Source organism: Pelodiscus sinensis, chromosome 17, assembly GCF_049634645.1.
Source record: "Pelodiscus sinensis isolate JC-2024 chromosome 17, ASM4963464v1, whole genome shotgun sequence".
Taxonomy (NCBI): domain Eukaryota; kingdom Metazoa; phylum Chordata; order Testudines; family Trionychidae; genus Pelodiscus; species Pelodiscus sinensis.
In genome coordinates this window covers 21,181,198-21,253,286 of record NC_134727.1, presented here as the reverse complement: position 1 = coordinate 21,253,286, position 72,089 = coordinate 21,181,198, and the positions used below count along the sequence as shown (strand labels likewise).

The 72,089-nt window shown below is 46.3% G+C and overlaps 1 protein-coding gene across 1 annotated transcript; it reads right to left on the bottom strand.

The window, feature by feature from the left end:
- Positions 1 to 32,676: 32,676 nt before the first annotated feature.
- LOC142818721 (serine/threonine-protein phosphatase 2A 55 kDa regulatory subunit B beta isoform-like) lies at positions 32,677 to 70,925 on the bottom strand. Its single transcript, XM_075900293.1, has 5 exons — positions 70,718 to 70,925; positions 58,419 to 58,583; positions 36,637 to 36,806; positions 35,692 to 35,783; positions 32,677 to 34,732 (listed from the first exon to the last, which is right to left on the bottom strand). The coding sequence occupies exons 1-5, from the start codon at positions 70,875 to 70,877 to the stop codon at positions 34,453 to 34,455; spliced, it is 867 nt and encodes a 288-aa protein (XP_075756408.1). The 5' UTR covers positions 70,878 to 70,925; the 3' UTR covers positions 32,677 to 34,452.
- Positions 70,926 to 72,089: the final 1,164 nt, after the last annotated feature.

The window sequence follows — 72,089 nt, the reverse complement described above, 5'->3', positions numbered from 1 at the left end:
TAGGTAAAACACATGCAATCAGTGGACCGCTGGGGCTCCTAATAAATTTTTACGCATGTAAAGGGCTCCGGAGCCCAAAAAGTTTGAGAACCGCTGACCTAGAGAAAGGAGTAAACAGAGAGGTGGCAAAATTTGCAGATGATACCAAACTGCTCAAGATAGTTAAGACCAAAGCAAACTGTGAAGAGCTTCAAAAAGATCTCCCCAAACTAAGTAATTGGGCTACAAAATGTCAAATGAAATTTAATGTTGATAAATGTAAAGTAATGCACATTGAAAAAAATAATCCCAACTATACATACAATATGATGGGGACTAATTTGGCTACAACTACTGAAGAGAAAGATCTTGGAGTCATTGTGGCTAGTTCTCTGAGAATATCCACTCAGTGTGCAGCGGCAGTCAAAAAAGCAAACAGAATTTTAGGAGTCATTAAAAAAGGGATAGAGAATAAGACAGAAAATATCTTATTGCCCTTATATAAACCCATGGTACGCCCACATTTTAAATACTGTGAAAAGATGTGGCTGCCTCATCTCAAAAAAAATATACTGGCATTAAAAAAGGTTCAGAGAAGGGCAACTAAAATGATTAGGGGTTTGGAACAGGTCCCATATGAAGAGACATTAAAAAGACTTGGACTTTTCATCTTGGAAAAGAGGAGACAAAGGGGGGATATGATAGAGGTATTTAAAATCACGAGTGGTGTGGAGAAAGTGAATAAGGAAAAATTATTTACTTATTCCCATGATATAAGAACTAGGGGTCACCCAATGAAATTAATAGACAGAAGGTTTAAAACAAACAAAAGGAAGTTTTTCTTCACTCAGTGCACAGTCAACCTGTGGAACTCCTTGCCAGAGGATACGGTGACGGCTAGAACTTTAACAGGGTTTGAAAAAAGACCTAGATAGATTCATGGAGGTTAGGTCCATCAATGGCTATTAGCCAGGATGGGTAGGAATAGTGTCCCTAACCTCTGTTTCTCTGGCGGTGGGTGACAGGGGAGGGATCACATGAGGATTACCTGTTGTGATCCCCCCCCTCTGGGGGATCTGGTATTGGCCACTGTTGGCAGACAGGATGCTGGGCTAGATGGACCTTTGGTCTGACCCAGTATGGCCATTCTTATATTCTTATGATGGTGGGATGGTTTTCATCCTCAGAAAGTTTGTGGCTGACATTAAACTGGGGGGAGAGGTAGATATGCTGAGTGTGACCTAGACAAATTGGAGGATTGGGCCAAAAAAAAATTGATGAGGTTTGACAAAGACAAGTGCAGAGTCATGCACTTAGGACAGAAGAATCCCATGTATTGCTTCAGGCTGGGGACCGACTGGGTAAGCAACAGTTCTGCAGAAAAGGACCCGGGGATTACAGTGGATGAGAAGCTGGATATGAGTCAACAGTGTCCCCTTTATCAGAGGGGTAGCCGTGTTAGTCTGAATCTGCAAAATTGGCGAGGAGTCCTGTGGCATCTTATAGACTAACAGATTTATTGAAGCATAAGCTTTCGTTATCAAAGACCCACTTCATCAGATGCATGTGATCTGACGAAGTGGGTCTTTGCCCACAAAAGCTAATGTTCCAATAAATCTGTTGGGCTATGTCTACACTGGTGGGTTCTTGTGCAAGAAGCCTTGCGCAAGAACACGTCCACGCTGCCATGTGTGAGATGTGCTTTTGCACAAGAGCATCTATGGCAGTGTGAATGCTCTCTAGCCCAATAATGCTCTGATGGCCATTTTAGCCATAGGGCTTTCTTGCGCAAGAACCCCCTGCCCTGCGTCCACACTGCCCTCTTTCGCAATAACTCTTGCACAAGAGAGTTTACACTTGTTAGAAAAGAGCGTAGCTCTTGCGCAAGAAGCCCTCTCTTCCCACGCTTTACTGTAAACCTTCTTGCACAAGAGCAGGTGGGCAGTGTGGACGCTCTGCGGAAGAACAGCTGTTCTTGCACAATAACCCGCCAGTGTAGACATAGTCGTGGTGTATAGTGTGCCCTTGTTTCAAGAAGGCTAGCAGCATATTGGGTTGCATAAGTAGGAGCATTGCTAGCAGATCAAGGAAATTTATTATTCCCCTCTATTTGGCACTGGTGAGATCAAATCTGGAATATTCCACTCAGTTTTGGTTCCCCTCTACAGAAAGGATATGGGCAAATTGAAGCGAGTTCAGCAGAGGGTAACAAAAAATTATTAGGGGGTTGGGGCATATGACTTATGAGGAGAGGCTCAGGGAACTGGGTTTATTTAGTCTGCAGAAGGGAAGCATGAGGGAGGATTTGATAGCAGCCTTCAACTACCTGAAGCAGGGGTTCCAAAGAGAATGGAGCCAGGCTGGTGACAGTGATGGCAGATGACAGAACAAGGAGCAATGGTCTCAAGTTGTAGTGGGGAGGTCTACGTTGGATATTAGGAAAAAAATGATTTCACTACAACGGTGGTGGAAGCACTGGAATGGGTTACCTAGGGTATGTCTACACTAGCTCGTTAGTTCGAGCTAGGTAGGCAAATGAGGGCAACTGGAGTTGCAAATGAAGCCCGGGATTTAAATATCCTGGGCTTCATTTGCATGTTCCTGGGCGCCGCCATTTTAAAATCCCCCTTAGTCCAAACTCCGTGCCTGCAGCTACATGCATCACGGAGTAGGTAGTTCAAATTAGAGATCCTAATTTGAACTACCATTACTCCTCATGAAATGTGGAAGGAGGAGTAACGGTAGTTCAAATTAGGATCTCTAATTCAAACTACCTACTCCGTGACGCGTGTAGCCGCGGGTACGGAGTTCGGACTAAGGGAGATTTAAAAATGGCGGTGTCTGGGAACATGCAAATAAAGCCCAGGATATTTAAATCCCGGGCTTCATTTGCAACTCTGGTTGCCCTCATTTGCCTACCTAGCTCGAACTAACGAGCTAGTGTAGACATACCCCTAGAGAGGTGGTGGAATCTCCATACTTAAAGGTTTTCAAGGTCAGGCTTGACATAGCCCTAATTATGGTTTAATTGGGATTGGTCCTTCTTTGAGCAGGAGGTTGGACTAAACCTCCTGAGGTCTCTTCCAACCCTATTTTTCAATGATTCTATGAATATCACTAAATATACAATGTATGTATATAATAAAAATAATATTTGAATACACAGTCTATCTTACTATGAAGTGCATATAACCACTTCATATAACCATCTAAATAAAATCTTTTATCTCTGGTGGTGTTGGTGGCAATGATGATAATGATGATTTTTGGTTCACATGTCTACTTTTACCAGATCTCTCACAGGGTGCTGCTTAATGCCCAAGTCAATCTTTACACCTCAAGTGCATCTCATAATGTCCTGACGAGATGGATTTGACACAAGTGGTGCTTGTTTGTGGGAATGCAAATTGGGTGAGACTCATTGGCTCTAAAGGAGTTTTGGTTTTATTGTTCTAGATCTCCAGGACAACATGAATAAATGAAAAGAGACAATCAGGAATGGACAGAAACCGACTCTTTGGAATGTCCATAAAACATGAACTTAACCAGTTGTAAATTAACAATATCCCCTTCTCTACATCTGTCTGTCTTATCCAGTCTCAGCCTTGCCACTTACTCTGTCTTTCTCTCAGTCCCAGTTCACCTCTGGCTCTCTGCTCTCCTTCTCCTGTTCCTTTCCATTTACTCTCAAAGACTGTGTAAGTCTCTGTTTCAGGCACCCTCCCTTCCTCCACTGTCCCTCTCCAGTCCGCAGAACAATGAATCTAAATTCAAAATCCCCAGTCAGCCTTGAGTTCCTTTACCAAATTTACACAAGCACTGATGAGGCATCATTCGACTTAGCTTGTGAGCTCAGATGAAATCACATTGCTCAGGTGAGCAGTATGGTAGGGAAGCAGATAGAACATAACTCAAAAAGAAGGTCTTATTCCCAAACTCCCCTACTACATAGGCACTGCAACAGTGTTAGTCAATGAACCAAGAAAAATGCCATTGATGAAATCTGATTGACAAATGTATCAAGCTTTTCAAGTTCCAAGACCCTTTTCACTGAATTTTATGCACACTGATGTTTTGTATTCTGGTCTTTTAAAATGGTGTATTAAAAACAATATACAGAATATGAACCAGTATCACCTGCCACCTCATGTAACATTTCATGCACCGTTACATTGTGCTAACATTTACCTATAGTATTAATTGTAATGCACAATGATGCACATATTCATAATCTTAAATAAGAAGGATTTACCTGCTGAATTAACCTCAGCATGACCTTCGATATGGCTCTTCCATTTGCATTGAAACCCATTTAATTGAAAACTCTTCACATGATACCATCTGGTATCTATTCAGTGATCTATGTGAAATGAGTTAGTGGTTCAGTCCACTCCCAGGTGGAATGTGCCCATATCTGCAAAACATAATACTCCTCATTTCCATGGATTTCAATGTGATTCACAAACATTGATAAATTACACCTCATGACTATCCTCACCATCTCAAGTCATTATTATTTCCATTCAACAGGCAGGGATACTGAGGTACAGTGAGGTTAAATGGCTTCCTAAAGGCCACCCAGCAAGTCAACAGCATAGAAATATCTTGAAGACCTAATTATGACTTTTATGCTTGAATCAGTAGAGTCCCTAAAAGATTGTTCCAACCAGCATTAGTTAGAGCAGTACTGTGATTGCTCTATCTGGTATTAATAGCCCGTTTGGCCTCTCCAAAATCCTAAACAAGCAGAGTGGCTTAGGTGCACTATGTGTGAATTGGTACAGCCCAGAATCCAGCCTTAACGGTTTAACCAACTGTCACTCATCTGCCAAAGCTATTGACAGCAGCCAAGGCTTATTGGGATGGTGTGATGTTATTGGATTCTGATATGAACATGCAAAACATTGTTACAACCACTGTTATAAGGAGGACTCGCTAAACTGCGGCGAGCCCCTCTCGCCAGCCGCGCTGTCCGGTGATCTGTGAATGTGCAGATTGTTCTGCGCATGTGCAGATTGCACAAACCCGGCTCTTCCGGATTACAATCTACTCGCCCGTGGTGAGTAGATTGTATTATTTGTCGAACCCTGGTTATAAGTCATGTGCCAAGTGAGATGACTATAGAAAACGTATGATTCGCTGATTCTACTCAATATAAATCTATTTATAGGTGTGTATCATTTTTGTATTTGAAGTTATGAAAATTGGCTACATACTTGTATTTCAAATACCCTAAGCTTCTGGGAGATTATCACCAGGCTTTGCTCACCTGTTGTGAAAAGGCTGCTAGTCAAGTGACTCGGAGGGTTTGACTGACAATGGCCCTTAAATGGTCAATCCACATCTGAGGAATTTTGCTGTGAATATTCAGACCAGCATGCAAGCCATGGCTGCTTGCCTAAAAAGGACTGAGGCCTCTGCCCTGACCGGCAGCTGCAGGGAGAGCTGGGGCTGACCTGTCCTGGCCTGGGCTTTGCCCCAGGGCTGGCAGGGGAGAGAGCCAGGGCTGGCCCAGCCTCAGCCCTGCCATCCCCAGTGACCAGGGGGAGAGAGCTGGGGCTGGAATGGCCATGGCCCTCCCTGGCAGCTGGGAGTGGGGTAAGGGAAAGACAGGCTGGCATGGGGAGAAAAGGACAGGCCAGGGCTGCCACCTCTTGGGCTTGGCCCTCCTTGGTGGCTTGGGGGAGAGCCAGGGCTGCCTACCCCCAGAGAGAGAGGGGTTGCTGAGCATAGCAAGCAGGGGGTGCAGCCCTCTAGTATTAATAAACCTTTAGATTTTAGATTCAAAAGGATTGGCACAGTGTGGTCTTTTGGGTAAGAACTGAGGTACAAATTGACTTGGGAATGTGTCTGTTCCTTTGGGATTAGGAGAACCTGTTGGAGTTGGTGGACACTGGTTTCCATGACCTCTCATTTGTGTAAGGTATGGTACTGGTTGTGGCACAGGAAAAGCTGGAGTGCCTAAAGGAATTGTGGTCTCCTTGCTGGCCAGTGTGGCAAGCAGAAATGCTCTTTGTGAGTGGTTTGGAGTGCCTTATAGTGGAGGACCCCCATTCTTGGGCTGTAAGTAGCCCTGTTTTTAAGCAATTTTAAGCAGTGCCCCCAGAATGTTATATTACAGATGGGTGAGACCAACCTACCTTGTAATTCACCTAAGAGAGGTGAGCAGTGTAGGAAACTCACTTTTTGGGGCATCTGTTCAGTAGATAACACCGACCATCCAACTGGCATGTGTGACAAGAGAGCTCTTCAGCACAAGGCTCCAATCCTTTTGCCTCCTCTCCATTATCGCATGAGCCCCACGGCTGTTTGATAGTTGCATTTTTAGAGAGTTTCAGCTGATAGAGGTGCATGAGTGATTTTTAATTAAGTACAAGTTTGTTTTCTCCAAATATAGCACCCTAATTAAAAGACAAACAATATAGAACTTCATCAATTCCCATAGCAGGGAACTGTGGTAAAATGGTAATATCCAGAGCACAAATTAAAAACATCCATCAACAAATGGAGCAGCAAATGCAAATTGGGCTCCAGCAGGCAAACACAAGGTGAGGTGCCATGAGGGGACAGGAGAGCAGCGGACACTTAAATCATGATGTATAAAGAGTGAGGAATTGCTCTCAGATGATGGATACAGGGAAAAGAAGTATATGAAGACAGGCTGGTTGATGCCATTTATTTTTCTTCCAAACTCACCTGCATGGAATTTGGGCTAGGCCTGGGGTTCCAAATTCAGTTTACCTTAGGGCCAGTGCCAGTGACATCCTCAGTGATGTCAACTCTCCTGATCTGATCACAAGCCTCCTGATAATTGGGGCTTTTTATTTCTGAAAAGCTCCAGCCAAGTTATTAGAATTAAACTAGATCTGGGAACTTCATTATCTGATGCCTTGTTCACCATTATCAATTATGATCACTCTGATTTAGTAGATTATGCTTGTTTGTTGGTGCGTGGTATTAGAAAAGGCTCCCCGCCCTCCTTTTCTTTTTTTTAAAGGAAGACATTAGATCTCATGATTTGTGAAGAAAAGCTAGAAAACGTGTCCTGAGTTCAGCCAAAGACCTCAAACACCAGATGCCAAATATAAAAATCCCCAAGGCTGGGTCTACATTGCATGCTTCTTGCTCAAGAACAGCTGTTCTTGAGCAAAAACTTGCCGGCTGTCTACACTGCACGCATGTTCTTGCACAAGTAAATTTACAGTACAGCTTTGGAAAATAGGGTTTCTTCCGTAAGAGTTATTCCTCTCCCCACAAGGAATAAGCCCTCTTGCGCAAGAGCTCTTCCACAAGAGGGCAGTGTAGACAGGCAACATGATTTTCTTGCGCAAGAAGCCCCTATGGTTAAAATGGCCATCAGAGCTTCCTTGCGGAAGAGAGCATTTACACTGCCATGGATGCTCTTGCGCAAAAGCACATTTCTTCCACAAAAGCACATGGCAGTGTGGACGTGCTCTTGTGGAAGACCTTTTGCTCAAGAACTCTTGCACAAAACAGTTCTTGCGCAAAAAACCTGCAGTGTAGACATAGCCCAAGTGTATTTCTCTCTGTGATGTTAAGAAGCCATTTTCTTTTTTGGGAGGTGGGGAGACTGAGTCATGAGTTTTGATCTCTTGGGGTTGGCAGTACAGCACATGGAAGTTGATAGTGTGTCCCCCTGTGTCCAGAAGCCCAGACAAGACCAGGATCCTATAAAAGACCTGAAACTGAATCCTCACCCTGACACCCCCATGTCCTCTTGCTGGGATACCCCACTGAAATCCGCACCGTTGCACTGGATCCCCCTCCCAGGGTAACTGAAAGTGAAATCCACCAGCCACATCCCACTGGCGGCAGAAGTGCAGCAGCGCGGGTGGCTCCCTGGCCGGCATGGTTTGTGACATGGCAGAGGCATCCAGCGCAGCTTCCCAGACCAATCAGCACTCTCTACAGTCAGGACTATGTGAGTGCTGAGGGCCTGGGTGCTGCTGGGAGAGTCTCCATGTGCCACCCACTCCTCACCCCAGGCCCGTACCCATGCAGGCCTGATTAGAGGCCTTTGTCAAACTATTTTGCGAGCCCAATTGGGGAATTGCTTGAGCTGTAAATGGCCCCCAGGCTGAGAGTGTGAGACCCGGGATCCGTAAAAGATCAGCTTGGTTGGCTGAAAGAGATGGCTTTCAACTTTCCTTGTATGAGAAGCTGCATTTTTATTCATATAGAGAGAAACATGCAATTTCAGGGGGCTGACTTACGCTATGTCTAGACTACACTGCTTTTTCGGGATACCGCCGGTATCCTGAAATAGCAATGCTGCATCTAAGGAACACGTCTGCTTTTTCAACACATTTTTCAAAAGAACAGATGCACTCGTTCTCCATCCCTGTAAACCTTGTTCTACAAGGACTACGAGATGACTCGAAAGAGCACTTTCTTTCACAATTTGGCACCATGTAGAAGCACCTAATTTTGAAAGAGCCTCTTTCAAAAGTATATCAAAAAAAGATACTCAATTTGCGTACTGCAAATTGCATATCTTTTTCTAATTTAATAGTGCAGTCTAAATGTAGCCTTAGAGCAGTGGTTTCCAAACTTTTCGGCATCACGCCCCCCTTTTTGATTTTTGAAAAACTCTCGTGCCCCTCCCCCCCCAAAAATAGCAGCAAAATTTGTTGAGCAAAAAAAAAAAAGGGAACTGACCAGGGTAGCAAAACTTGATGGGGGGGCTGAGTCACCTCATGCCCCTCTGGAATTTCTTCACACACCCCTGGCATTAGGGCAAGGTGAGCAAGGCAGCTGCCTTAGACACTGCGCCTACAGGGCCCTGCGCTGCCCGGCGCCCACCTGCCCAGCTGCTCGCTCAGTGCCCTGGCTCGGAGCTGCCCGGCCACGCGATGCGGCCAACTACAACACGCGGCCTTGGGCCCCACAAACTCTTTGGCTGGGCCTGCCTGCATAAGCTAAACAGTGGCAAACTAGGGCTAATCAGCCTGTCATTTTTCTGGTAGGGTCAGAAGACCAAGAAATAAGAGGGTAGAGAAAAAATACATGGATTATTGTGTGTAGCATAACAGCCTCCTAACAAGTCTAAACTCCATGGAAAATTATTTGGATAACACAGCTTTCTGATTAATTTCATTTGTTTCCCTAGGCTCTGGAAGATCCTCATACTCCTGAACCCATTTTCTTAATCCCCTCTGAGAATGGGTATGGGGAGTGGAGAGGGTCATTGAAATTGATAGACCGCCAGTGTTGTAACAATATAGAGCTTAATAACAGTCATATGTAATGTTACTCACCACTCTGAAAGGGCTATTATTGCAGTGACAAGTATTAAAGAGGGGTTAGAACACCAAAGCCCATTAATGGAAAAACAAACCAACAGTGCTTGCGGCTGCTGTGCTGTGTGATGGACCAGCCTGGCTGTCGAGAAGGGCGTCAAGTGCAGCAGAGGCAGCTGGCTTTAACGTTGAATTATATTCTAATCCTGGAATCGGTGGCAGCCTGGTGCTCTGGAACTGAAGACAGATTTCATGTGAGGCAAATGGCATCCCCAGAAGCAGCTGGAGAGAGCCTCAGAATTGAGCTTACCATAGCAAGATTCTTTTACATTTGTACCACTGGCCTTTCGTGCACCCCTCTGATCCTTATTCTCTCCACATTCAGCTGGTTCTCCATGCCCCTTTAAGAGTCCATGTTTCCATTTTACATCTCCCATGGAAGGAGCAGAATTAGGCTAACACTGAGTGCTTCTGAAAATTCCACCTTAAATGAGTTGACTAGAGGTAAGTATTAGTGTGGACAGGGAGACACACAACATTTGAGGCCACTGATGTTCATTGGTCACCTGGCTGCTGTAGTATGAGAGCTTTTTAGCTCTGTTTGCAAGGAGAAAAAGAAGAAAACACTTTCCAACTCTGCATCCAAAGTTAGCTGGTATTTGCTGCCTGTTTGCATCTACATGAATCATGGTCAGAAAAGCATCCAATAGATTTTAAATAACTCAGTGCACTACCTAAAAACATAACTAGATAACAATTGTGAATTTGAAGTATCACAATATGGGTTTGCCATTCTGGCTCAATTTTTCCTGGTTCAGTAGCCTCCAGCAATGGTGTACTTGAGACTCGAGGGAAGGTTACCTCCTCACCCATAATATGCTTGTAGAATGCTATACTGCATAATGCAGGATAGAGAAGGAAATAGTCCCATGAAGCCTCCCATATTCATTTTTTATACTTTTTTATCCTGTAAAGCATGATCCCAAACTATGGAGCAACATAGGGGGACATGAACAAATGTTTAGGTCTTTAAAAACAGCTATGAACATATTCATCTTTTTCAATAAATGATATGTGAGGGGCATATAGCGCAAAGCCATAACAGTGTGATCCTGGTCATAGAGAGGTGAGCGATAAATAGATTAGACTTGAACAAATAGTTTTTTTAGAAAAATTCAATTCAAATTACCTAGGTGCATTTTGTTGGCTTGAGGACAGCTTTTGCATTTGTCTTATTTCTGTTGTTTTCACTTCACACAAAATCCCAGTGTAAATTAATGCCATAATTTAATCTTTCATTATATCAGTTTAGAGGTATGCGCTGCACGTGTATTTTTGTGGTACACATGACTACAGGTTTTAAAATATCAATAATTAACTATTATTAACTAGTTAAAAATCACTTAGAAAAATCAGACAGACAGATTTCATGTCACCAGGGGGTGCATCCTAGAAAACTCAAGTAGCTGATAGAGGAGGTATCTGAGCCATTAGCGATCATCTTTGAAAAATCATGGAAGACAGGAGAGATTCCAGGACATTGGAAAAGGACAAATATAGTGCCCATATATAAAAAGGGAAATAAAAACAACCCAGGAAACTATAGACCAGTCAGTTTAACTTCTATGCCAGGAAAGATAATGGAGCAAGTAATTAAGGAAATCATCTGTAAACACTTGGAAGATAATGAGGTGATAGGGAACAGCCAGCATGGATATGTAAAGAACAAATCATGTCAAACCAATCTGATAGCTTTCTTTGATAGGATAAGGAATCTTGTGGATAAGGGAGAAGCGGTGGATGTGGTATACCTAGACTTTAGTAAGGTGTTTGATACAGTCTCTCATGATATTCTTATCAATAAACTAGGCAAATACAACTTAGATGGGGCTACTATAAGGTGGGTGCATAATTGGCTGGATAACCATTCCTAGAGAGTAGTTATTAACAGTTCACAATCCCGCTGGAAAGGTATAACAAGTAGGGTTCCACAGGGGTCTGTTTTGGGACCGGTTCTGTTCAATATCTTCATCAACGATTTAGATACTAGCATAGAGAATACACTTATTAAGTTTGCAGATGATACCAAGCTAGGACGGATTGCAACTGCTTTGGTCATAATTCAAAATGATCTGGACAAATTGGAGAAATGGTCTGAGGTAAACAGGATGAAGTTTAATAAGGACAAATGCAAAGTGCTCCACTTACTTAGGAAGGAACAATCAGTTTCACACATACAGAATGGGAAGCGACTGTCTAGGAAGGAGTACACTAGAAAGGGACCTAGGGTTATGGTGGACCACAAGCTAAATATGTCAACAGTGTGACGACGCTGTTGCAAAAAAAGCAAACATGATTCTGGGATGCATTAACAGGAGTGTTGTGAGCAAGACACGAGAAGTCATTCTTTTGCTCTACTCTGCACTCATTAGGCTTCAGTTGAAGTATTGTGTCCAGTTCTAAGCACCACATATCAAGAAAAATGTGGAGAAATTGGAGAAGGTCCAGAGAAGAGCAACAAGAATGATTAAAGGTCTAGAGAACATGACCTATGAAGGACGACTGAAAGAACTGGGCTTGTTTAGTTTGGAAAAGAAAAGACTGAGCGGGGACATGATAGCGCTTTTCAGGTTTCTAAAAGGGGGTCAGAAGGAGGAGGGAGAAAATATGTTCTTCTTGGCCTCTGAGGATAGAACAAGAAGCAATGGGCTTAAACTTCAGCAAGGGAGGTTTAGGTTGGACATTAGGAAAAAGTTCCTGTCAGGGTAGTTAAGCAGTGGAATAAATTACCTAGGGAGGTTGTGGAATCTCCATCTGTGGAGATATTTAAGAGTAGGTTAAATAAATGTCTATCAGGGATGGTCTAGACAGTACTAGTTCTTGCCATGAGGGCAGGGGACTAGACTCAATGACCTCTCGAGGTCCTTTCCAGTCCTAGTATTCTCTGATTCTAGGATCCACAGTGTCCATTAAACATTATGTATCGCTCAGTGTAGTACAGAAAACTATAGAGCTTCTTGGGAATTTTTCAACATTGTCTATTCTCTGAAACAAAACTTTTTGTGGGAAAGGGTTAATATTAATTAATTTCTTAACTTGAAATAGTTTTCAAAAAGTTCAAAAACTGTCCATGTCCCAGTGTATGACAGTTTCAAAATAAAAAAATGCCGCATTGAAAATGGTTTATTTTGTTTAGAACTGTTATTAGCATTTAAAAATAAATGGTCAAAGTTGAACTAAACATTTTGAAATGATCAAAACATAAATGCTTCAAGTGTACAGAGCTGAATTTTGGTTTATAAAAAAATGTTCATAAGTTTTTTACTTTTACGCCCTAGTCAAGATGGGAAAATTTTTTGAACCCTGGAAAATTTTCATCAGAGCAGAAAACCAGGTCCCACTCAGCTTTTCAGAAAAGCTGTGCACACAGACATGTTCATAGTTGATATTTATATGTATATCAAGGTTTAAAAGATTGTAAGCACCCCCCCAGGAGTTATCAACACACCATATTTCTGACTACCAATAGTGGGTGTGGGTATCTGAAATTAGCCCATTCATTAATGCAATAAGCAAAAATAAAGTTTTGTAGCACTTATGGATCAAAGCGAGGACCTCATTGAGGTTTGGAGGGAGGCCTCCAATGTCCACGATCGCCACACTAGATGGAGGAATGTGACTGTCTACAGACGGATGCCTGCCAGCCTAGCCACCAAAGGCCACATGTGCATCCAGGAGCAGGTGCGCATGAAAATAAAGGAGCTGCGGCAGGCCTATGCCAGGGACACAGGGGGCAGCTCCCAAAGAAGGGCAGACACCTGCCCCTATTTTGACACCCTAGACTGCATACTTGGTGGGAGCGGGACAGTCCATGCCACCCCGGGGGGTCATTGGTCCTGGAGCAGAGGGCCCTGACCAGGGCATGGAGCAGGAGCGCCAGGAACTGCAGGAGCCCAGAGGGAGTGTGCCACGCAGCCAGGACCCCTGAGCCATTCTAGCAGACCCATCACCAGTGTCATCCGGGGAAGCAACAACATCTGAGTGCCATCACTGTCCCCTTATTGGGGGGTGGGAAGGGAGACCAGGGACCGCGCACATGGGCCTTGCTTACCACGGATCACGCAGCAACCTGTGCATGTGCGAGCATGTGCCGTGCCACCTCGGGGCCTTGGCCTGTTAGCCACACACATGTGAAGAGACATGACATGCTCTTGACCTCAGGGTGGGACACAGCAGGATGCCCTCCCTTCACAAGGCCAGTCTTCACAGAAGCAGGGGACATCTCCCCCCAACCTCACCCGCACTATACACAGCACAGGGGCATGGGTGCGGTCTCGGGGCAGCTCCCACTCCCGGGGTTAGCAGGACATTGCGGACATGGCCTCTGTGCAAGCACAGTGGCTCTGATGGTGCAGGGAACGATCATCCTCACCTTGCAGAGGGGGGCTGGGCTTCACCCACTGTGTCCCCAGGGAGAACTGACCACTTCTCTTGTTCCGCCACAGACGCACCAGCTACGCGTGCAGGGCGCACCACCCCGTGTAGCACTCGAGGGCTCTGCAGGACCACCTGTGCAGTGCAGGGGTACCAAGAGCAGCACCTGGGGGCACTGTGAGCCCTGCACCGCACCCTCTAGAACTGGGTGCAAGAAGATCTGGAGCTCCGGGGAGAGCAGCTTGCCCAGGGCCATGCCATCTGCCAACACCTGCAGGCCCTGGTGCAGAGCGTGCTGCCTCCTGCTGCTCCAGCGCCTGCTGCCTCCCCAGCTACTGCTTCTCCTCCCCCTCCTGCTTCTCCCTCCACCTCCTCCACACCCTCCGTCCCCTCCCCAACCTCCCAGGGACACAAAGGCCCCCGCATCTGCGGTTCTAGGAGACAGTTGGCCCAGTGAGACCCCCCACCCCTGAGCCCTGAGCTTCCCCTCCCTTTTCTTCCCCTTGCTCCCCCCCTTCCAGCTCCCTCCTTCCAGGTTTCCCCCTCCCCTCTCCCACCTCCTTTCCCCAGTCTCATCAGAGTTTCATTCCCACCCCCCAGTTTTGTTAAATAAAGACTGTTCATGTTTATGAAAAAACATGTATTTTATTTGACATCATCGAGGTAGACAAGCAAGCAAGGAAACCTGAGAACCAGCTGTCCGGGGCGTGGGGGGGGGGGCGCAGGAGAGCCTTTAAGCACAGACCTCAGTTAGCCTCAGGCAGTAGCCACACAAGGTAAGTCCTGACCTGGTGCCCTGCCAGAACAAGTTCTGGCCAGCCTTAAATGCGATTCACAGTCCACTCAGTGTGGACGCACTATTTCAAAATAGTAAAACGCTATTTCCAAATGCATTTTGTGTGTAGACGCGTTATTTCGAAATAAATTATTTCGAATTTACTACAGGCAGTCCCCGACTTACATGGATCCGACTTACGTCGGATCCCTAGATACGAACGGGGTGAAGCAACTCCCGCACATGCGCAGCAGCATTCCCGGGGCTCGCTCACCTGGGTCCTAGGATCCTCCTCCTCCTCGGGCCGGCTCCGACTGGGGTCCCACAGAGCTGCCGGGCAGAGGAAAAGTGCCTCCCCACGCCCGCTGCCCCCCCCACCCCCCTGCCAGCAACAGGCTGCCCCCTCCCCTGAGCAACAGGCTGCCGAACAGCAGACAAAAGCAGCCTCTCCGCCCCTCCTCCCCCTATACATGCTGGGCTCCCTGGGCAAACAAAGACTCCACCAAAACAAACAAAGTGCTGGCCTCATTGTGTTAGCAAAAAAAGGACCCTCCTCCTAGAACCCTGGGTGGTGTGTGGAAATAAAGCTATTAGCTCAAAGCATGGTGCAGAGCTGTTTGGTATTTGATGAGTTACTCCTTTAGTCCTGAGTTTGTCACAGGGACAGAAGTAGATGTGAAATCTTCTGAACAGGGGAACAGACAGCAAAACAAACATTAGAGGGGAGTTAACCTTTCCCTATGCTATCCAAAACTAAAAAAAATGTTTGGCTAGAGTTTCCCCTACAATATGTACCAGTTCCGACTTACATACAAATTCAACTTAAGAACAAACCTACAGTCCCTATCTTGTACGTAACCCGGGGACTGCCTGTATTTCAAATTAAGATATTTTGAAATAACGCTGTAGAGTAGACATACCCATACAGAACACAATAGCTGGCATTGCCCAAAGATAGCAGATGCTCCTCCTCAGGGATCGCCGCACTGCGGCAAGCCCCGCTCGCCAACTGCGCTGTCTGGCGATCTGCGCATGCACAGATTGTTCTGCACATGTGCAGATCACCCAAACCCGGCTCTTCCAGGTTGTAAACTACTTACCACAGGCGAGTAGATTACATAGTTTGTCGAGCCCTGCCCCTCCAGTGACAACAAACTGGTCATTCTTTTAAAATCAGGAAATCAATGATTTTCTGTGTCCTAAACCTTAAGGAAACTTGAATTAATATACTAAGGGCCAATTTGAGCTCTGTGGTAAGTGACTATGACTTGATTGAAATCAAATGGATTTGTACTGCTATTATTTGGCTCCAGTTTGGCCTTAAAAACACTCTATTTTTAACACTAAAGAACTGGTATCTCTGAATATATTCACTGGTTCTTAATATATCTATAGGACTCTAATGCCAAATCCTGTCTCAGCACGCACTGAGTGGGCTACAAAATATGGGACAGCGTTTCCATGTGGCTCTTAGTTATGCCACAGTCCAGGTGAATATATGAAGGGGCTTCTCCCAGGATATAAGAAGTAATTAATATTTCCTTATTGCCTTTCATCTGAGGATAGCACAGTGCTTTACAAATAATGGCATATTTGTGAGATAGGCATAAGCCCTGTTTTACAGCAGGGTAAACTGAGTCACAAAGCCATCAAGTGTTTTACTTGGAAGGAGGGAGCTGGAAGGGGGGAGCAAGGGGAAGAAAAGGGAGGGGAAGCTCAGGGCTCAGGGGTGGGGGGTCTCACTGGGCCAACTGTCTCCTAGAACCGCAAGTTGTCACTTGGGAATTGAGCCTAAATCTCAGTTCTCCTGCTTCCCATCCATTTATGTCTCAAACACTGGAAAAGCAGGGCATGTCCCCTAGCTAGCAACAAAAAAAAAAATTTTTTTAACCCACTAATCTATCATTAATAAAAAATAATGTAACATTTGTGAAATATCACTCTAAATGCTACTGAATTAGATTTGCCCAATAGTGTATTTTTTTAATTTTCTAACATATCACATATATGCTCCAATTCAAGAGGAATGAGGCATACTGACTCTCTTCAGGAATGCATACAGTTTAGGGCAGCTGTTTAGAATGCATAACTCAAAATAGCAGTAATTGTAAATGCAAATGACTGGTTGGCCAGCTTGAAATGAATAACTGGCCATTTGCCTGTACAAATGGTGCACAGCTGAATGCATATTTTTGTGCCTGCTCCATATCTTGCTTTTTTTTTTTTTCAAAAAATGATGTCCCTGAATTCTAGAATAAAATAATTGTATTGTAAATTTGAAGAAAGTTTCAAGGGGCAACCAATGTCCTGTTAAGCATGTACCATTGATTTGTTAGTCTGATGATAGGATGGATCCAGACTGAGGCGTCAACTGATTCAGTTGAACAGATGACCAACTTCCAAACAAGTACCTCTCGATCGCCATAAGCAAGGCAGGCCAAGATGCTTCATTTATGTAGCATACGATTCAGCCATTCAGATGGCAGTGGCTTGGAATGTATTTGTGCTTCTTCTCAGTCCATTGCTCATTAAATGCTTTCTAATCAACTGCTTAATGCTAGGAGTCAGTATTATCCAGGTGCGATGTTTGTAGCGATCAGAATAATAACTGCAGTCAAGATTGGGAATGCATTTCAGGGAAACAAAAGCAAAGAAACAAAAAAACATTGGAACAGAAGCAGTCTGCAGAAAATTGAATTGTTTATTTTCAGGTTCATAAATACAATAAGTGAATTAAGATAAGGAAATTAGACAGTGGCCTCTTTACATAGATACTCCATAATGCTCGAAGCATCAGCAGTGTTGCCATATAGATAACGATGCAGTTCAGTGAATACATTTTGTTGCACTGCATGTGTAAAGTCAGTAGCTTTTCATTCTGATGGACTGGCTCTCCAGAGTCTCCATTCTAAGGCTGATGTGGACACTCCATGATAGGAGTTCTGGAACAGTTTTTAGAGTGGTGGTGCTGAACGCTGTTGAACCCATCTGGGAAACCTGTATACAAAAGAAACCACTTCACACCCCCACTTCCAGTATCTGTGGTCTATGATCTACTCAAATGCAAACCTCAGAAAAGAATGATAACGTCTGTCTTTTGGAAATATTAAGAAAACAGATTGTTATGTTGGTCGGGGTGGCTGTTTTACAAAGAATGGGAAGAAATTACTTAAAATAAATAATCGTGATTGATTGGTTAGCATTTGAACAAAAAAGACCTGTGCCCTGAGGCCTCCTCACTATCAGCAGAGGTTATCTGACAAGCTCAATTGCCGTTCAACTTGTTTAAATCAATGCAACTTGTACATTTCATGGGTTTTGTTAGACATTTCTCAACCCTTACCTCCCACTGCCATGGGGAAGCAATGTCAGATGACCCTAATAACAGCTGAACCATTAGTGACTGCGCTTCATGCGTAAATAGCTTTCATCTGTCTGCAAAGCAAATATTCTCATAGTAGAGCACTCAGACGCTATTATTATTGTGTAACAGCAAAGTGACATTCATTTGGCATTGGCAGTACCATTTCATGCTGCTTTTCCTCATGTTCATCTGAACAATGCCTTAGAAATTACCTTTTTTCATCCGTGTATTAGGTTACTGACCTGTCTGACTGCTTTTCTGTGATGGACATTATTGTAGTTGAGTTGTATTGGCATTAACTCAATGTACTTCTTGGTAGTGTACTAATCTCTGATATTGTAGTGAAATGGCTAATATGTAGTATTGAGTAGACAATGGACAAGAAAACTGTGGATCCTAACCCCCTTTCCTCGATTTCTGGACTTCAGTCATTATTCAAAATTATTCACCATTTTTATTCTATTTGTAAATATATTTTTATTCATTGCTTGATTGCCATCAGTGATCTGTGACTGACAATTACTGTGTTGGTTAATTGTGATTTGACACATAAGTCACATAAGCTGCACTGTATTCTTCCTTGATTGGAGGAGTACATAATCACATGTGCTAATTTCCCACTAATATAAATGCACACTGCTGTAAATTTGCTTTCTTTGAAAAGTCATTGCAGTGATCGTTGATTGCATGAATATGAAGAGAACACATCTCTTTTGGATGGAATCAGATCTGCCCAGCGAGGCTCATAAGCTTTAAACTGTGAGCAGCTAACTCTGATTTTTGCAAGTATGAAATAGAACAAAATATATAAAATGAAATTTTAAAACGTCTCATCCCACAGCTCAGCAGGACAGGTGCTGCCACTGGAAGGTGAGAGGCTCATTGGCTGCAGTTCCTGGCCAGTGGGAGCTGCCAACCCAGCGCTCAGGCTGCCTGAAGGTGGGGGTAGCATGTGGACCCTCCTTGGCCACCTCTCTGCCTAGAAATCAGACATGCCAGCTGCTTACCAGGAGCTGTACAGCGCTAGGCAGGAAGCCTGCCAGCCCTGCTGCACCACCAATTGGACTTTTAATGGCCTGGTCAGCGGTTGAAAGTGTTCTGGTTGAAAACTAGACACCTGACAATCCTACCACATGTACCCCATTAACATCATGGGGGGGGGGGGTTTCACACTAGGCTTTAAATGTTAACACAACATGCAATACAGTGGGGACTCAGGCCTTGTATTGACATGTGTGATGTTGTGCATACTTCTAGGCCTGCCCCTCTGAAGGCCTGAACTCCCATAAGGCCAGCCTCATAAAGAGACTGAGCATCTGACACTCCCAAAGGAAGTGCTTCGCTTCCTCAGGATTTAGCCCTGTAGGACTCCAGAAAGCATTAGGGTTGCCACATGTCTAGGTTTTACCCTGACAGTGCAGGTTCTGGCTTCTCTGTCCAGGTGCCATTTAGAGTTAAAATCTGGTTGAAATGAGGACCTGGCAACCCTAAATGGCAGCAGAACCAACAGTCCCATTTCTGCAGAACTAGGGGAAGCATCAGTCCCTGCTCATCAGGGCCATGGCCTACCTACAGCCCAGCTCCCTGAAACAATCCATCAAGCAATGAGGAGAGTGGAAAGAGAGGAGCGAGCAATTGGCATAGGTCCTTGAAAGGAAGAGGCAGAGAAGTGAGTGGAGACTTGGGGGTCTAGTTAGAAGTAACTAAATTAGCACATATGATTATTGTGCTGGAAGTTCTTATGTCAACAAGAATAGAGTGTGGCTTATGGGTATGTCTACACTACAGCGCTAATTCGAACTAACTTAGTTCGAATTAGTTAATTCGAACTAAGCTAATTCGAACTAACACATCCAGACTAAAAAACTAGTTCGAATTAGCGTTTTGATAATTCGAACTAGCATGTCCACACAGAGTGGACCCTGAACCGGGGTTAAGGATGGCCGGAAGCAGTGCCGGCAGGGCATCAGATGAGGAGTTAGAGCGTGGAGCTGCTGTCTCAGGCTAGCCGAGGGCTGTGCTTAAAGGAACCCGACCCCCACCCCGGACAGACAATTATCAGGGGTGCCCCGCTTGCAAAGCAGTCCTGGCTTGGAGTGCCCTGAGTGCCGCACTGGGCACATCACAGCACTCGGCCATCAGACCGGCTGCACTTGCCGCAGGCTGCCATCTGGGGAGAGGAGGCAATTGGGAGGGCTGCAGGAGAGCTTCCACCCCCAGAAGCCCACAGAGCCAGCCCAGTCCTCCCCATCAGGGGCTCGTACCCCATTCCTCCCTCACCTCCTTCCACTTACCCCTCTCTAGCCCCCCTTCCTGATGTACAAAATAAAGGACAATTGTGTTCAAAAATAGAATCTCTCTTTATCGAACAAAACTGGGGGAGACTGGAAAAAGGAGGTGGGAGAGGGGAAGAGAGAGGGTGGGAGAGGGGAGGGCAACTACAATGATGAGGGGTTTGGAACAGGTCCCATATGAAGAGAGGCTAAAGAAACTGGGACTTTTCAGCTTAGAAAAGAGGAGATGGAGGGGGGATATGATAGAGGTCTATAAAAGCACAAGTTGGGTGGAGAGGGTGCATACAGAAAAGTTCTTCATTAGTTCCCATAATAGAAGGACTAGAGGACACCAAATGAAATGAATGGGTAGCAGGCTTCAACCTAGTAACAGAAAGTTGTTCTGCACAAAGCAAATAGTCAACCTGTGGAACTCCTTGCTGCAGGAGGCTATGAAGGCTACAACTAGAACAGAGTTTAAAGAGAAGTGAGATAAAGTCATGGAGGTTGGGTCCATGGAGTGGTATTAGCCAGGGGGTAGGAGTGGTGTCCCTGCCTGAAGTTTGTGGAAGGCTGGAGAGGGATGGCACGAGACAAATGGCTTGGTCACTGTCTTCGGTCCATCCCCTCCAGGGTCCCTAGGGTTGGCCGCTGTCGGCAGACAGGCTACTGGGCTAGATGGACCTTTGGTCTGACCCAGTACGGCCATTGTGAGCTCAGGGTCGGGGGTCTCAGTGGACCACCTTGATTTTCATGCAAACCTGCTCCTGGGTGGCCAGGCTGGCAGCTCTCCTGCCCTAGATGGCCGCTTTCCTGTGCCTAGTGCGGAGATCGTGGACAAGGTCCATGATGTCCACACTAGACCAGGCGGGTGCCCTCCTCTTGCGGTCCCGGGCAAGCTCCCAGGAGCCGCCAGCCTGGTCCCGGGAAGAGGCGGAGGGCTGGGGGGCATCGGGTGGCTGGCTCGAGCCGTGCCAGGTGCAGGGTCTGCTGGTTGGGTGCTGGCAGGCTTGCACCTGGCATGGGCATCGTAGCCAGCCCGTGCCCCTTTAAGGGGTTCGGGGCCGGGAGGGGGGCATACAAGTTTCCCTGGTGTTGGCCAGAGTGGCCACCAGGGAAAGCTGGGGAGGGCTAGCCTCCCACTAGTTCAAATTAAGGGGTTACACACCTCTTAATTCGAACTAGTAAGTTCGAACTAGGCTTAGTCCTCGTAGAATGAGGTTTACCTAGTTCGAACTAAGCACTCCGCTAGTTCGAATTAAGTTCGAACTAGGGGAGCGCTTGTGTAACGCCTATCAAAGTTAATTCGAACTAACCTCCGTTAGTTCGAATTAACTTTGTAGTGTAGACATACCCATATGAGACTTGCGGGGGCGGGGGAGGATCTACTTAGAAGTAATTAGAAAGCTGACAACCTAGCAAGCATCTCCTGGTCTGCTCTTTAGTGTGGGGAGCAAAGATGTTGCTTCATCAAGCTTTAGATCAGAAAAAGAGTGGTCCTTTCACTATAAAAGAAGATTAAAACCTGAGCCACACCCTCAGCCAATCCAGGCAGGAGGGCTACCAGAAAAAACATCTTTTGCATTAAACAATGAATGATTCAAAAGAATTTCTCCATCCTGTTCAATCACTCTGTGCAAGGACAAAATAGACAGAAGGCACATGTCTGAAAGGAGAAATTTACTGATTTGGTACAACAGAAAATGCCAGGAGGCTGACACCTATGTAACTATTTAGTGCCCAGACCAACATGAGACTGAAATATCTCAGCAGCACCTAAAACTGGGATCTCTGTCTCACGTTATTTTTATATGATCCAGCTATATAGCAAAGGGCATGTTGGACATATACTACTCACGGGCTTTAATGTGTCCTTCTCAGTGGAACACTTGTTCTTTATTGCTGGAAAAATCATCAGGCTACAAAAATAGGACCCAGATAGTGCCGGCTATTAATGAAGTGTCAGCCCACACAAATGACAGGGCTGAAGCAAAAAGAGCAAAATTCTACCTTTGTCACAAGCTTCCTACTTGAAATTTCTCCACTCTAGCCACCAGGAACCTGTTTTGATCTGATTTCAGAAGATCAAAGTATAGGTAAAGCCAGAAAACTCTTATGAGGCTTTGGTATTGCTAGGGGAGACCCTCACAACTTCCGTCTCGATATCACAGCAATCTGAAAATTCACTGTGACCTCTGGAACCTTAAGGATCTGCCATATGACCTGGAGGGGGAGCTCTAGAGACCCAGGAAATTCTGTATTTTTTTTATTTGTCAGGAATTTCATGCTATTTCATTTTTCTCTCTTGAAAGGAGGGGAAGTGTCAGCTCTCTGCCTCTACTGGGTTGGAAGGCCCGCACCCTCTCATGCTGCAACCCTCTGCCCCAATCCCGAGTCCCCTCCCAAGGGCAAAAACCTTCCTGCACCTTGAATCCCTCTCTTCTAGGCACACCCCAGAGCAAACATCCCCCAGCCCCCTCCTGCACTCCAATCCCCTGGCTTAGCCCTGAGCCCCCTCCTGCACCAAAACTCCCTCCCAGAGCCTGCACCTTTCTGGGCCCGTACCCCCATCCAGAGCCCTCATTCTCTCCTGTACCCCAATTCCAGCCCAGTGAAAATAAGCGAGTGAGTGGGGGAAAGCAAATGATGGGTGTGTGTGTGGAATGAGCAGGGGCAGAACCTCAGAGAAGGGGCGGGGCAAGGGCAGAGTGCGGGAGTCCGGGGAGGGTGTTTGGTTTTCTGCCCCAAACCCCTACACTGTCGGCCCCAGCACTGGACTGGGGGGAAGCCCCATGGGCTCCTCTCCTGCCTCAACACCCAGGCTGCACAGAGCTGGCCCCGCCACAATAGCCACAGCTCCCCCCCAGTACTGCTAGGCTGCCCAGGATGGCCACGGCCAGGCGGCCTGCACAGCCCTCCCTTTGCTCTCCCTGGTGGACTGGGGAACAACAGCAGGAGACCGGCATGGCCCCTCTCCCCTGAGCCTGGGGAACACCAGCAGGAGGCCTGCATTGGCTCCTCCACCTCAGACCCTCCATCTCTGGCTCTGGTCTCCCTTCTCCAGCCCCAGCCCCGCCTTCAGCCAGGCCCGGGGAGTGCCGGCAGGATGCCAGCATGGTCCCTCACTTCTTGGCTGGGCCCAGGCAACGCTGAGTAAATCTTCTAGTTCATTTTATACTGAAGAACCATCTGAAGTCTTTGACATGCGGAAATCTGGTGTCTGGATTCTGGAGTTCATAAATAGTTTAGTATATTAAGATCATTCAGTCAATGTGAAGGTAATAATGTTTTAATAATATTTAATTGACTATATAATCCATGTCCTGTATCTTTTAATTGCATGACCCTGTTTAAATCCTTCATCTTAACCAGCAGAATATTAGTAGATGGACTAGTTCTAATGCTTTAATCACATAATGAAAGCTGTCCTCATGAACAGCGTGAACTCCTCATGCATCTGATTCACTGTGAGCAGCAGTCTAATGATATCACACCTCCTTTCTGTCTTCCATTTTGCAGTGTCTAGTTTATTTATCTGACAATTAGGGAAAAACAAATTGTGAAAGACACCAGTATATGCAATACCATTATCTTCTTTTCCAATGCTTGTTCTGTTACACCTGCTTCTAGTGTACCAGTATATAGCGCCTTCATTTCAGTGAAATCAGAATAGGTGACTTTTTGTCTTTAGGGCAGGACTAATCGATTCTCTCTTTGCAGACAGATCAGCTTCTAAGAATTAAATGGGCACGGTTTCTGCAGTAATAACACCTCGCTTTTGCATTGTGCTTTTTTCATCTGTAGAGCTCAAAGCAGTTTACAAAGGAGGTCAGTATCATTCCTTTTTACAGATAGAGAAACTGAGACACAGAGTGATGGATTGATTTGCCCAATCTTGGCCAGTAGCAGAGCCAGGGGTTTCATCCCAGGTATCCTGAGTCCTAGTCTAGTGCTCTATCCTGTGATTACATTGACACTGATAATAACTAGAATCTCTCTGCCTACCCTGGATAGAGAGAAATAACTTGATCATTGTATGAGGGTACATGGGTGGGGCGAATTTATTAAGGAAAAATCTTTGTAGAAGAACTTAATCAATACCTACTATTTGCAGGAGCTAGATCCATAGTCTAGGGCTAGCTCCTGTTGCCCAAGGCTATGCCTACACTGCAAATACAGAGATGACTAGCTCACGTAGTACCTGTTAATCTAGGCAGTGAGACTAAAAGTAGCAGTGAGGACACTGCAGCATGGATTCCAGCTCTGCAGGGTCAATTGCCCTCACTTGCTGTTTTCAGTGAGCTGGCTACATTTAGCCACCTGTGGAGATGTCCGCAAGAATTGCAAATTATACCTCAGGTTATGGATCTGACCTAAGGTGTGGAGCTCTACTGTTCCCGCTGGACTGATCATCCCAATGAAGTGAGTCCACCTCAGTTTGGACTCACTTTTAATCAACACCACACCCTGAATGACATTTAGAAGCTAGCAGAAGCAAACCCAGATTATAGAGCCCCAGTGTAATGTGCTCAGAATGGCTGGCGCTTTCTGAGATGTGAAGTTTTTAAATTGGAGCCTCAAGCAGATGGCACTGCAGGCGTCTAGGTTGCAGGTTATGAGATGTATAAAACAACACTGAGGGGCCTTCATGGTAAAACCATGTCCATTTGTGTACCATTTAGAATCATAGAATCACAGAGCTGGAAGAGACCTCAGGAGGTTATCAAGTCCAGCCCCCTGCCCAAGGCAGGACCAATCCCAACTAAATCAACCCAGCCAGGGCTTTGTCAAGCCAAGACTTAAAAACCTCTAGGGATAGAGATTCCACCCCCTCCGTAGGTAACCCATTCCAGTGCTTTATCACCCTTCTAGTGAAATAGTTTTTCCTAATATCCAACCTAGACCTCCCTTTCTATAGTGAGGGGCCCAGAACTGGACACAATATGCCAGATGTGGCCTCCCCAGAGCTGAATAAAGAGAAATAATCACTTCTCTGAATCTGCTGGCAATGTTCCTCTTCATGCACCCTAATACGCCATTAGCCTTCTTGGCTACAAGGGCACACTGTTGACTCATATTCAGCTTCTCATCCACTGTAACCCCCAGGTCCTTTTCTGCTGAACTGCTACTTACCCATTCGGTCCCCAGCCTGTAACAATGCTTGGGATTCTTCCGTCCCAAGTTCAGGACTTTAGACTTGTCCTTGTTGAACCTCATCAGATTTCTTTTGGCGCAATCCTCTAATCTGTTCAGGTCACTCTGGACCCCATCCCTGCCCTCCAGAGTATCTACCTCAATGACATTTGCCAACTCCCTCGGTAGCCTCGGAAGCATTAAATCCAGGCCCATGGATTTGTGTATGTTTAGCTTTTCTAAATAGTTCCTAACTTGTTCTTTCCCCACCAAGGGCTGTCCACCTCCTTCCCATACTGCATTGTCTAGTGCATTTGTCTGGGAGCTGACCTTGTCTGTGAAGACAGAGGAAAAGAAAGCATTGAGTACTTCAGATTTTCCCACATCATCTGTCACCCTCCCTCATCCTGTAAGGGCCCCACACCCTTTAGGATCACCCTCTTATTGAGTTGCACTTGTGTAGTGTTAATATCACCCAATCCAATTTCAGCTTGATTTCTAAATATATTGAAATATCTACAGAGAATTTTAAATTACCCATCTCTTGAGCCTTAAAGAATCTGCTAGGAACCCAATGCCATGTGAATGGATCATGGATTCTGGAATTTTTCTTGGTGACAGTATCTGAATTCATTAGTGAAGCACACGGATACTTATATTAATCATATCGAGTCAATCAAGTTGTAGAGAGAAAAGAGAAACCTGAACATCCTTCAGTCAGCAGCAGTCTTTACAGGGCAGGGTAATACTTTGCAAGCCTTCCTCTGATCACCCTTATGGTCAATTGGATGTCAATTTCAATAGCTTTATTGGTATGATGAAGTCCACAAGTGCTGTCAAGGCTGATATCAAAACAGAAATGTTTCATCGCTAAGGCTTCAGCCTCCCTATACAATTTATTGGCTTGTGTTTCTTTAACTTTTATTGGAGTCTTTCCTCAGAGTAACATGCACAATTGCTCTGTTTTTGTATTGCATACAACAGGGCTACTCAACTCTGGAAGTCCCAGGGCCACAATGATACTCACAGCACGTGCAGAGAGCTGCAACTTAAGTGCGGTTGCATATATGTGCAAATCTATATGCAAATATATGCAAATAGCTTCTTTCACGCTGAAGGGCATGAATAAAAAGCACTTCCCACAATGTCCCAGCACTCCCGGCACCTTCTCCCTAGGGGCTAGAAATGCTGACACCTGTAACTATCTGTTCCAGCCAGCTCATCTGCTTGCATCTTTCAATGCTCACTCTGCCTGGGAGACGCCTCGCCTTGTGGAGTATGTTCCTGGTGGAGGCCATGTTCAAAGAATCCCACCCATGGGCTGCATGTTGAGCTCTGTGTAAACCCAACTGCACCACGGGCCACAAACAAAAGGGCCACGGGTTGAGTAACCCTGGCATATAAAATCACTTAGAAATGAAACAAATATATTCGTAGCAATAGTCATACTTTGAACTTATTCCCTGACTTTTACATATGAGGATCTGAAATGATTAAAAAATGGGAAAATCTTTTAATCACCCCTTTAGCAAAGGGGGAACTGAGGCACACAAGTGAAATAACACAGATGTATGGGCTTGCTTAGTAGAACTAGGGATGTAATAGTGTAGTAGTGCAAAAGCTTATTGGTTAATAAGCTACGTGCATTTGCCCTCCCCTCCCCCAGTAATTTTTTTAGTAGGCTGGCCAGCAGCCTAGCTTAGTCCTGGCTCACACTGGGTTTGGGACCTACCCCTGCTGCAGCTCTGCATTTAAAGTGTATTAGGAGGTAGGTGGGCAGGAAGCTCTGGCACACACTCCAGTTCAGACCCTCCCCTCCAGACAGGGGCTGCTGCCATCCTGCACTGCTGCCTCTGTATCAGAGGCAGCAGCACGGGGCAACAGGCAGCCTGTCTGTGAGCAGAGCTGGTTTTTAAACTGGCTCCCCTCATGGACCAGCTCCAGCCTGCAGTGCAGAGTGGCAGGGGGCTCCTTGGGCGTGGAGCCGGAATGGACCGGCTGCTGGCCTCGCCCCTGGGGACTATAGAATCATCAAGTAACCAATAAGAATTCATGAGGTTACTCAACTATCAATGAACCGATATTTAACATCCCTAAATAGAGCCCAGACCTCCCGACTCCCAGTGCTGTTGCTCAGGGGTCGCCAGCCTTTTCAAGCACGAGATCACTTTTTGAATTTGAGTGCAATGGAAGATCTATCTCAAACCCAAATACCTCTGCCCCGCCTCTTCCGTGCCCCTGCTCTGAGGTCCTGCCCCTGCTCATTCCATCCTCACTCCCTCCCCCATTTTTCCTCCTTTTCACCAGGCAGGGGCAGAGGGTTGGGGTCTTAGGCTAAGGGATTTGGTGTGTGAGAGGGGCTCTGAGCTGAGCCTGGGGCAGGGAGTTGGGGTGCAGGAGGAGGTTCCGGGTGCAGGCTTTGGGAGGGAGTTTGGGTTCAGGGGGCTCGGGGCTGGGACAGGAGCTTGGGGTGCAGAAGGGGAGTCATAACTGGGGCAGGAGTTCAGATCTGGCTCCAGCTGGACACTGCTTACCTCAGGTGGCTCCTGGGTGGTGGTGCAGTGGGGCTAAGGCAGGCTCACCCCGCCTTGCGCCTGTACCACTCTCAAAAGCAGCCAGCAAACTCCCTCCATCCCAAGCCCTGCTGTGCCCCCCTTCCATTCTGTGGAGATAGAATACAGAGTGGGAGGGGGGCACCCCGACATCAGCGCCCCTCCTCTCCCTTCCCTACACTGTACCACAAGCAGGAGGCTCCCGGAGTGGGGGAGCTGCTCCAAGGCAAAAGGCAGGAGGCGCACAGCAGTGGGGGGAGGGGCAGCTGAAGTGCCAGCACTTGGTAGCCTCTTGGCCAAACCAGCCAGGATCACTTGCCAGAGGCTCCAAGATCTACCAGTAGATCCCGATCAACTGGTGGGTGACCACTGCTCTAACCACTAAGAAATGTTGCCTCCGTAGGACACAAACATAGTGGTCTGTTTTTTAGCTCTTCTAAATGTTATTGTGCATTTATATTGTAGAGTCAAATTTTTTTTAAACAATCAGTTACCCGTGCTGAGCCTCTAGTACTGGATACAGCCTCCATGAAATACGACATTGATTACACTGCAGAAATTGAGGACAAAATACTAACCCCCACTGGGAGAACTAAAGTTATTTATTTGAATGAGTGTCCTCGGTACAATGAAATCTAAGTTTTATCCCTTAAAACACTATTATAAATACAATAAAATTCATTTCACCTCCTGTCAACCAAGCTGCTAGGGCTCATGCTATATTGAGTCCTGTATAAAGGGGAATATCAATTGTTTTCCTTCCTATCTTGCTGTATTAAGCATTTGTCTAATTCCCGAGATGGGATTATGATGGGATCTGAATCATCTCTCCCTAATAAAATTCAATGGAAGATTTTGCAGCTTTGTTGTTCAGAGAGTGTAGGCTGCAGGGTTAAGAATAATAGCCCTTGTCACTTCATATAGCCTTGTTATTGGAGATATTTAGTGCTGAGGCCGGGGTGTGGGGTAATCGCTAGGTTGCGATGATGTTGCTTCCTGCATCAGCGAGCACAGTATTGATTGCAAGCTGTCAGCCCTTGTGCATGCTTTGTGGTATTCCAATAGACCAAAGTGCATCAGGCGAGTGTCTTTCACACTGTATTAGACAAAACACCTATGAAACACACTTATGCCATTCCTTAATACATCTCTAGAACATCCTGCCACCTTGTCTCTGGTTACAACAAGCATTCAAGAATCAAGCTGGCTGGCTCTTTACCTGGATGCATCAAGAGCTAAAGAAAATAATGCATGGTGCAAATCCTTCACTGGTTGTTCTAGAGCAGTGGTTCCCAAACTTTTTGGCATCACACCCCCTTTTTGATTTTTGAGAAACCCTCATGCCTCCCCACCTCTTCTTTACCATCATCCAATCCCCCTTTTAACAAAAAATTCATTCATAATTAAAAATTTAAAATAAACACAAAAACTTGGTATAGAAATTAAAAATTAAAAATAAGCAAATAGTTTTTCTTGGCACAAAAATTTAATAAAAATGTAGTTTAACATAAGAAATAGCAGAAACAAAACAAATGTAATATGAAGGATAATGCTGCATTTTCTTCATGAGTTGGGAAATCCTAGGCTTGAAATGAGGAAATGAGGGATTTGGGTGGGGGAAGGGGTGAGAGGTGCAAGCTCTGGGAGGAAATTTGGGTGCAGGAGGAGGTGGAGAAGGGGCTGCTGGCTCAGGAGTGGGCTCCAAACTGGAGAGTGTTTGGGTCAGGTGGAGGGTTGGGGTGCTGAGCAAGCCACAGGCTTGTGGATGTGAGGGTGCAGGAAATCAGGTTGGGGTATATGGGTACCACGAGGCATAATGGGGCAGTCAACAAAGGCTTCCGTTGTCAACTGCGGAGCATCCAGATTACCACGCTGTGCTGCCAAACAGCTGATCGGCACAGCGCGGGGGCCATTTTGATGTAAATGAAGCGGCGATTATTTAAATCGCCGCTTCATTTCCCTATGTCTAGAAAGCTAATCTACATGGCTCCATCGACAGAGCCATGTAGTCTAGACAGACCCTGTGAGGGGCTCAGGAGTATGATGGGCACAGAACAGTAGTGAAGACTGGGTATGTGAGAGGCTCAAGACAGGGGGTTCCAGTGTATAATAGGCTCAGGGTTGGGGTGTTTTGATGCTGCAGCAAGATGGGGGCTTGGCCCCAACTGGGAGCTTGTTGGCCAGGCTTCATTTTTAAATAAAATATGTCCAACTCAAATGTTTCAGAATTGTCTTTATTTATGGGAGGGGCGGGGAACCTGTTTTGAGTCAGGGGGTCTCTGACCCACAAAAAAAAAATCAGTCAGGGGTCACACAAGTGAGATGCAAAAAACCAACCCCTCCAAGCCTCACTGATGTGGCCCCAACTGAGACACCTCCCTCCTGTGGCACCATGCGGGGTATGGTAGGTAGGACTGAGGTTCAAGGCCTCAGGCCAGATTAACTCTTCTGGGGTTCCAGGGTAAGTGGAATTTGTGGACCCCTCTACACTCTGAGGTGGGGCCAAAAATTGAGGTTTCCATGTGCGGGACAGGGGATCCAGTGTGCCGGTGAGTGGGATAGCGATGGGGTGCAAAATCTGGGTGGAAAATAGGGTACAGGAACAAGCTGGGGGTAGGTGTCTGGCCAGGAGGGAGGGGCTGGTGCAGGGTGCTGATGGTGACTGGACAGGGGGCAGGAGCAGGGTGCAAGTGGGGCCCTGGGCAGGGTGCTGGTGGGGGCCTGGCCAGGGGGCAGGTTGCTGGTGGGTCTGGAGCAGGTTGTTGCGGGGGCCCTGGGCAGAGGAGCAGGTACTTGTGGGGGTCTGGGCAAGGGGGCAGGGTACTCATGGAGGTCTGGGTGGAGGGAGGAGACAGGGACAGCTTGGCTGGTACCTGGGGGTCCCACGGCTGTGCACCAGGTCCGGGTCTCAGGAAGCACGTGCGCTGCTTTCCCCCTTCCCAAACAGCCAGCACATTTCCTGACTTCCTTCCCCCTGCTGCCTGCCCGTGCGGGGCGTGGGGAGGGGAGTAGGAGTCCTGGGACTGCGCCAGCTTCTCTGCTCCCTACCGCAGTGTGCACTTCCTGAGACCCAGACCTGGCATGCAGCTGCGGGACTTCCCCCATGCTACAGGAAGCTGGTGTTACCTCCATTTTTGCAGAAGGTAGCACCAGCGCAGGCTCTTTCTTAGGGTAGTAGGGAATGATGGGGGGGGGGGGCGCGACTGGATCACCTTGCACCCCCCCCCTTGGAATTTCTTCATGCTCCCTCCAAGGGGGCATGTCCCCCGGTTTGGGAACCAATGTTTTAGGGCCTTTTGCAGGTGAGATAGTCTCTCTCACGGTAGGCAATATGAGCTGCTAATATTCAGCATGTCTCAGGGCCAGGCCAATAGTTTCATGAATTGATCCTGCTTTCTAAAAATGGCTATAAATAACAATGTGCAGAGAAATGCCCATAGGGAAACATTTGCTGCACTAGTGAATGTGAGCGCCAAATTCAGTTGCTAACAGCATCCTTGATAGTGCAGGCAAACAAACCAGAAAGCTGCGTGTTTCACCGTGCACATATTGTACAGATAGTTGTAGTTGTAGGTGCTGCTTAGGGTGGACATGGCAGACACTGCCTGTTTGCATGCTACTGTAAATAGCTTCACAGCACTTGTTCAGTCCCCACTTTCACCCTGTGCCTTTTTTGAAATCACCAATCTCCCTTGACTTGTACTCTATAGCTTCTCTAAAAATTGCCATTCACTAGGTAGACTCGGGCTCTATTGGTTTTCCCCATAGTTACAATTATGTCATAAGGAGAACCCTTGATAAGCCCTCTGGCATGACTGTCACAGCTCTGGAACTTTATCACAAAGTGCTGTAGGAGAGAGAGCAAGAGAGAATAGGGACAATATCAAATACTTGGGTCCGATTCTAAATCACTATATAGGAACAACTGCCATGGATTTCAGTGGGTTTTGCAGCATACTGGTGAATCAGGCCCTTGGCATCTGCAAACCCTTTTGAAAATGTGTCTGTATGTTTCCAGAAGTCTTAGCAGCCTCAGGTGGAGCCACGTGCTGGCAGCCACCCAGTGCTCTGGGCTTTGTCTTTCATCAGAACTAAAGGCTCTTACTAAAGGTTAACGGCGACAATGCCAAGGCAGAAGCAAACTCACAAGGAGCTGGATAAGTCGTTCCGTCAAATCTTCTTGAGGGTGGCTTGTTTTTCAGTGTTCACCTCATTCTCTAGCTGGTCTTCCCTACTGACATGCCCTCTTGGTTCAGGATTCCCTGGAGCAAGCCAAGCAAGGCGGCTATATTTAGCTGCACTGGGCTTGTGGTGCAGCTCCCTGCCTAACCCTCAATTTGCAGCCACTAGACATAAGGGAATTTGTTGGCAGCGGAGGGCGGGGCATCTTTTCCAAGACTGCACTTCCACTGTGGTTGTGGTGCCAGGTCTTGTCTCCACCAAACACCACATCCCGCCTGCCCCTTTGAACCCAGGGTCATCTCTGCTATCTGGCTGCCACGTGAGCATAGCTCTCTGCACAGGATGCAACTGGGGATCCAGGCCAACTGGGGTAACTATGCTGCTCAGTGCCGTTGTGGGTCCCATTGATGCAGTAATACAACCCCTCATGTCAATGGCAAGATCAAGCCTTTATTGATACGGGATAGAGACCAACCAGAAAACCGGAGGTGAAGACCCTTTCCCACTACCACGCCCTGAGCCACCCTGCCTCCCAAATTACCCACACATTCATTAAGACAGGAGGATCTATTCAGTCCTTCTGACATGCCTAGCAGCACGTCTAACAGCATGATCAGAGGCTGTGACAGCTGATTTTGATTCTCCACAGGAACAATCCTGGCATTAAAGGTTTAACTTCATGCTGCATTCAGAAACCACACCAATCAGTGAAACCACACCAAAGCACATTTGAGACAATTTTACTTCTGATGCCAGAGTGCAGGCTCTCTTTACAGGAAATATTTTTTTAAAAAATGACTTGTTTACTCTTGCTATTTTTTAACCATTTCATTTAAAAAAAAACAGGTTACTCCTGAAAGCCATTATTGGTAATAAATTTATAAGCCAGCATACATTTTTCCTTGTAATCATTCCTTTAAACAAGGCAAACGTACCTGTCTCTGTCCTGAGCAATCTCATGAACAGCTGACAGGGAATTAAGTAGTTAAATAATAATTAGAAGCTTGGTTCCAAGTATTTCAACAGTGACTTCCTCATGCCCCAAAGATATTAAGTCAAGGTCCCCAGTAGCTGTGCGGTTTTGTGTAATTTCCTTGTGGTATTTAAGTCCCACAAGTAAGTGGAAGTCAGTCTTTCTTATAAAGTATAGGAGTTGGTAGGTCTTGAAGGACATGCTGGAAATCCAACTCATGCCTTACAAAAGAGGCTTTGAAGAGTATACTTTGCCTTTAAAAAAAATCTAGTAAATTTCACTGCGCCAATCCTCAGCTGTTGTCTCTTGCCCATTGTTCACAAACCACAAGAATGACCAGCACATTGACCACCATGTAGCTAAAATGGAATAACATTTCATTTGTGTATTGTACAATTGTTCAGATAAAGGGACCTGAGTAATCCTTAGGGGCAGCCTTGCCATGCAAAGAGAAGAGCTCTTGTTTATTACTATTATACTACAGAACCATGGACACCCTCTCTTCAAAGCAATCAGTGCTGACAGCAGGATGTGGTAGTAGTTGTAATTTTTTTTTTTTTTTTTTTTACAATTTATAAATTAGTAACTTAGCTTTTGTAATTCTAAATAAATAAATAAATACATTAAAAAAAGGAACAGTAAGACATGCAAGAGATTATAACAGAACAATTAAAAGTGACTAAAGCAAAACACAGGAAATGCAGGCAAAACGCCTAGATTCATTTTGGTTTGCAACAGATGCATTTTGGAAGCATTATTTATAAAGGTATGTCAAATACCAAAAAAGGCACCACAGTATCTACAGAGCCAAATTCTTAAGAGTTTCTGTGGGACGCGAAGACAGAAGGTAGCAGCCCTGATTGAGAGTGTATGGTTGATCTTTCTCTCCTATCTCTTCCCTCCCCCTGATTTTAAACCTGTCCCACTGGAAATCTGATCTTTCCATTTTCTGTTTTACTGTCTCCACTGGGGGAAAAAAGAAATGGGAGATAAAAAAGAAATTTAAAAGAACATTGGCAAGGTCAACATTATTCTGCAAATGGAACATCTCAAATGATACTAAAAGAACTCTGGAATTGCTTAATTAGGAACAATACGCACACACACGCACACACCTTCTTTTCTGACCTTAGTTGAATTTTTAAATACCATACTACAGTATTAACCTCAATTTAAACCAGCAGACGTCTAGAACCAAACAACACTAGGAACCACCAAAGAGTACCGGATGTAATAAAAGCATCAGAAATCTGAGCCAGCTACTGAAGAGATCATTACATCTGTTAGCTCTCAACTCTTAAAAAACCCCAAACAAAACCATGATGCCAGAACTTACTGGGTTTGCCAACTTGTTGCTTTAAGGTGAGTGGGAGGTAGGGGATATTGGAATCTATTTGCATGCCTCTACACCTTATCTGCAGAGGAATAATTAAACAAATGAACAGGGAGGAGGAAAAAGAAAAGAAAAAATTTAAAACTTGTGTTTACTAGTATTCAGTACATGAGATTCCTAAATAACTTGTCCTCCTAGTTAACCTTGTCCTGGAATATATACAGATTATTTGTTGCAGCCACTGCAATGATATTTTCTGAAGGATGCCAAGCTGTATGCAAGATCTTTTTGCTGAAGTCCAGACTGTCCACACTAATTTCGTCTTTCCTCCGTTTGCCCCCAACGCATACTTTGCGGGGCTTGAGTATGGCCCGGGGTTTGCTGTTTTCCCTAGAGGCCTCCAGGGTTACATCACGCTTGGTGTTGCGGTCAAACATTCTAAAGAAATTGTTGTAGGAGCCGGTCATTATGACACTGTGAAGCAAGTGAAAAGAACATATGAGAGTTAATCAGACCAACAAGTTTATCCAACCAAAGAGCTTTGGACATATTTGAATAATCCCATACATCTCCTCAAGTCTTTTCTTAGAATTTATTCAAGGAGAATTCCCAGGGATGCCAGTGAGTTTTTCTAGACAAGAGACTGAATAAGGATATCATAGTTTGACATGTGTTTTTTCTGACCTGTATTCTGAGTTTCACCCATCATCAAAGGCAAAACAAACCAACATTTTAAACTATTGACTGGGCAAGGAGGCATTGTTTGGAACCAACGAAGGCTGGGTTTATGTTTTGAGGATGCTGAATCTGCACAAGATTCTGGCCCACAACTGCAAAAATCTTACACAATTTCTGTCACCAAGAATTTCAGCAATTTACGGCTAAACTGTATTGTCATCTCGAGCCAAAACTTCCACATGAACTACTGGTCTCCTGAGATTTCAACCACATCCAAACCAGAACCAGAATTTTTGGATGATGTTGTACCAAAACTTCAGGCATAGTTTCAGCTACAAAGACTTGCATCTGAGAGCACCTCTCCACCCCTCAATAACAGCTGTAATTTGGAGGAGTTTGAACATGAGGTTCTGGGTTAGGCCAATTGCTGTTTTTAGCCATATATTTGTGAAAAGAACTCCAAACCATGTACCAAGCATTTGTAACCCCCAAAGAGGTCCGTGAAAGGACTACAAAGCAGAAGAGAGAAAAGAGCCAATAATGTTATGTACAATGCTGGTTGTGAGTCCGCAGTTAAGTTTGCATTATGTTTTGCACTTAACAGAGGAATTCAACCTCTCTGCTGTGTAAGAAAAATAAATCATATCCTCCTGAACTGACAGCACCTTTTGAGGGCAGAATGAATAATACAGTGTGTGGTTTGGGGAACCATCAGAGAAAAATCCCCTCTTATAATTCATGATGATGCATCTCACCTGTCAGACCCATTCCACACACATTCAAATTTATCGAAGATGCAGTCGTTCTCATAGAGTGAGCACAGTTTGCTTCGGAGATAATCATGTACCTAATAGCAAAGACATAAGGTGGCGGAATGAGAACAAGATCATGCTTTGTGGAGGTTCTGCTAGAGCCTGAAGTCCAAAACTCAACCAAAAGCATAGCCAGCTTGTCGATTCTGCACCTTTAGCATGTACTTGCTGCTTGTTAGTTCTGCATTTTTCCAATATAGTCCTGTGCCTTACAAATGTGAGGTTAATTCCTGCAGTGGTACTTCCTAATACATCCTCAAACAAAGGCACTGAAGGGACTATTGGCTGTTTCCTGTGTTTGCTAAATGGAGCTGGACAGAGTATTTCAGTGTGTTCAGTTGTATAGGCGCTTTCAATGATTTTAGATTCTAGCCCCTGAAAAATGCATGTTACAGTTTGAAAGTTGACGCCAGTCCCCAATGGAGTGAAGTGCAGTGACAGATGTGTGTTAAGGGAACCAGCTATGCTATGGCGGAGGGTGGTGCAAGCCTGCATTAAGGAAGGTTATCTGGACTCTACTGGGGCACTTTGCCTAATACTTATCTAAAATATGCCTGAGAATCAATCCTTCACCTTCATCAAACTAGACCTTCAACAATCCACCCAAAAACATAAAAGGAAAAAAAAATCAAAAAGGCTATAATGTATCAAATCACTCAAGCTCATATTTCTCAGCTATGTTCCCACTGACATCACAGGCAAAATTCATTGGGAGCAGGGGGAGGTTTGTCTGTTCTATGTTTTTACCCTCCCCTTTACTATCACAAACTTGTGCACCCATCACAGAAAGGTGAAATCTGATGCTTTGCCACGTGTTCCAAATCCCTACAACTGTTCGTATTTAGTTTTCAAATGTCTCTTATCCCATCAGCCTTAAAAATTAAGTACCTGGTATGTTTCAATAGGCCTGTTCTCCATGTTCAGGTCCCACACTTTCACGGTGAGATAGTCCCTGGTCATGATATACCTTCCACTGTGACTGAATTTAACATCAGAAATTGAGGAGATGATCTCAGAAAAAAACGATCTGTTACTTGGGTCTTCAGGCTCTTCAAAAACTGCAGAACAAAAGAAAAACAGCAACACAAAACATGCTGTAAGTTGAATAAAGAAGATTTCATACAGCAATGGTACACTGGGGCCCCAATTCTGGAAAGCACGTTAAGTATGTGACTGGCTTATATGCTTTCTTGAATCAGGGACTGGGCTAGGATATAATGTGTCTACTTTGACAATATTTATAGCAAATGAGTGACTGTACCAGTATAGAAAGTATTGTAACAAAAGGATAGGTACATAGCAATTCTACATGAGATCTGAGGACCATCTAACCCAGTAATCTGTTTTGGACAGTGGCCAGCACCTGGTGCTTCAGAGGAAGATGCAGGAAATCCCATAACAGACATTTATGAAATAACCAGCTCCAGAATACATTTCTTCTAAATGATACTAGTATCAGAATGTACAACATTAAAATATTGAGAGTTTTAAACTATAGAGGACAATCTCCCTATTTGCATTTCACCGTTCCTGTGCAAGGCACCCTACAATGCTGTTCAGAGTTATTATAATATAAATCATGCACTCTCAACTATTAATTTCCTAAATTAAAATGCAGCATTACAAAATGAGGCATCGCTTTGACTGCACAGCTGGAATGAATCCAGAGGTCGAGAACACCAAATTTGCTGGGCCAAAACTGGTTCTGCTATGAGCAGATGCAAATTGTTTGGAGTCAATGGAACTGGTCTAGATTTGACATAAAGTAGACAAAATGATCATACCTGAAGCATTTTTACTATGCATAGTTGAAGCTACCTCACCATCAATAAGTGCCCTGAGCGAGAAGGACCATAGGAGATCAATATATCAAAAAAAGTAACACTGGCCCAAAAATGTTAAGTCGTGCACACCATTCCTGTTCACTGAAAATGAATGTGAGGAGCAACTGGAAGTAGATGCAAAGATGTCGTAGCTATTACAAACATACAGATTAATCCTGATACTCTCTGAATACATCACAGTTTGAACACCTTATAAAGAAAGGAGACCAATGAATTTCAGCAATTTAGGTCCCATTTATAAAATTAAAGTTTTGAATGCTATCCGCTGGACATGGTTTCTCTCAAAACCACATGACAAATTAATCAATCACATGGGGTATGTCTACACTACCCTGCTAGTTCGAACTAGCGGGGTAATGTAGGCATACCGCAATTGCAAATGAAGCCCGGGATTTGAATTTCCTGGGCTTAATTTGCATAAGCGGGGCGCCGCCATTTTTAAATCCCCGCTCGTTCGAACCCCGTGCCGCACGGCTACACGCGGCACGAACTAGGTAGTTCGAACTAGGCTTCCTAGTTCGAACTACCGTTACTCCTCGTGGAATGAGGAGTAACGGTAGTTCGAACTAGGAAGCCAAGTCCGAACTACCTAGTTCGTGCCGCGTGTAGCCGCGTGGCACGGGGTTTGAACGAGCGGGGATTTAAAAATGGCGGCGCCCTGCTTATGCAAATGAAGCCCGGGAAATTCAAATCCCGGGCTTCATTTGCAATTGCGGTATGCCTACATTACCCCGCTAGTTCGAACTAGCGGGGTAGTGTAGACATACCCATACAGAGCCTTGTTGGGGGCATCAACAGAAAAGCTGAGGACTGCATGGGTTATCTGGTCTGGTCCTTCCATCTCTACAGGTGGTCCCTACAGGTTAGGGTTGAGACAGGGTGACACGGTGGAAGTTTGTATTGCTGCTGCCTGGGCTACCCTTGTGCTGTGATTGAAGAGAAGTTTCCAGCCTGGTCCTTTTTTTAGCACTGAAATTCTTTTTATAAAATCCCCTTCACTGCTGTTCCATTGCTAATCGGGTTAAAGTTCAGACCCACCACTTGAAAATCAATGGCTTAGCCTGTCAGTTTCACAAACCACAAAAAAGTGCTGCCAGGGCTTCACTGTCAGAACACCATACTGAATGCAAACATTTGTTCAATGTTGTTAGCCCCTATCTGAGTGCTGGGCTGCAAACTCCTGAATTCTGGATTAGGATGGGGAGGGGGAGAAATCACCTGAAATGCCAGGATAAATGAACTCTCTACAAATCAGAAATGGCATAGATCACAGCAGGATCCAAGCTGGGCTCCTTTAATCGCCACCAGGAATTCTGCTGACCCGCAAGTTTTAATAAATAAATAAATAAATAAAAAACCAATACCCCAATGACAACAGAAAATAAAAGATCTGAGCTGGTCTGCTGAGAGCATCTAAATTTCATGGCATGTCTTCAGTGTAATAATTACGTGTTTGCTTGCACCAGGTGGGCTGACTCTGTAAGGCTTTTTTTATGGGTTAATGACTGCATCATTTTCATTGAGCGTGCACGTACATATATGAGCGTGTGTCAAGGCTGGAGGTGTTAAGTCTACAGCACACGAGAAGGAGGAATTATTGCTGATGCTGTAGAACCAAGAAATGTCAAAAACGGCAAACAGCAACAACAAAAAAGGCCCAGAGTTTCTGAAGAATACTATGAATGAATGGGAAATACCAGCATGAACAAGATGATGGGTGGTGTTAAAAAATAACAAGGCAAATTTTTGATATATTTAACCAGGAGCTGAATATTCCTCAGGTTACTATACTGGGACTCAAATTCCCTTCTCAGCTGAACATCCAGATCTACCCCATTGCTTTTCACCATGCTCTTTTTGTACAGGTTATTTTGTTGTCACTACATTTGCATTTTTTACTGTTCATCTTTTACCCCAATCTTCAACAGCCAAGTACATGCTGTGCTGACTTTACCTATGTGAGTGTGGTTATCCTCATTCCAGAGGTATGAAGTAAGTCATATGAAAAACTACAGCCAGGGAGAAAGCGCTCTTGAGAACATAGAATCATAGAATAATAGGACTGGAAGGGACCTCAAGAGGTCATCGAGTCCAGCCCCCCGCCCTCAAGGCAGGACCAAGCACCGTCTACACCATCCCTGACAGATGTCTATCTAACCTGTTCTTAAATATCTCCAGTCCAAGGAAGTGACCAGGCATCCACTTCTCCTGAATTCCCTGATGATGGCGCCATAAAATGGGTTCCTCAAAAGTGGAGGGGGAGCATTACTTTGACAGATGTCTCCACTGACTTCTATAGGGCAGATCCATGCTGAAGAACAAAGGAAATTTGCATGTGGGGAAAAGGAAGTGTCCAGTGTTAGGGCTTTAAAGGATTCAAACTGCATAGGTCAAATTACTTTACATGAAGGTGGTCCCTTACGACAGCACTGTTCAGGCTCTGCCACTTCTCATACAGGCTAGAAAACCAGCACTGCAAAATGCAGAAAAAGATATAGAGACAGGCCTGAATGAAAATCAAAACACCCCTGAACTCTGGACCTTCGCTGAAATTCAGCCCATCGCAAGTATGATCCTTTTTCAAGAGCTTCAAAGGACTGAGGTTTACTCCTCAATAAATAAGACCAACACCAAGAGAGCTGTTAGGCTCTTTTCACCATGTACATTTCAATCACAGTAAATTACCAATGCTGACTGGGAAACTGGACAAGTAGAAGACTGAGTTTACCACCAGAGACCATATGAGGCTTTGCTGCTCAGCACAGCCTCACAGTTTCTGACTTCATGCTGCCACAACTGCTTCGTTGGTGAGTCCATCGGCAACTACCAATTCAAACCTGTCCCAGCGTATCTGGCACAATGCACAGAGGTGACAAGGAGTCCCATTGGAGACAACTGATTTCCATTCAGGTAAAAGGTTTCATCACAGCAAGTAAAGACAGAGGAGAGACAAGGTCAGGAACTGCTAAACATTTCCTGTGCTGTGAAAAGAGGCCAGGATCAGGCAAGAAGCTGTTACTTTAAACAGACAGAGCAGAGGCAGGGAGGGGGAAGGACTGGAACACACAGGTACAGTGAACACTGGGATGGCAACAAAGTGCATAATGTTCCATGATTATTTAGGGGCAGGTTAGTTAGAAGGGCATCAGCGAAATGGAAGGAAGCGTGAAGACCACAGGGCAGGGAAAAGGCAGGAGGGGCAGGTGTAGAGTGAAAAGATTGAGGAAGGGAGAGGGTTGGTTTGACACAAAGAGCCCATCAGGTCAGAGCACAGAAAGTCCAGTCAAAATGGTTTTTCCTGCACTGGAGTTTCTTCACAATGAGCTAGTTAATTGTTTCCTTGAGGCCTTGTTGGCCTAGTATTCTGTGCAATGGGAGCTTATTCTATATTACGTGGAAGGACCGGGAAAGGAGGCAGGAAAGAAATATTGACTGCTCACAGCATAATTCCAAAACAGCTAAGGGACCTCAATTCATGTTACAATCCATGGAAAATGATGGTCTTGGGGCTGGATTTTAAAGTTATATAGGCACCTAATGATGCAGGTAGGTGCATCATGGGATTTTCAAAAGCACCAGGGTGCCTAACGCCTATCAGTTTACATGCCTCAACACTCCCATAACTGCCAGCTGAGTAGAGCTGTTTAAGCCTGTTCAGTGATCAGCTCCCAGCTCAATTCTCATGTGGGCTGCAACCAATGACACTGCCCATGGAAAGCCTCATCTAAACAGGAAATCCTGTTGGATGATTCCCTCCTTGGGGAAAATGATGGGGTGAGCGTCTCTCCACGGCAAAACCGTCAGATGCTGCTCTTTCTGGGAGTGCGCGGCCTCTCCTTAGGGAAACTGCAGCCTTGCGTCTCTCCAAAGGAAAATTGCCACCTGCTTTGTTCTGTAAGAAAATTGCCAGTTTGGTCCCTTTATTGTAGGAATGTCAATCATGGCTCTATATGGGGAAAATATCAACTGTCTCTGTGGGGTAGAAATGTCAGAGTAGGAGAGAGATTTAAACATTTCCATGCAATTCCCATCCCTTGAATACACCTCACACAAGTCTGAGGCTGAACAAGCATCTTCCCCTTTGTTTTCACTGTGGCTTTCCAACTTGGCATCCAGATTTCACAGTGTTTCAGATTCATTATGATGCTACAGATCAGCTTCTGTAACACCATCAGCACTGCATAAGGCAGGCTTAGGCAAAATATGGCCCGCAGGCTGCATCTGACCCGCCAAGCCACTGGCTCCGACTCGCAAACATAGTGGGGACCCTCAGGCAGGCTTCCTGCCTGTCCCTCATATGCCACTGAGAATAGCGGCTTCTGCACAGGGCTCTGTTTGAACAGCTGACAGCCCCAGGGGAGGGGAGAAAGGCTTCAAGCCCTTCCCCCATCATCAGCATAATCCCATTGGCCAGTTAATGGTCAATAGGAGCTGCCTGTTAACAGGAAGCTTGCAAACATGCTGCCCTCCCCCCCTTTGGCTTGCAGCTATTCACAGATCACATGGCCCCTGCAGCCAGTGTGGGGACTGCTTGGGAAGCTAAGTCTCCTGGTCAGAGCCTGTCTCTGGCCCCCCATCTCTCACATAACTCACATAACCCTCTGACCCCAAATCCCCTCCCAGATTCTGCACCCTAAAGCCCTGCCTGAGGTTACAACCTCCTCCTGTCCTAGGTCACAACACAAACCCTCTGCCCACTTCCTGCACCCCTACCACACATAACCCAAACCCTCTTTCCCCCCCTGCACCCATATCTCCTGCCCTAGGTCATAACCCAAACCCCTGCACCCTAGTTCACTGCACCCCAGGTCAAAACTGCCTCCTTCACCCAACCTCCATCCCAGATCCCACACCTCCTCTATTAATATCATGGAAGAGTGCAGCCCTTGATCACTTTCCAAATTCTTGGAGTGCTCCCCCCCCCATCAAAAATTATTGCCCACTCCTGGCACAATGTGTATGAACTACCCACGAAGCATACGCCAGTAAACGAGAGGCTGACTGGAAAGGAAATACAGACAAAGCACATAACTGCTCTATGACGTTTGGGTAATGTCTCATAGGCCAGATAGTCTCCAATGTGAGTTATTCAGTTTCCTTTGCACCTCCTCCCCACTCATTCACATAGAAATAGGGACCTAGTGCCCCCAGTAGCTCCCTAGTGATCCAGGTGGTACTTATGGGCCTATCTTCCAACCCCCTTCTGACTCTTGGCAGAACAGACTCTGAAGTTTCTCGCTCATGCCCAAGGATCTTTCATCCTGCTAAATGGCAAAACTTCCCTAGGCAAGGAGTTCTTCGAGTAAAGGGAATATAGTTCATTTTACCAGTCTGAGCTACCCATACAACAGCCCCCAAAGGAGCGTATGAAGAGGTTACTTACCTCGTAACTGTAGTTCTTCGAGATGTGTTGCTCATGTCCATTCTGATTAGGTGTACGCGCGCCGCGTGCACGGATTCCGGAGCTTTTTTCCCTTAGCAGTATCCATAGGGCCAGCAGGGAGCCCCCTGGAGTGGCGCCGGTATACCGGTGCATATATACCCCTGCTGGCCCTCCCACCCCCTCAGTTCCTTCTTGACGGCTCCTTCCGACACGGGGAGGTGGGTGGGATGCAGAATGGACATGAGCAACACATCTCGAAGAACTACAGTTACGAGGTAAGTAACCTCTTCTTCTTCCCGGCACAGGGGAGAGGAACGCGCCCCACCCTGCTTGTTGATATAGAACATGGCCGTAGTGTTGTCTGTCAGCACCGCCACCGCTCTGTTCTGTAAGTGGGGAAGGAATGCCCTGCAGGCCAACCTGACCGCCCGCAGCTCCTTGATATTTATATGGAGGTGAGCCTCCTCTGTTGGCCATGTACCTTGCGTCCTGAGGTTGCCCAGGTGAGCGCCCCATCCCTCGTCCAAAGCGTCCGTGACCAGCTGCACTGACAGGGACGGCTTGGTGAATCGGACCCCCGCACACACCGTGCCCTCGTCCTTCCACCAGTCCAGCAAACGAAGAATGTCCTGAGGGATAGTCACTACCGCGTCTAGCGGCGACCTCAAGGGGTTGTGCTCTACCTTGAGCCACCCCTGCAATGGGCGCATGCGCAGCCTGGCGTGTTGGACCACGTAAGTGCCCGCCGCCATGTGGCCTAGGAGCCTCATGCAGGTCCTCGCCGTCGTAGTCGGGAACTCCTGCAGCCCCATTACCAGAGAGCGAATGGTCATAAATCTGTCTCCCGGTAGGGACGCCTTGCCCAAAGGCGCGTCCAGATGGGCCCCCACAAAGTCTATGACTTGCGTGGGCTCTAGCAGTGATTTGGCCTCATTTATGAGGAGGCCGAGACCCTCGAACAAAACCCTGGCCCTTGAGACATGATCCAACACCTGTTCTTGAGACTTGCCCCTTATGAGACAGTCGTCCAGGTATGGGAACACTTGGACCCTGTGCCGCTGCAGAAACGCGGCTACCACCGTCATACATTTGGTAAAGACTCTCGGGGCTGTACACAGTCCAAAAGGGAGGACCGTAAACTGGAAGTGGTCCTGTCCCACCGTGAACCGTAGGAATTTTCTGTGACTTGGAAAAATTGAAATGTGGAAGTACGCATCGTTTAAATCGAGAGCAGCATACCAGTCCCCCTTTCTGAGCGATGGGATGATGCAGGCTAGCGTCACCATCCTGAACTTTGTCTTCCTTATAAAGGTGTTCAGGTTTCGGAGGTCTAGTATGGGATGCATGCCCCCTTTCGCCTTGGGTACTAGGAAGTAGCGGGAGTAGAAACCCTTTCCCCTTATGTCTGGGGGCACTCTTTCTATGGCCCCTAGCGTCAACAGGTTGGACACCTCCTGCCGAAGGAGTGTCTCGTGAGAGGGGTCCTTAAAAGGGAAGGGGATCGGGGGTGGGAGGCAGAGTAGGAAAGGAAGGGGATAGTATATCCCTGCTTCACCAGGTCTAGGACCCAACGGTCCGACGTGATCTTTAACCATTCCTGGTAAAAGAGGGAAAGACGGTCCCCAAAGGGTGGACAGATAGGCGCTACTGGTACTCTGCTCTCTGGCGTACCTTCAAAATGAGGGCTTAGTTTGGTGACCGGGTGACGGACCTGAGTCTCTCTCGGAGTCTGACCGAGGGCCCCTACGCCTGCCTCTGAAGAGGTCAGGGCGGCAATTGTTGCGGCCTCTCCTGCGACCCCTATCATTGTTTTGCCCCCTTCTAGGGATGGGTCTAGTCTGGAAAGAGCACCTCTGAGGCGCTGGGGTATGTATCCCTAGCGACTTCAGGGTCGCTCTTGAGTCATTCAAGCTATGCAGCTTGGAATCAGTCTGCTCTGAGAACAAGGCCGGCCCCTCAAAGGGCAGGTCCTGAATGGTGGTCTGCACCTCGGGTGGGATGCCAGACACCTGCAGCCAGGCACTATGCCTCATAACAACCCCTGTGGCCATAGTGCGGGCTGCCGAATCAGCTGCGTCCAAAGCCGCCTGGAGAGAGGTACGCGCCACTGCTTGTCCCTCTTCCGTCAGGGCCCCGAATTCCTGGCGGGATTCGGGAGGAAGCTGGCTGGCAAATTTCTGCATAGACGCCCATGTGTTAAAAGCATAACGCCCCAGCATCAGTTGCTGGTTAGCTATATGCAGCTGGAGGCCCCCCGTGGCGTAGGCCTTCCGGCCAAGTAGGTCCAATCTCCTAGGCTCCTTCGCCTTCGGAGTAGGACCTGGAGGCCCTTGGCACTCCTTCTGCCCAGTGGCCTGAACCACTATGGATCCCGGAGCCGGGTGGGTAAAAAGATGCTCGTGCCCCTCCTGGGGTACATAGTACCTTCTCTCGACCCCCTTCTGGGTCGGTGCAATAGAAGCCGGCGTCTGCCACAGAGTTTTAGACCGCTTGTCCACCGTTTTATTCAGTGGGAGCGCCACTCGACCAGGGCCCGCTGCCGCTATGATGTCCACCATAGGATATAGGTCCTCGTGAACCTCCTCGTGCTGGACCGCAAGATTGACCGCCAGCCTTCGGAGCAGCTCCTGGTGCGCCCTGGAGTCCATCGAAGGGGGATGGGACACGGGGTCGGCCAGGGCCTCGTCTGGTGAAGACGATGAGAACTCCCTTGAGGGAATTGCCACTTCCTCAGCTATCTGTGCCCCTGGTTCCCCCTGGGCAGAGATGTCCACATAGGTTGAGCCCGGCTGGGACATAGCCCCCTGCCCCTGACCAATAACCGGGGGACTTGGCATCGCCACCATAGACGAGCTGTCTCCAGGCGGGGGGGCTGTCAAGGGGGTGGCAGACGGGGTGCTACTCCTTCGGGACAACCTCGCTGCCGGCCCCGTAGGGGGAGGCCCCTGGGCCTGGTGGTATGCACAGGGCATCCAGAAAGCCCACTGGGGTTGCCCCTGCCACTGCTGCTGGTCCACCGGCTCCCGGTGAGATGATCTGACCAATGAGCGGGACCTACGACGGGGCCGTGACCTATATGAAGACCTGGCCGATGCCACCGACTCGGCCTCCGACTCCGAAGAGTACTCTGATGCTGACCAGGGAGGGGCCGATGAAGCCTGCACCCTTCGCTGGGCTGCCATGGCCGATGGCTTGCCCCTGTGCACCGCACGCGGTGCTGGTGGGGGCATGAGTGGAGGTCCTTGCTGCGGCGGTACCGCACCCAGCTGCATCTGATAGGCCAGTACATAACCCTCCGGTGCCGTCATGTGCAGCGGCGCCGCGCCCTGCTGCTGCGCTCCCAAGGTGTAAGCAGGGATTGGTGCCGGGAGACGCATCAGCGTCGGTGCCGTGCGGGACGCCTGCTGTGGCACCGCAGATGGCGCATAGTACGGTGCGGGGCCCTGCACCGCCAAGGGGGCCGTCTGCGGCACTGGACCCTGCACTGGTGCCGGTGCCGTCAGCGCCGCAAGCGCACTCGCTCCCGGTGCCGCTGCCGTCGGGAAGGGGCCCGGGGTCGGTGCCGGCGTTCGTCCCGGTTTCGGTGCCGGTATTCTTCCCGGCACCAGGAAAAACTGCTGCTGGGCTGAGGCCTGCCCTTTGCCCAGAGGGTCCCATGACCCGGCCATAGCCTGCTGGGGGGCACTTAAGGCCGGTGCCGGCACGGTCCGCTCCTGCGGCACCAGGCCCTCCCCTTCATCCACAGCCATGTGAATGAGGTCCTGGGCCGCCTCAAAAGTTTCTGGGGTGGAGGGCCGACGGACCTCTCCTAGCCCCACGGGCTGCCCCGGGATCTTGCCCCTGTCCAGGCTGCGCCTCTTTTTGGAGGACTTAGAAGAAAGGTGCCCCTCCTTAGGGCGCACCTTCTGGGCACTCCTCTCTGCCGAGCGTCCCCTCGAGCTCTTGGAGGCCCTCGGCACCGGGGACTGCGATCTGTGCCTCAGTGCCTTGTTGTCCGACGGGGGTGCCGCCGACGGTGCGCTGCGGGCAGAGTGAGGCCGCTCCTCGCTCTGAGGCTGCAGTGCCGACTCCATTAGCAGGAGTTTCAGCCGGGAGTCCCTCTCCTTCTTAGTCCTGGGCTTAAAGCTCTTACAGATAGAGCAGCTTTCAGCTCGATGGGCCTCACCCAGACACTTTAGGCAGTCGGAGTGGGGATCTCCGCAGGGCATAGGTTTGGAGCAGGAAGCACAGGGTTTAAAGCCCTCGGGCCCTGGCATGCCCTCCCCTCACAGGAGGGTTCCACTGCTCCCCTATCTAACTAAATATTTACAACACTTAACAACTACTTAACTAGATAAAAACTTCAACTAGAACTATAATACAACAGATAAGAAATAAGCTGCTAAGAGATAGGCTATCAGCCTGAAGCAGGCTCCAGCTACCCCGTCACGTCACGGGCGGTAAGAAGGAACTGAGGGGGTGGGAGGGCCAGCTGGGGTATATATGCACCGGTATACCGGCGCCACTCCAGGGGGCTCCCTGCTGGCCTTATGGATACTGCTAAGGGAAAAAAGCTCCGGAATCCGTGCACGCAGCGCGCGTACACCTAATCAGAATGGACATGAGCAAGCACTCGAAGAAGGATGAGATACTACTGCTTAGTGATAGAAATGTAGCCGTGTTAGTCTGGGGTAGTTGAAGCAAAATGCAGGACAATGTAGCACTTTAAAGACTAACAAGATGGTTTATTAGATGATGAGCTTTCGTGGGCCAGACCCACTTCCTCAGATCAAATAGTGGAAGAAAGTAGTCACAGCCATATATACCAAAGGATACAATTAAAAAAAATGAACAAATATGAAAAGGACAAATCACATTGCAGAACAGAAGGGGGATGCGGGGGGGGGGGGAATGAACAAATATGAAAAGGACAAATCACATTGCAGAACAGAAGGGGGATGCGGGGGGGGGGGTATCACATTGCAGAACAGAAGGGGGATGCGGGGGGGGGTATCACATTGCAGAACAGAAGGGGGATGCGGGGGGGGATTTGTCCTTTTCATATTTGTTCATTTTTTTTAATTGTATCCTTTGGTATATATGGCTGTGACTACTTTCTTCCACTATTTGATCTGAGGAAGTGGGTCTGGCCCACGAAAGCTCATCATCTAATAAACCATCTTGTTAGTCTTTAAAGTGCTACATTGTCCTGCATTTTGATACTACTGCTTGTAGAAGATAAAGCATGAAGAATGGGAGGACCTTTCTTGAGAAGGAAAGAATCATGAAGAGAGGACATGGTTCAGTCTGTGAAGGCTCTAAGAGAACTAACGGTGAAAGCATAAGAGCGGATGCACACGGTGAAAAACCTGGGCAGCCCCCCAACAGAGAGCATCATCCAAAGAGTAAAATGATACAAAGCAGCCTTTGATCCCTTTGAGTTCCTGGCAGGATAAGGCAAATGCTTACAGCTCCCCATGCATCCCACCAGGTGATCATAAAAGTTCTGATCAAAGTTAATGCACTCATTCCTTGGTGCACTTGCGATACCGAGGATATTGTAACTCCCCCACCAGAAGTATTTTGACAGCTAAATATTCGTACAGTGTCTGTCTAAGGCCATTCAAAGTGGAAAAGTTAAGAAGGGAGGCAAGGTGGATTTTTCCGCCGTTTGCGGCTATGAACATTTCAGGAGAGGTGGAAATGGATGGCTACACATGCACGTGACGTGCACAGTCATGCTCTCGCCCTCATTTGAAATAAACTTCCCCCTTTCTTCCCATTGCCAATGAAGTAGGCACTCCAGTCACCAGTCGCTCTGGATGCAGCAAGCAGCTGTGTACTCCAGTGACTCAGGAAGCTCTGACTACCCTTAGCATGCACAATTTGAGCATCTGGTTCATTATCTCCTCCATTCCCTCTTCTCTCTCTCTCCTTGTCATGTGTCAACAATTTAAAGTCATGCCAGCAGCATTCAGCAATGTGATAGCAGAAAGGACTCTGAGGCAATCACTTTGAATCCTACGTGAGTGGGCAAATCGTACAATACAGTTATTATCCACTGAGCTTTCCAAAGGGCAGCACTGAGAGAGTCCCTTGCTCAAGAGCACAGTGGGGTTTAAATGGCAGTTATGTTTAAACACAGATCTATATTCAGCTGGGTTATAAACAGCAAGGTGATCCGCAAGGCGATGGGCAAAGGTAACAGGAGAGCATGCAGGGTGTCATCCTGCGACAATGTACAGATCCCATTCAAATGAAGGGCAGGATTTAATCACGGATATTTTTAGTAAAAGTCAAGGACAAATCAGGGGCAGTAAACAAAAATTCACAACCGGTGACCTGTCCATGACTTGTGTTATGTACCCCTCACTAAAGCTTGGATGCTCTGGAGTAAGAGGGGAGACTCTGGGGGCATCATGGATCCACTGCGGGGGGGTGCACTTCTGGTGCTCTGGGGCCTTGGGATGTCACTGGTGTGGGGGACAGCACCCTTGGACCACTGCAGGGTGTGTGTAGCTCAGGACCACCCCCTGCAGTGGTGTGGGGGGGTCATAGCAGTAAGCACCACCTGGAACCTGCTCCCCTGATCCTCCTCCCACCTTCAGAACCTTTCGATCCCAGCTCAGAGCATCTCCTGAACCCCAAGCCCCCCATTCCCAGCCCCAGCTCAGAGTCAGCATCCCCAGCCAATGCTCTCATCCCACCTCCAGCACCTGAACTCCCCGTCCCAGTCCTGATCCCACCTCCTGCACACTGAACCCCTCTATCCAAGAGCACCATCCTGCACCCCATATCCTCAGCCACAAACCTCTGCCCACACACCAACCACTGCCCTAGCAGAGCCCCTCCCACTCTCTGAACCCCTCTCCCCCAGGCTAGAGTCCCCACCAGTATTTCAAATCTCTGACCCCGCACCCCCATTCGAGCCCTCACCCCTGAACTTCAACCCCAAAGCCCAGTTTGGTGAAGGTGAGCAACTGAATGAAGGTGGGGAGAGCAAGTGACAATTTGTATAATGGCTGTGAGATACTGTGTAATTGAATAATTGTGTAACCGCATCACAATTAGCAGTTACACGACTATTCAACAGTCCCTAGGGGTTGACCGGTGTGCTCCTGGCCCCACTCTCAGGATCCCCCTGCCACCTTGCGCTGCTGCCTCTGATACACAGGCAGCAACGTGGGGCGGCAGCAGCCCCTGTCTGCGGGGGGGCTCAAGCTCCCTGTGGAGAGTCTGCACTGGCATCCATGGAGTAGGCTCTGTCCCCAGGGGGCTCCAGCTTCCCATGTACAGAGGCTGCTCTGTGGCAGTCTCCCCTGCCTGCCCCAATAGAGGTAGCAAGTGGGAGGGGGCGGGGGAGAGAAGACAGACGGCTCCATGGAGCCAGCATGTGCACAGAGCTGGCTTAAATGCCAGCTCCCCACATGTATGGATTCCTGCCTGCCCCCTCACCCTCCATGCTGCTGCCTCTGTATCAGCGTGGGATCTGGTGCTCATGGTGCAGATACAGAGGCAGCAAGGGTGGGGGGGGGGGGGAGGAAATGGGGAAGTGCATGTAGTTGACAGGATTAACCAATAAGCCTAGGCTTATCGGCTAATTATATATTTGACTACACGTTGACATCCCTACTGTGCAGTACTGTGTAGCAGCCGGTTCTGGAACCCAGAAGAGGAGAGGCGATTCTTGATTTAGTCCTAAGTGGAGCACGGGATTTGATCCAAGAGGTAAACATAACTGCACCGCTTGGAAATAGTGACCATAATGTCATAAAATTTAACATCCCTGTGGTGGAAAAAACTCCTCAGCAGCGCAGCACTGTGGCATTTAATTTAAAAAAGGGGAAGTATACAAAAATAAGGAGGTTAGTTAAACAGAAATTAAAAGGTACAGTGCCAAAAGTTAAATCCCTGCAAGCTGCATGGAGACTTTTCAAAGATACCATAATAGAGGCCCAGCTTAAATGTATACCCCAAATTAAAAAACACAGTAAGAGAACCAAAAAAGTGCCACCGGGGCTTAACAATCAAGTACAAGAAGCAATGAGAGATAAAAAGGCATTGTTTAAAAAGTGGAAGTTAAATCTCTGTGAGGAAGTTAGAAAGGAGCATAAACACTGTCAAATTAAGTGTAAAAATATAAGGAAAGGCAAAAAGGAGTTTGAAGAACAGTTAGCCAAAAAGTAATAGCAAAATGTGTTTTAAGAACATTAGAAGCAGGAAACCTGCTAAACAACCAGTGGGGCTACTGGATGATCGAGATGCAAAAGGAGCACTCACAGACGATAAGGTCACTGTGGAGAAACTAAATTAATTCTTTGCTTTTGTCTTCACGGCTTAGAGTTTTTAGAGAGAATCACAAACCTGAGCCATTCTTTTTTAGGTGGTAAATCTTGAGGAACCTCATCTCAAAAAACAACATATTGGCATTGGAAAAGGTTTAGAAAGGGCAAGAAAAATTATTAGGGGTTTGGAATGGATCCCATATGAAGAGAGAATAAAAAGACTGGGACTTTTCAGCTTAGAAAAGAGGAGACTAAGGGGGGATATGATAGAGGTCTATAAAAATCATGACAGGTATGGAGAAAGTGAGTAAGGAAAAGTTATTTACTTGTTCCCATAAGAACTAAGGGTCATCAAATGAAATTAATAGGCAGCAGGTTTAAAACAAACAAAAGGAAGTTTTTCTTCATGCAGTGCACCCTAACTGTACCCAACTCCGTGCCACAGAAGGTTGTGAAGACCAGGACTTTAAAAGGGTTCAAAAACAAACTAGATAAATTAATGGTGGTTAGGTCCATCGATATTTATTAGCCAAATTGGGTAAGAATGGTGTCCCTCACTCTGTCTGTCAGAGGCTGGACATGGATGACATAAGGGGGAAATCACTTGATGATTACCTGTTTCTGTTCACTCCCTCTGGGGTATCTGGCATTGGCTACTATCAGAGGACAGGATACTGGGCTAGATGGACCTTTGGTCTGACCCAGTATGGCTGTTCTTATGTAGTTGTCCTTATTGTGTCTTCTCAAGGAGACAGGGGTTGGTATCACTCAAAACAGTCTCCTGCTTGAAGCAATGCAGAGCTTTTGGATCTTATTGGTGTGTGGGGTGAAGAACTGGTGCAATCACAGGTTGCGGGTGATCTGTGCTAACTAGGACATAGACGGCCAGATTTCAAAAGCCCTGCGTGAAAAGGGATATGAGCGAAACACCCTACAATGCAGAGCCAAAATAAAGGAACTCTGGCATGCGTAGCAAAAGGTGAAAGAAGCAAACAGCTGGTCTGGTGCTTCACGCAAAACATGCAATTTCTTTAAAGAACTAGACGCAGTCCTTGGGGGGAACCCCGCATCCACACCCAAGGCGAGTGCAGATACTTCCCAAAGCACAGAATCATCAGAAACACTTGTCTTGGAGACAGAAGTTATTGATGAAGAGGTGGAAACGGACTAAGGACTAGGGTCAATTCGGTGGCAACCAATGTGCCAGGCAGTGAGGAATTGTTCTCAAATCCTGATGTTTGTGTGGACTTTCAGCAACTCGCTGTGGAGCAGGGATGTGAAAGGTTAACCAGTAAGCATCACCCGGGAGCACCTCTGCGCCCCTGAAGTTCAGGGGTCAGCTCATTATACCGTTCCAGGAAAGTTGCTTTGCGCCTCCAAAAGTTATGTAGTCACTGGTCTGCATCCCACACCTGCATGACAGCACAATCCCACCACTTAGTGCTGGTTTCCCTAGCCCAAAAGCAACAGTCTGGTGTGCAAGCCCAATGCACTACCAATTCATTGGGGTCGCTCCCCCAAAATTCTTGTCCTTGTCCGAGTCATTGTCAAATATCAGATCCAGAAGTAGCTGTGCTGCAAGGGAGAGAATTATGGGATCCAGGATTTCTCATGGCAGATGCTGGAGTTTGCAGCAAGGGTTGTCATTCAAGTGGCGTGTCAGTAAGCCAGAAGCCTAGGGAGAGCTGGGAAGGAAAGAGGTGCATGGGATGTTTCTCATGTTCCCAAAATGCCTAGCGCTACATTGCACATTCCCACAGTACTTAAGAGACTGGAAGTGACACCAGGCACTGCGGGATGTTTACCCACACTGCTTTCCTCTGCCTGTCGACAGGGTGCTAATAACGTGGTCATGAAATGTGGTCAGCGGGAGGCAGAAAAACCACTTTGAATGGTTTTCACTGTTGGCAACTATTTGTCTACAGTTTGTTGCCAAACCTTTTCTTAGTCAGCTCACCTGTAAAGCTAAGGAACAACCCTAGTGTAAATTATCCCTCTACTCCTTTCCTTTCTTTGTAAATGAAGTCAAACCTCAGTCAAATCACGACATTCATCATAAAATGAGACAGACGGTGCTAACAAAATACACAAGGAGACTAATTCTCCTTCATCCTGGAAAATAAATAGTCTACTCCAGTACTGAAACAGCATGCAAGATCCCAGGTATGTCCTGGACACAGAATTAGAAAGCAAGAACTGAACTTTGACCGTTGTTCCCCTGCTGGACATGGACAAGACACCTTACTACCTCACTTTCCTGCTCTGCAAGAAAGGGATAACAACTCTTACTTCAAGGGTGAAAGTAATTGCCAGGACTTATAATACAACAGGGTCCTTGATAAGGTGGGGTGTGTGTAGCTCTGGGACCCCGGAAGGGGCAAGATTGGGACCAGACCCCTTCAGTCAGTCCTTCCCCTTCAGGGCTGCTGCTGCTTTTAAATCAACAGGACCCAGGGCAGCTGCTCCTTTTGCTCTACCATTGGCTACCCTGCTGGACCCAACTGGCAGGGCTGCTGATGGGACAGGAGACAGGGAGCAAAGGGGGCAGCAACATTAAAGCACGGTCACAGTAGCGCTTTAATGTCAGCCAGGTATGGGTCAGTTCTTACCAGTATGCAGTACTGACCTCATATTTGTGTGTGTGTGTGAGTGAGAGAGAGAGAGAATTCTGGTAACACACCTGGAGGGGGAAAGGCACCAGTGCTTATAACAACTGCAATATGTAGCTCACCAGGACCAAGTGAATCAAAGTCATCTGCAAAGTAGGGTCACAGAAAGGTGCACAGTTTTAGCCACAGCTGGGCCACTTCACTCCGGGGTGAGCTCTGGGGAGAAGCTCTCACTGTATGCATACAGGTGCACTCCTCCTTTAGTATGGTGCAGCCCCTCCACACTGGGTGCCCAGCCAGCTGTTTGCCACTGTGCAGGGGCCGGAGGGTTATGACCTCCCCTCTCTCTACTCTTTGTGGAGTACTCTGCATCCTTAGAAGCTCTACGAGGGTTATGAAGTTGCCTGACCTTCATGCAGGAGTAAGAAATGGACAGTGCGCGCCCTAATCCCCTTCCATATTTGCACAGAGATGTGACCCTTGACCTATCCCATACCTGACCCTCTGTACAAATATATGTTAGGTATAATGCATCACAAATTGCACATCATTTTGCCTCCCACCCACAGTGATGTGCTGCTCAGGGTGAAACAGTCCCAGTCCACTATATGCAGTAACTGTTCCCACTACAAGCAAGGTGGATTTCTTCAGTGAGATTTACATTCACATTGAGAAGAAATGGAATGTGCTATTGATTCCACATTACTTGTGGAAAGAGGACAGAAGAACAAGTTCATGGAATGGTGAGGAGCTAGTTTTTTTGTTTGTTTGTTACTTTAAGCAGCAGTTAACAGCACTTCAGTTACCTCCAAAGGTGACTGAAAGAATGAAACCCCTTCCGGTTGCTATTTGGGATCCTTGCCACAGCCATGCACCTGCTCAGCCAGGGTACAGCTCTGTATGAAAGGTGGACTCACAGAGTGGCATCAATTTCTGATGGAGGGGGATCAGCTCAGAAATTAATAAGCCTTAGAGTTTTCCTGAAAACGCAGTTGCCTGACTCCAGGAGGCTGTGACTCAGGGTACGGCTAGACAACATCTTTTTTTTGGAAAAAACTACGCAAAATGTGCTTCGCATTGTGTGTAGCTTTTTCTGATTCTTTTGTTGGAAGAGGCTTTTCTGACATTTGGCCCATCTAGACTGGGCCAAATGTCAGAAAAAAAAACCTTTCAAAAGCCATCTTATTCCTCATGGAACGAGGAATACAGAGGCTTCCGAAAGAGCGTGTTTGCTCTTTCGCAAAAAAAAGCCGAAGAGCAAACGCGTTCCCTGGACGTAGAACAGTTTTTCCGGGATACCTCTGGTATCCCAGAAAAACTGCATAGTCTAGACATACCCTAAGAGTGAACACAGGTGTAGTTAATGAAAAGGTAAATGAGTGATGGAGTTGGTTGGAGATGGGTGCAGTTATTTTTGCTTCTTAGATGGAAGCTTGCAAGGGGCGGGGGGAAGAGAGGTCTCTATGTGCTGCAGAAGCAGACACTGGCTGCTCAGCTCACAGAGCAGATTTCTTGAGAGCTCTTCAGCTAATTAAATCTATTTTCCCTTTCAATAAGTGATATTCCCTCTTCATCCACATTTCATCCCAAAAAACAGGAAAAATCTACTTTAAAGGCTGAGTGTTTCTCTGCTTTTAACACAAATGAATCCTCACTGGCATTTCCTCCATCAATTCTGTATGGACAAAGGAAAAATCTCAGCGGTAGTAGGATCTATTGCAAATTTAAGTCCAACTTATAGAACCTTATGGCTACAGCCTTTCAAAGCTGTGGGTATCTGCTTTATATCTGTGGGGATCTGTATCTGTGGTTGTGGATGCGAGTATCTGTGGCTCATTTTTGCAGATATAGATGTGAATACCAATTTTGTATCTAGAACCCTGCAAATTTGCGGATATCCATGGATAATTTTGGCAGATGCGGATGTCGATAACAATTTTGTATTCATGCAGGGTTCTACTTATGGCATTACATGGATTGACATGCAGAGTCCAGAACAGGAAAGAGATACACTTCCAAACTGCCCCAAGGTTCAGCATCAGCAGAATTTGAAACTGGGACTTTAATAGACAGATATGGAGTCAGCTGCAATGATCATTTCCAACTCCCAATTCTGAATCTTGGTAGATTGGAGGTCTGGTTTTAGTTTTGAGCCCATGAGAAATGTAGTGAATGATCATTGATTCTTGGTGAAGGTTTTTACTCAGATCTTTATTAACCTGCATTTTTATAAAACTCAATCAGAAGATTAACGTTACCCAGATCTTCCTGGTGCAAGTCTGTGTAATATTAAGATCAATTATTGATTAATGTACGACAGATGCTTTCTTTCAGCTGGGAAGAAAATGTAACCAGAAGCACAAGTTATACTTCTTCTCTTGAAAGAAAATGTTATTTAGAGACTAAATCAGGAAAACAAGGATCTTAGATTCCATTTCTACTAACTTCCTGCATAACCTTAGGCAAGTTACTTGACCTCTGTACACATTAATTTATCCATATACTTACTTATCTCACTGTGCTATTGTGAGCCTTAATTAATTTTGAACTATCCAGATAGTAGACTTTATATAAAGCAATAATCTCTAGTTCACTCACAAAGGCAACTACAAACTACCTTGCATGGAAAGCGGTAGTGGCTTAACAGAGCCTGGACTACAAAGAGCAAGTGCGTTGTAAAAACAGAAACATGTATGTTAAAGCTGACCCTGGGCTGTATGTTGCACCCAAATACTTATAAAAAGGTTAATAGACATGACTGGATATACACAGATATCATCTGCATTTTGATTATACACTGGCAGTTATTAAATATCTCCTTTAGAGAATTCATCTCCAAAAGCCAATGTTGCTTTTTTCATTTTGAACTTTGATGAACTGTCTCAATTCCGACTCTCACATCTCCTGAGCTGCAATTGACTGAAGGCCGATGCTTCTGAAGGATAGAGGAAAATCAATATGAAATGTCAAGGGAGAGGTCATATTGAACTGGTTTTTGCAGTTGGCTGGTATATGCGCTGAGGACTAAAAGGACATTTCAGCATCTGAACAAAGGGAAACACCAAATGAGTTTCCTTTGCTGGAATATCAAGAAACTGAATTCTGTTTGCTTCTAAATTGTGTAAGGAATCTCGGGGGGGGGGGGGGGGGGGGGGTGATATCACAGAATAGTGAGATTCTCTAAATTCCAATGTATATTTGCAGTAAGTGCTATTCTAAAACTTGAGCTTTCCATGCAGAAATATAGAGTTTTCCTCCCAATCTACTTATCTACTTTTTTTTTAACCCTAACAATATGTTGTAGACATGAGGCTACAATCATGCTCCAGGAAGATCAAAAGCATTAGTGTACACTTCATTTATCTTCATCTCAGGGAGATTAGTTCCTGAAATACGCTAAGAAAGTACAGTCTATTAGGGTAAGGATTCAGCTGCACTAAGTCTATGCAGTTTGTTCTTGCAATATTTTCATATCTTGGATGCTAGAAATATCCTGGAGATTCTTGTAAGATGTCATTCATTTAGGGCTAAAAGCTCGACGGAGGCAGGCTGTTCTCACAATATTAGGCCACATCTGACTTGGAACTGGAAAACAGGCCCTTTCAGAAACAAAACTACAGAAACAGATGTATTCAGATACAGATTTTCTAAGATGTTTGAATTCCAACTTATGGTCTGTCTCCAGTAACAGTTTTGTTATTTTTATTAGTCAATATGAGGACACGTAAACTTCTCATGTTGCTAAAAGTAAAGCAGATCGCTAAGAATTACAGTACAATATTAATAGAAATGTAGCCGTGTTAGTCTGGTGTAGCTGAAACAAAATACAGGACTATGTAGCACTTTTAAAGACTAACAAGATGGTTTATTAGATGATGAGCTTTCGTGGGCCAGACCCACTTCCTCAGATCAAATAGTGGAAGAAAATAGTCTGTTAAGTTCTCTCACTACTCCCAAAGTCAGTAACACTGCATTTCAGTGAGAGGGCCTTCTTGCTTGCAGAGCTGCTGAAAACATGCATGATGCAAGAGCAAGACAATGCAGGACTGAAGAAAGATGTGGATTTTGTTGCCTCTGGATTAGGCATTCATTTCATATAAACCACAGCAGAAACTAAGACATCTCTTCCAAGCCCAGACAAACCCAATTAAATGATCATTCTGCACTTCATCCTATGAAAAGCAATGTTGGGAAATACCACAGTAGAAAGAGACCTGATCTGAAACCCATTTCTGAACACCCATTTCCAAATAGCTCCTAGTTTTTTTAACAGCTGAAACAGACCCCTCAGATACACACACTCCGGAACTCTGGGGAGTTTGAAGGTTGGATCTGAGACTGAATTTTGAGGGCTGAGCCTGATTTTAAGCAAAACTTACTCATTCGCATTTAGCTGAATTTTTCAATTTTTAATTGGACTGGGAGCGGGCATTAGCTGGCATTTAGTGACTTGGTGCCACAGAGCCCTAGGTCTGGGGGAACTGGGATCCTATAATCAGAATTCTCCTTCCTTTATTCAGTCTTTCCATCATAAAAACACCCCCTACACCACAACCCTGGAAGTACTCACATTTGGAATGTCTGTCACACAGGGCGGCTGCCCGCATATCACACAGCCTTATCGTCCCTTTACTGCTGCTGTATACAAAGGTGTTGCAGTGGTGTGGATGGAATTCCGCTGCAGTGATCACCTCTGTTAGCTCCTCCATGTTGGCTGGCTTGATATCGACAATATCTGAAACAGGAAAGTTAAGGAAAAACAAACAGCGCTGTCAACATGCAGCCCCGGTGGTGATCAATCACCTCTGGCTTTCTTTATTATGCAATGTTTAACGGGGGCATTTTGTTTTTGACAGCGATTATGAAGACAAGGATCAAATCTTTGCTGTTGTAATCGTAAGTGGCAAAGTTCTGCACCAGAAACTCTCAGCAAAGCCTTGTATTCGTGGCTGTGGATCCATGTTAGATCATATGTAAAGCAGCAGTACTTGATGTATAAATAGGTTGAACCCCTCTAGTCTGGCAATATCTGTGGTTCAGCATGGTTTTAGTTACCTGGACATCCAGTGTTCCCTCTAAGCTGCGTGGCACCACAGCTTCACAGGTGATTAATCATCCCCTCTCAGTCAGAGGCTCAGGTCTCCATGCACCGCTTAGATGGAACACTGGAACACTTAGAGCAGCTTAGATAGAACACTGGGGATGTCCACTTATGGCCAAGATTCCCACGGTCCCATAAAGTTTGTTTACAGCCACCTGTCCTGGCTTTCAGTGCTCTGTGCAGTTACATAGTTCTAATTTATCCCTAAGTGTCTTCTAAGCAGTGGAAGTGTTGGTAATGCTGCTAGACAATACTGACTTCCCAGGATTTGGAAAATTCTCTGGTTCAGCATCAGTCAGATTCCAAGGGTGCCGGACTAGAGAGGACAACCTGTAGTAGTATAGCACCCATCACTTGATCTGAATAGTATCATTAGATGTTTTATAGATGGGGAAACTGACACTCAGAGAAGTGATGTTTTCCACAGTGTCTCACAGGTCACCAGTAGTTCTCAACCAGGGGTATGAATATTTCCAGGGGGTACATCAACTCATCTTTTTACCAAAGGCTACATAAAAAGCACTAGCAAAGTAATTACAAACTAATACAGGCAATGACTTATGACTGCTTTATGTACCACCCACTGTAAGTGCAATATTTATATTCCAATTGTTTTCTTTTATAATTATATGGTAAAATAGAAAGTAAACAATTTTTCAGTATTAGTGTGCTGCACTTATATCACTGATTTTGTAAGCAAGCCATTTTTAAGTGAGGTAAAATTTGGAGGTACACAAGGCAATTCAGACTCCTGAAAGGGGTACAGTAGTCTGGAAAGGTTGAGCACCACAGGTTTCCAGTACTAATCTAACTAGTGAAACGTACTCCCTCTCTCTACGTAGATTCAACCAGGCAAGTGGTGCCTTGGCTGCCATGATTACTACAGCTACTTCCTTACTTCTTTACAATGTGGCAGATATTTTCTTTTAGCATGTGTTGGTTCTGTATTGTACTGCTCGTGGCCTTAGAATTTATGTTGTTTAGGGGAAGGACAATATTTGCTCAGAATATTTTAACATTATGTACTCTAGACAGTGAATATAAATTACATAACAATAAGATCTGTTTAGAAAGGAGAAGACAGAGAGGGGACATGATAGCAGTTCTCAGGTATCTAAAAGGGTGTCACAAGGAGGAGGGAGAAAAATTGTTCTCCTTGATCTTTGAGGATAGGACAAGAAGCAATGGGCTTAAACTGCAGCAAGGGAGACTTAGGTTGGACATTAGGAAAAATTTCCTAACTTCCAGGGTGCTTAAACACTGGAATAAGTTGCCTAGGGAGATGGTGGAATCTCCATCTCTGGAGGTATTTAAGAGCAGGTTAGATACACATCTATCAGGGATGGTCTAGATGGTGCTTGGTCCTGCCATAAGGACGGGACTGGACTCTATGATCGCTCAAGGTCCCTTCCAGTTCTAGTGTTCTATGATTCTAACTGAGCAAGAATACCAGTGCTTACATTTCCATCCATTTCTGCAATGAAATACTGGCTTCCCAAAAACACTGCTCTCGAGAGACACATGCTATTACTGGGAATAAAACAGATCAAGAACTATGGCTGGATTTTCAAAATTACCTAAAAGGAGTTAGATGTCCAAATCCCTTTGCATTGTAATAGAAGTTGGGCATCTCACTCCCTTAGACTCATTTAAAAATCACAGCCTACATTTATTGCCTTTACAGGCAGTCCCCGGGTTACGTACAAGATAGGGACTGTAGGTTTGTTCTTAAGTTGAATTTGTATGTAAGTCGGAACTGGTACATATTGTAGGGGAAACTCTAGCCAAACATTTCTCCAGAACTCAGTTTTATTCTCCCACACCTCACTTCCCTCAGTCCTTTATTCTCAAGCTAAGGTGTCTGCTGAGAAAAGCCACTCCGCGTCTCCCTGGTCTGCTGGGGGGAGGGGGGGGGGGTAGCTTCGCGTCTCCCTGGTCTGCTGGGGAGAAGCAGCTAGTGCGGGGTTGCCTCACCCCATTTGTAAGTAGGGATCCGATGTAAGTCGGATCCATGTAACCTGGGGACTGCCTGTAGTATGAATCTGATTTTGACAGACATTGTTCTTCACTTCTCACTGTTTGAATGAGGTCAATGTGAACATACACCCCAGAAGAAATTAGTGCACTAAAGAGAAATCCCATCTTCTTTCATGTTATCTATTTACTTAGAGATTGCAGCTGCTTGTAACACACACTGTAATGCCCTCTTTGTTTAAAAAAAAACAAAAAAACAAAAAAAAAAAAGAAAAAGGCAGGACTCTAGCAAATTTGCCATGAGGGAAAATAAACAGCTCTTATTACAGTTGCTGGAAAAAGAAAATAGCCCCACATTATGTAACAATGCATGAAAAACAAAACATGCTGAACATGAAATGACTGCTCTAACAGGAAGATTTTTCAGCTCAAGAAGGTTCTGAAAGTTTAGACTCAGTAGTATCCCAGACTGAAACCATCCTGACATTCAAGATGAGCTTGAAATATTTGTAGTCAGATATACCAGATGGAAGGAGTCAGAAAGGAACCATGTCTATCACAAAGAGCCTCCTAGTGGTACAGATGAGCCTTTCATGAGTCTATCAATCCAGCTGAGACACTGACTCAGTGGTCACTGGTGGCGAGCAGCTTTAGATTTCACAGTCCAATCAAAACGCCCAGCATGGGACAATTTACTGACGGTGCAGAAGGAGAGGGGGGATTGCACTATTACTTTCATCACCCCAAAGAAAGCAAATTAAGTTCCTGCTGTTAACAGCAATTTCCAGAGACAGGAAGAGAGGCGAAAAAAAAATCAGCTGTGAACTTCATAGGCCTGTGGGGATGGCTTCAAAACTTCATTGCAAGACAAGTTCTTTCCTTAGTGCAGCATTGTGGATGTGAAGGTTTAAAGAAAGGAAATTTTTCCCTCAGGAGAAGGATTGGTTAAGGTAGGCCTCAGAGATGGGAAGGGCTGATAGCAGGGGCGATAGCCCCGTATAGATCAGTCAGGTACCCTGCCACCCATTCTCAACTTTGCCAATGAACGTCAGTTAGGGTTGCCAGACGGTTTCAACAAAAATACCGGACACACTTGACATTACACCTGTGTGACGGCACGTTGGGGTCCCCGTCTCCTGCACCCCGAAATGGCACAAACAGACTGCACCAGCCAGTAGAATTGAAGAAGTTTATTGCCTCTCCAGGATACAGCACAGCACAGATGTAGTCTGGTCACAGAGCTGGGCTAGGATGCCTCAGGCCCCCTTGAGTTGGGGGGAGACTGGGCCCCTAAACTCCAGCTCCTCTCCCTAGGCTGTCTCATCCATCCTCACAGACAGCCACCAACCAACCAACTAACTTCCAGCCCTGCCCCCCAGCCAGGGCAGCATTCCACCTTCCTTTGTTCCTCTCCATGGGGGGTGTCTGGCCACTGGTTCAACAAGTTTGGCATTAGCTTGGCCTAGTGAGGTTTTCCCTGCTGGGTCTTGCTCCAGACAGCAGGGGTCACCACAGCCCAGCAAGTACCCCCACTACGTCACAACCTGATATAGAATTTACTGGACATTTATATTTTCTCAATGTGTTTCCCAAACAGAAAGCTCAACTACTGGAACTGTCCAGTTCAAAACTGGACACTTGGCAACCCGAAAGCCAGTACTAATCTGCAATACTTCTGCTGTTAAGACTCTTTTGGAATGAAGGGTGGTTTTCAGCTCAAAGTGCTTTATAGGAAGGCAAATATTACTATTTCCACTGTACAGATGGGGCAGCTGAGATTGAGGGAGGCAAAGTGATTTACACATGGTCATGCTGTGATTCAGTGGCAGAACATGAATTATAACATCTGCCAGCCAGTGCCCTATACCCTGGATTGCACAAAGGTGATATCTAGTTCTCACTGACTGCAGAGAGGTTAGATTTCTTAGATGTTTGTGAAGCACCACGACAGTCCAAGATGAAAAGTGACATTGAAATGCAGGGTTTCGGGACCCTTACAGCTTTGCCCATACGCTTCAATTCTGATTTGCAACACCTCTTGCTATTAGAGCAAGTTCCTGGTCCATGATAAGCAGTGCCTTCGAATCAGTCAAACTGTACAGTGACTTTGTGATGTGCACAGAAAAGGCACTGAAATGAAATCCCCACAAACTCATTTTCACTTATGACTTAAGTAGGATTTGAGCATAAGTCTCTAGTGGTAAAAAGCTAGCGTGTTAATCCTGTGCATGCTGTTCTCTCCATGGAGTTTTAGACCTTATTAAACTGCACTGTACTTCATGCAATGGGAGTCTGTCTTTTTAAACTAACTAAACAATTCCTCCATTTTTAAGACTATCCAGCAACTGAGTTTTGAAACTGGCAGTTAGTTCATGGAGCAGCTCCAAAAACAATTGTTAATGAAAGCCCAGCAATGCTAAAAACTAATTTAAAATGCTGAGAGCCTGACTGAAAACAATGGGATTGTATCCATAACTGGGAGAAGAGTTTGCCCCTGGAAATCTGTTGCCAAACTAAATTTTGCAGAGTAGTGCAATAGAATGAGGGATTTGGCACACCCAATAAAGATCTCATATTGCTCTAATCAAATGGAAAACCCAATACTGGGGTGCCAGAATGCATAAGAGAGCTTGGGGGTAGTTGGGTTGTGCTCGGGACGTGCAAACCTGGAGTACTTGATCCCTCCTGAAGAGAAGGCATTGCGTCTGGGGGAGTCTCTGGGTTGCAGCTGGCCATCAAAGTTTACAAATGGGTCCTGAGCCCAGGAAGTTGAGAACCACTGCCCTAGGGGGCTAACTTTAGACAAGTAAAAAGCCAATCCCGTGAGTTATACAAGAGATAAAAGAAAAGCCGTTTAAAAGCTAGTTCCAAGACTGAGTAGACTCAACACAATTGCAAATTGAGTGAACAAGGAGATGCCAATAGCCTTCTCTAATCTACTAGTCACCCGTTGACATTCTTTTCTAACAATATGGCTGTTGGATTACATGGAAAATGTGAAAAATCTCTTTTCATCTAAATTGGGGGCAGGGGGAAGTGGCAGGGCAACAAACTGAAATATAGATTTTTTTTTGTTTTCCAATAAACTTGATCAATTTTAATGAAAACTAAATCTTTTTTTATTTTATTGAGGTTTTTCACAGAGGAAAAAGTAATTTCCTAAACAGTCCTACAGTCTACTACATTATATTTTCTTTTCTTTATGAGTAAAACCCTCAAATCTTTATTTTCCCAATTCTGAAGTGCTTCTGGTTTGTCTCATCTCACCATCTGACTCCTTGCTCTAACCTGTAAGATTATTCCCACCACACGAATTCTGATTGAGAGAGAAAGTCTATGCAATGTTTTGCTGCATTATTCTCTCTTCTCTCATGAAACCACTGCACAGTTTTCCTAGGTGGTGACAGAAGCCTTGTTCCAAAGGCAACAGCTTTAACTCCAGTTGTTCCTTAGAGTGGATGATCAAAGCTAGGCAGGGCTATCCTCACTATGGGGAGACCTGAGTTTGAGGAGTCTTTTCTTTGGCCAGTGCCTCTCAAGGAGGCCATGTAGATGATGTGCTTTGACCTTGGAGAGGTAGTCAGGAGTATCACTTGCTAGGTGTCCAACAGAGATTTGCTCAATGGCTTGTGAAGCCATGAAAGAACCCACCCACTTGCCCTAAAGGTCTAAAAAGGAGGAAGAATTTCCAAGGAAAACTATTCATTTTCCACAGCTCAAGTATCAGGCATGCCCAGGATATACAGAGCCCAGAGCATCATTTTCATAGAGCCACTGCCTTGACTGCAAGTGCCTTTCAAAGATACATTTCAAAAGATATCACAGATATGAGTGCTGAAGACCACCTGAAACTAGAGGACTGAGCATTGTGGAGTGAATAAATGTGGGATCTGTAAGACTGTCATACAAGCTTTCAATTAGGGTACAAGAATGGGAAGAGAAAACCCCAGCATGCTAAGATAGCTGAAAGGGGTACTCCCGTCACCTACACCAGAACAAAGCAAAATTAAAAAACTTCAGAAAATTCTACTTATTTCGAAAATAAAGAATCATTGTAGTTGCTCTTCTCCCTTTTAGGAGTGTCTGCTCTAAGGCTAAATACTGCTCCTGCAGAAGACCTCAAATATAAGGATGTGTGGCATCCAAAGCTAGGGATGTAAAAGCCCTGGGTAGGGGGATGTTTCAGCTCTGTGGGCCTCCTCCCCCCCCCCCCCCCCGTGCTGGTAGTGGGGTTGGCAGCAACCCTTGCCAGCCCTGGTCCTAGGGAGATTTCACTGCGGACTCTTCAGTATAAAGCTTTATTTAAGCTGTATCTTCCAGAGCCTGCAGCATGCGTAACAGCTATGATTTTTAATGGTTACATTATTAAACACATTTTTACATCCCTATCCAAAGCACAGTGATCAGGAAGAATTCTAAGCTGTTTTCAGGAGATGGGACATGATGTGTCACATGCTGCCATGTTTACTACTGACTTGCTTCAAACTGCCAACTAAACAAAATTTGTTTGGATTTTCATGGCTGTAAACAGAAGCAATGATCTGTGGATATGACAAAAGTTCATTATCCAAAGGACCTTTCCCTCGCTAGGGATGTTAAATATTGTTTAATCAGCTCATCGAGTAGTTGGTGGAATTTCCATCGACAACTCGATTAGTCGATAAGGGGGGGCACTTGCTATCCCGTTGAGCCTCTCCCTTTGAAATGCACAAGAGCCACCCACAGCTCTTGTATATTTCAAAGGGAGAAACCCAGCCAGTTCCACTGAATCTCTCCCTTTGATATGTAAAAGAACCAGGGTGGCTCCTGTACATTTCAAAGGGAGAGACACAGCAGTCCCTGCTGGTGCCCCTGTGTCTCTTCCTTTGAAATTTACAAGAGCAGCAGGCAGCTCCTGTACATTTCAAAGGGAGAGGAGCAGCAGTCAAACAGGTGTGAGTGGGACTTTTTCAATCCCCACTCCTGCCGTTTCTCTGCTACCCTCTGTCTCCCGTGCCCTGTGGAAATGGTGCTGGGGATGAAGGGGGGGGGGGTGAAACTGGCTTTGCCCAGCAGTGGCTCGTACTGCCCCCCTTGCTGCCTCTTTTTGATAGAGGCAGCAAGGGGGGGGGTGATTAGTCTCGTTCCTACTTATTTGCATTTGCTTATTGGGTAGTTGACTAGTTGCTTACATCCCTACTCTTGCTGGTCTGAACAGCTGCCTCTATGATGAAACCATAACCCTACAGACTGACCTGGTCAGATTTACTAAGATAAGTAGACTGGAGAACTCAGATGGCTACAAGAATTATTAGTGGTGGTACTGCAATGCAAGGGGCACTCTTCTCTTGTGCTATGTGGAACCTGGGGTCAGCTGGGGACTCCCTGATGACTCCAGGCTCCATGCAGTGCTGCCGCTTTGAAACGCTGCGTGGAGCCTGACGCCGGGCTCCTGCCAAGCTCCTTGCAGCATTTAAAAGCGGCAGCCCAGGGTCAGCTGGGCACTGCTTGAGTGCTTTCACGTTTGAAGTACAGAAACAGCCCTGGGGCTGTTGCTACACCTTAAAGGTGGAAGTGCCCTTATCGACTAATCAAATAGTCAATCCAAACTGCATTGACTATTTGATTAGCCAAATAATTGAAATTTTATATCCCTACTTGTGTTCAATTAAAAGTTTTATGGCACATTAGAAACAGCACAGTATCAGCATAGGTATCTTAGCTAAATTTTATTGGGATAACTACATTCTGTCCATCTGAATTTTCTGTAGTTTTGATTGAATATGGGACTTGGCACTTTCTGTTCTATACAATAATATACAGTTTCCGCGCACAGTTCAAACACAAGCACTTTCCATCCCTGAATGGCTGAATTGAGGTGATTGCCAAAATGATCCCCAGCTGGTAAAATTTGCTGTGTGCTTTGGGGATTTCTCGGTGGAAAGCACCACATAAATATCTGTGATTATCATCATCCCTGTTGTTATTTCTGATGTGCCTGTTATAGGGGTGACTGGCACAATCTCATTTGTATGTCTGCAACTGGCAACCTGTCACATACTAGTTTATTATGAAAACTACACTATTAATATTTCCTCTCCTCATGTCCCCTAAGGCACCTGCCTTCTAAATCGCCTAAAGAAATTCCCTTCCCCCACTCACACCCTTCAGGCAAAATTCAACATGTCACCCAAACTGGAAAGCAGCAGCTTATAATGATGCCCAGCTGAGATATGTTCAATCCTATGGCTCTTGGAATCAGACAAAACAGCATAGTGATGAGAGAGAGAGAGAGAGTGAGAGAGGGAGATCTTTACAGTGCCAGCTTCCTAGCTGCTATGTAACATTTTGCATCCACAGCAAGAACACAGAAATAAAAGAAAAAGGAGGTTTGGTGCTTACATTTATGCACTTTCCAGACTGACACACACAAACAATAACCATAACACAGCACCTTTCATAGCTGGTATTTACGAAGCACCTTTTAACGGAAGATCTCAGAGCAATTTACTGACACTGAAGACAAACAATGGCCGCCCTACCCTTAGGGCAGGAATACACTTAAAAAGCTGCAGCAGCACATCTGTAGCATGTCAGGGAAGATGATACTATGCCAAACAGAGAGCTCCTCCTGCCAGCACAGTAAATCCACCTCTGCAAGAAGAGGTGGCTAAGTTGATGGGAGAAGTCCTCCTATCACAACAGCACCATCTACACAAGAGGTTAGGTTAATCCAGGGGTTCCCAAACTTTTTGAGACGGGGACCAGTAAATCCATTCACGAACTTTTGGAGGACCAGTAATGTTCATTTGCATACTCATTAATCAAATGATGAATATTCAAATAAGTTGTTTCTGATTCTCCCAAATCTCCCAGTGCCAGCTTTAGCAAAGCTTTTGAAATGGTCACCCACAATATTCTTGCCAGCAAGTTAAGGAATATGGATTGGATTAATGGGCTGTAAGACAGACAGAAAGCTGGTTAGACCAGGGTTTCCCAAACTTTTTACTTTAGTTGGAACTTTTTTTTTTTTTTTTTTTTTAAGTTCTTCCTTTTGCAGTCCAAAAATATAAACACGTGAAAAACAAACTGAGAAAATACCAGACATATAACATGTCTGGTATTTTCTCAGTAGGTAGGTTGTATTATTACTAGATGTATCAGTTTGTAGTTTCGAACTGCCTGGCTGGTAAATGTGCTCAGGCTGCATGAGTGTGTCTACCAGCCAGATAGTTCTCAACTACTCGAGGGTGTGTGTGTTGGGGGGGAATGGAGGGGCGGGGGGGACAGGAGAATCCCTGTGCCGGACTAACTCGTGCTTTGTGGGTGGGGGGCAGGGGGGAACGTGGTCGGGTCAGTCCCACTCCCTGCAGGCCGATTCATTCTTCCCCCCTGCTCCCCTTGCCATGCCTCTGGCCAGCCCCACTTCCCCCAACCCCTCCCTGGCAGCCCGTTCTCCCCCGCTTCTTCTCCCAATCTCTCTTGGCCAGCCCCGCTGCCTGCGTCCAGCCCTCCTTCCAGAGGCCGCTTCTCCCACCCCACCCACATCTTCCCTGGCCAGCTCCCTGCCCCCAACCTCACACCCCCCAGCAGCCCTGCTTCCACCCCCCCCCCCCCAATCTCCTCAGCCTGCCCTGATTCCCCCGTCCAGTTCTGCTTCCGGTGGCCAGCTCTCCCCTCCTCCTCACCCCAGAATCCCCTGGCACCTGCACCTTTCCTTAGCCCTGCACCCTCCTGGTGCCTCCTTTTGCCCTCTTTTTCCCTAATACCCACCCCCTCACCAGTCTCTGCCCCATTCCCCTCCTGCCCCGCTGTGCCCTCACACACAATTTGTTCCATCCTGACTTTCCTCATGCCCACCCCTTCTTTCAAGCCTTCTCCCAGCACCTCCCTCTCCAGCCCTCAGTGCCATTTCCCTCTCCTCTCCCAGCATCACCCTGTCCCCCCTCCCACTGACACCTCCCTTCCTGCCCTTTCCTCATGGTCTGCACTTGGCCCCCTGCCATTTGTATCTCTCTCGTGCACCCCTGTCCCTTGGTGCCTCCCCCCCCGCCTCTCCTCTCCCTCGCCTCGCCTCGGCCGCATGAGCCGGTTCCCCATCTTCTCCTTCCACGTTGCGGGGCCGGAGTCAGCCAGGCATCGCACGTGCCTCCCGCGGGTTTCAAAACCCCCGGGCCGTGACATCACGCCACTCCCGGGCGTCCTCCCTGCCCACATGCAACGCCGCGCACGGGCGGCGAGGAGGAGCTGCGCACGGCAGGGACGTCCGGGGCTGAGGGGAACGCTCTGGGGGCGGGGTGGGAGGACCCGCAGGAAGATCCGGGGCCCGCACCAGGCACAGTCAGGGAGAGACCCAGTTCCACATAGTGCTGGAGCAGGGCCCCGGCTCTCAACTCACCAGCACTTCCGGGTGCAGGGGCGTGGGGCCCGATTTGACCAAATGGGTCGAATCAGCCTAAGAGTTGGCAGCCACCAGGCACGCTGGGGCCTGGCATTTACTGGGCCGCGGACCATAGTTTGGGAAACGCTGGGTTAATCTAATTGGTTTGCTCGGGAGTGTACATTTTTCACACCCAGAAGTAACATAGTTACATCAATTTAAGTTTGCAGGATAGACTTGGCCTGAGTAGACTCTGCACCAACCTGTGCATGTGGAACCAGATGGTGTAGCAATAAAGAAGTGGTATTACCTTCTCTTCCACTAGAACTGATGCATTACTAGCATAGGGTATCAAGTCAGAGAAGCTGACTCTATTGCTTTCCTACTGGTAGACAAAGGTCTCCATGTTGGTCAACGCTCTCTGGACAATGAGCATTGTCCAGGGTTCTCTGCTTGGTGTCCTGTTCTGTATCCCTTGCTTTGACCTTGTACCTGGACTCCTCGCCCTTGCTTTCCAACTGTTTTTCTTTGTGATCTGATTATGTCTGGGTTGTGAATCTCACCTCTAAAGCTCCCCCCAAACCTAGTTTTTAGATGGACCAAACAAAGTTGGCCTATTTAGCTAGTCATTGTGTTCCTACTTTACATTTTTATCTTGGTATAAAAAAACCTAATGGCATGAGGCAGTGGTCCCCAACCATTTAAGGTTGCCGGGTGCCAGGGGGCATGGCTGTTCACCCGCTGGGCACCAGAGGGCGGGGACACTTGTGCACCCGGGTGCCGGGCCTCCCTCCCTAGCGCCGCGCGCCCGGGGCGTGGGCGTCCAATCCACGGTGCTCCTGGGGCCGGCGCTCACCGTGCGCCATGCGCCTGGGGCCGGCTCCGGCACCATGCATGCGCCACGTGCCCGGGGCCAGGCCAGCCCCGAGCTCTTGGCGGGCGCACACAAATGCCCCTGCAGGTGCCATGGCGCCCACGGGCACCATGTTGGGGACCACTGGCATAAGGTAACTGAATGGGATGGTTTGTAGTAATAAAAACAGAACTAATAACATCCTATAGAAAAACAAATCAGAATAGGCTAAATCCTGAAGATTTTGCTTCGTTCTTATTCAGTCCTTCCTTAAGTTAAACTTCCATAGACTTCTTTGACAATTTCGCCCGAATAAGGAATGAATAAAAGCTGCATAAGGACCTCAGTTTCTGTCTGACTGTGTACACACAATCATATATAAACAACCATTAGACAAATATCATGGTAAGTAAGAGAAAACATAATTCAAATACAAATAGAATTTGTAGACAAAAAAAGAAAAGCCCTCCAAAAGATGTAAACACAAAATTCAGATGAGCTCATTCTTCTCAAGTCTGGGTTATACAAGAACCAATCTCGATTGGACAACAACACTAGCAAGGTTTATGAATCAAAGGATACTAAAACTTTGATTGGTTATTTCAAAGTTCCATAAATTTATTCTCAGGTCGTCAGCTGACATGTAGGTTTCATAGTCACTGTTTACGGATATGGAATTGATGTGATATGTGTGTGCATTGGCAAATACTCTTCGAGGAGTGGCCTCTACCATCAGATCCATGGGCCTTAGTACAGGAACCTGTCAAGAGAAGGAACAAAAGCAAGGCATTAGGAAAAAAAAAATAGTTTCAGCCTTAAAATTGATGTAATTGCAACTTCCAGATCAGTATACTTGGATAACATTTAAACAATCTGACCTACAGCTGGGTTAATTCAGGGCACTGTGTATTTATTGTGAGAATAGACTGTTCAGTGACATTAATTAGTTTTTGTGTTTAGACTAGTTTTTTGCCTCTAGAATTGGATCTGATCTACATCAGGGCTGTCTGGTAGTTTCCATCTGATGGTTGTTTGGTGTCTTGCGTGAAATAAGTTGGTGGTTTCAGCTCAATTCTAAGTGGACAAATGTGTGCATCTCAGAAACCACCATGTCATTGGGCACTGACACTCCTGTGGGTTATCTTTAGTCCCCAGAGATTTAATCCTGCACTTTTCATGAACACACATTCATTTAAGCCCTTCACCTCTCACAGTTTTATGCATTAATAGATACAATTGAGAGACTGAACAGTAGGAAAAAATGGATGTAGAAATCCCTTACGTCTGGAGGAAAGGCATTGTTCTGGTTAGGTTTGAGCACTGCATTGAAAGTCAGGTACTCCTGAGTTCTACTCTCCACTCTGGCAATGATTCTCTCTTTGCCCACAGCCAAGTCATTTAACCTTTCTGCCTCAGTTTCCCCATTTGAAAAATGAAGATATTAATACTTACTAATACTGTTGTGATGATTACTTGAACACCAAAGGTCTAGCATAAATGCTAAATTGATATTTTTTTAAAATAAAATTACATCTTTAATTGCCACGCTGCAGTAGTCTGAACAGCATTTTGATACCTCAGTTCTACTATTAAATCCATATAGATGGACTCCTGCCATGTAGTTCTGTGCTGGCACAGGGGCCCATCTGTACAGATGTGTTTGCAGGCTCCCACTATTAACACTTCCAAACTACTGCTACATTGCTGTTATAGCCAGGAACTTATTGTGAAATGCAATTACACAGAAAAGGCGGGGGGAGGGGAACAAAAAAAATCACTGTAGATATTTCATTATTGGTTGACTAAACCATCCCTTCCCCAGAACCAGCAATTCCTTTATATTCTTTGTTATTAAAATAATAATTTTAAAGGAAACCTATGTCAGAATAGATTCCTCCTCCCACTTTATGGTAAAATAATGGAATTGGGAGATGGGAAGACAGAGGAAACTAGA

What these genes read in the sequence shown, in the direction of transcription:
- LOC142818721 (XM_075900293.1), bottom strand. Translation starts at nt 70,877, where the DNA reads ATGGATCTGATGGTAGAGGCCACTCCTCGAAGAGTATTTGCCAATGCA. An exon ending in GTGTGACAGACATTCCAAAT is followed by an intron (nt 36,807 to 58,418) that starts GTGAGTACTTCC and finishes TTTGTTCTGCAG; the next exon opens with TTTTTGAAGAGCCTGAAGAC. An exon ending in GGCCTATTGAAACATACCAG is followed by an intron (nt 35,784 to 36,636) that starts GTACTTAATTTT and finishes CTTTGCTATTAG; the next exon opens with GTACATGATTATCTCCGAAG.